The sequence below is a fragment of the Gossypium hirsutum genome, chromosome A10 (genome assembly GCF_007990345.1).
Source record: "Gossypium hirsutum isolate 1008001.06 chromosome A10, Gossypium_hirsutum_v2.1, whole genome shotgun sequence".
Classification (NCBI taxonomy): Eukaryota; Viridiplantae; Streptophyta; class Magnoliopsida; order Malvales; family Malvaceae; genus Gossypium; species Gossypium hirsutum.
Window position 1 is genome coordinate 1,070,235 of NC_053433.1, and position 57,134 is coordinate 1,127,368.

The 57,134-nt window shown below is 32.4% G+C and overlaps 7 protein-coding genes and 1 pseudogene across 14 annotated transcripts in view; 4 read left to right on the forward strand and 4 right to left on the reverse strand.

Moving 5' to 3' along the window:
* The window catches only part of LOC107925302 (uncharacterized), a 3,346-nt gene extending 1,896 nt beyond the window's left edge, over positions 1 to 1,450 (reverse strand). Inside the window, exons 1-2 of one of the 2 annotated variants that reach the window (XM_016855955.2) lie at positions 1,028 to 1,450; positions 366 to 488 (exon numbers count right to left, since the gene is read on the reverse strand). In XM_016855955.2, coding sequence (XP_016711444.2) covers positions 366 to 488; positions 1,028 to 1,342 — 438 coding nt within the window. In that variant the 5' untranslated portion in view covers positions 1,343 to 1,450. The remainder of the gene's footprint in view (positions 1 to 365; positions 489 to 1,027) is intronic. The other variant, XM_016855956.2, reaches the window with a different exon arrangement.
* A 17,105-nt stretch (positions 1,451 to 18,555) lies between these two features.
* LOC107925047 (uncharacterized) lies at positions 18,556 to 18,900 on the forward strand. Its single transcript, XM_016855614.1, has one exon. The coding sequence runs from the start codon at positions 18,556 to 18,558 to the stop codon at positions 18,898 to 18,900; it is 345 nt and encodes a 114-aa protein (XP_016711103.1).
* Positions 18,901 to 20,660: 1,760 nt separating this feature from the next.
* LOC107925265 (uncharacterized GPI-anchored protein At1g61900) lies at positions 20,661 to 25,625 on the forward strand. The gene is made up of 8 exons (XM_016855912.2): positions 20,661 to 20,978; positions 22,437 to 22,616; positions 23,071 to 23,676; positions 24,124 to 24,369; positions 24,514 to 24,525; positions 24,854 to 24,997; positions 25,095 to 25,139; positions 25,227 to 25,625. Exons 1-8 carry the CDS (start codon positions 20,909 to 20,911, stop codon positions 25,301 to 25,303), a joined length of 1,380 nt encoding a protein of 459 aa, XP_016711401.1. The 5' UTR covers positions 20,661 to 20,908; the 3' UTR covers positions 25,304 to 25,625.
* A 2,553-nt stretch (positions 25,626 to 28,178) lies between these two features.
* LOC107925216 (protein DETOXIFICATION 40-like) lies at positions 28,179 to 33,864 on the forward strand (annotated as a pseudogene).
* On the reverse strand, positions 33,619 to 39,624 carry LOC107925215 (heat shock 70 kDa protein 16). Of its 4 annotated transcripts, none has more exons than XR_005903653.1 (11): positions 39,352 to 39,605; positions 37,773 to 39,104; positions 36,856 to 37,068; positions 36,599 to 36,691; positions 36,346 to 36,498; positions 35,792 to 35,992; positions 35,096 to 35,242; positions 34,892 to 35,020; positions 34,676 to 34,806; positions 34,364 to 34,591; positions 33,619 to 33,831 (listed from the first exon to the last, which is right to left on the reverse strand). XR_005903653.1 is itself a non-coding variant. In XM_016855852.2 (10 exons), the coding sequence occupies exons 2-10, from the start codon at positions 38,940 to 38,942 to the stop codon at positions 34,504 to 34,506; spliced, it is 2,235 nt and encodes a 744-aa protein (XP_016711341.2). In that variant the 5' UTR covers positions 38,943 to 39,104; positions 39,352 to 39,624; the 3' UTR covers positions 34,115 to 34,503. The 4 variants fall into 4 exon arrangements, 2 of the variants coding, with proteins under 2 accessions (XP_016711341.2, XP_016711340.2); XR_005903654.1 differs by lacking the exon at positions 33,619 to 33,831 and adding an exon at positions 33,954 to 34,020; XM_016855852.2 differs by lacking the exon at positions 33,619 to 33,831 and having other exon boundaries at positions 34,115 to 34,591; positions 36,436 to 36,498; positions 39,352 to 39,624.
* A 3,261-nt stretch (positions 39,625 to 42,885) lies between these two features.
* LOC107925102 (uncharacterized) lies at positions 42,886 to 43,454 on the reverse strand. The gene has a single exon (XM_016855669.2). It carries the CDS (start codon positions 43,397 to 43,399, stop codon positions 43,055 to 43,057), a length of 345 nt encoding a protein of 114 aa, XP_016711158.1. The 5' UTR covers positions 43,400 to 43,454; the 3' UTR covers positions 42,886 to 43,054.
* Positions 43,455 to 47,895: 4,441 nt separating this feature from the next.
* Positions 47,896 to 51,969, forward strand: LOC107924958 (uncharacterized). Its single transcript, XM_016855537.2, has 2 exons — positions 47,896 to 48,076; positions 49,494 to 51,969. The coding sequence occupies exon 2, from the start codon at positions 49,572 to 49,574 to the stop codon at positions 51,765 to 51,767; it is 2,196 nt and encodes a 731-aa protein (XP_016711026.1). The 5' UTR covers positions 47,896 to 48,076; positions 49,494 to 49,571; the 3' UTR covers positions 51,768 to 51,969.
* A 1,224-nt stretch (positions 51,970 to 53,193) lies between these two features.
* On the reverse strand, positions 53,194 to 56,688 carry LOC107925160 (polyadenylate-binding protein RBP45). Of its 4 annotated transcripts, XM_016855754.2 has the most exons (6): positions 56,198 to 56,688; positions 55,285 to 55,756; positions 54,024 to 54,070; positions 53,816 to 53,946; positions 53,632 to 53,728; positions 53,194 to 53,541 (listed from the first exon to the last, which is right to left on the reverse strand). In XM_016855754.2, the coding sequence occupies exons 1-6, from the start codon at positions 56,513 to 56,515 to the stop codon at positions 53,374 to 53,376; spliced, it is 1,233 nt and encodes a 410-aa protein (XP_016711243.1). In that variant the 5' UTR covers positions 56,516 to 56,688; the 3' UTR covers positions 53,194 to 53,373. The 4 variants fall into 4 exon arrangements, 3 of the variants coding, with proteins under 3 accessions (XP_016711243.1, XP_016711244.1, XP_040935401.1); XR_005903655.1 differs by lacking the exons at positions 53,194 to 53,541; positions 53,632 to 53,728 and adding an exon at positions 54,790 to 54,877 and having other exon boundaries at positions 53,840 to 53,946; positions 56,198 to 56,635; XM_041079467.1 differs by lacking the exons at positions 53,194 to 53,541; positions 53,632 to 53,728 and adding an exon at positions 54,790 to 54,872 and having other exon boundaries at positions 53,840 to 53,946; positions 56,198 to 56,635.
* Between the last annotated feature and the right edge of the window lie 446 nt (positions 56,689 to 57,134).

The following is a 57,134-nucleotide window of genomic DNA, read 5'->3' on the forward strand; positions in this document are numbered from 1 at the left end:
TAGAACCAGTCTATAAAGGAAGCTCAATGGCTATAATGAATCTATACGGGATTTATAAAGAAAAAAAGGGGTTCTAAGGATCAAGTTTCGGAAAACAACTACGCATAACTGAAGATGAAAATGTAGTTCGAAAAACATTAATTCTTAATCTAACAAATGTTTCAGAAAACAACTTTGCAAAGATGAATATGAAAAAACAAGCATTGATCCTTGATCTAAATAGAATCAGGTCTATCCTTCGAATTATAGATTAAGGCAAGACCAAGGAGGGAATCGAGTCCTCGTAGCTGCCTTTTTGACCAGATGGCTTCATTACCAAATGGTGGCCAACTACCTCTAAGCTCTAGTGATATCAAAACACATACTTTATGAAGGGCTCCCTGCTTTGGACCAAAGTCAGTGGATTGGCTCCTCCGTAACTGATGTTCACGATGTTCTTTGCTAGACTGATTCCGAGAAAGCATTGTATTTACGCGTGACACGCTAGGCTGCAGAGGTAAAAGCATGTCCGAATGAAATACAGTACTTTGCAAGAAAGCCAAGAACTAGTTCCAGAGATATCATTACAAAAAATTATGGAGAGAGCTTATCAAGAATATTTCTATATATGCACAAAATCATCATGGAATTCAAGTAAGCAAATTCAAAATCTCACTCTGTCTCTCCCTAATATGAACTGAACATATAAGTTCTCTGTTAAGATCGATATATAAGCTCATCAAAAGGGTACAAACTACAAAGACCTCAAATGTATAATTATAACTCGAATTCAGTATCCCAAACAAATCTACAAGAACCCCATTTCCATTTAGCTGCATTTTTCTCGATATCCAATAACATACATAATGAATATACATATAAATATATTTACTAATATAGAATAGAATAGGCAGCCACTTTCATGTATATATTATATTAACCCCAAATATCCCTCCATGCAAAACACGTCATTCAACCATTAAAATACTGAACTAAATCCACAAGGTATTTCTAATTGAGTTGAATCATATAACGAAAACATGAGTACCCCAAAGTGTGACCGATCAGAGGATCTACGTCTAGTGCTGAAACCTCCACCAATTCCGTAGCGCAACGAACGCAACCACCAGAGTCCAGCAGCCAGTTTCCTCGCCGATAGCTCCACTACGTGCCCGCCACCGGAAAAGTTGGATTCATCTCCGGCTCCGGGGACTGAGGAGAACCATGCATGTTTATTCTTTTCGTTGTTGTTATGGAAAGTCCAGTACCGGAGAGGGGTTGATGGGGCCCCTCCGCGCCTCCGTCGACGCCGGGTTTTACGGCGAGCGGTGGCTGAAGGGTGGGTCCCGCCAATTGAGTTCATTGGGATGGCGATGGCATTAGCAGACAATAACAAAAGAGGGCTCGAGTTTCGGTGAGTTTGTCTGTTGGGGCCTTAGTCACGCCATGAAAACCGAACTAAGAATCGATTGACCTTATTATAATGTCGTGCCTTTTTAAGTGCACTTAAACAAAAAGGTATAATACTAAATTTAGTCAATAATATTTATATTGTTTTTCAATTTAGTCATTGTTACTTTTATTAACTAAACTTGACTTGCAATTTAAAAAAAAATTAAATTAAATTTAACCATTAACTTTTCAAAAATAGTTGAATTAGTTTTTTTTTTACGAAATATTGATTAAAATGTTAAAATTTTAAATATGATAGCTCATTTGACAATCTACATATACTTTATGCTATTTTTTTTGCATATTTTAAATTATTTATTAATATAACATGTAAAATAAATAGTATTATGTCGGCATAAATTATACACAGGCATAAAGTACATATTAATATTATTAACACATGACATGTAATATTTTTATTACTAATTTTAAATTTTTATCATACACACAAGGGGGTTGGGAGGGGTTCCGTTCCCCTCTAAAATAGAAAATTTTCTATTTAAATCCTTTATAATTTATAAAATTCTAAATTAATAATAATAAAATTATACTTTGACCTCTTTAAAAATAATAAAAATTTAATTTAATTCTTTAAAAATTATAAAAATATAAATTTATAAAATTATAAAATTATTTTTTTACTATCGATATAATTTAATTTTAACTCTCCAAAAAAATTTTCTAACAGCTGCATACACAAATACACATTCGTTTAAAGGGAACTCCTCAAATAAAAATTTATCATTTACTTTTCAAAAGCTCAAATCTCGAGAGATTCTATGAATGAATAGTTTTCTGTCATCAAACTAAACACAAAAATCGAAGCTATTAATTTTTAATTAAATTAGGTAATAAATTGATGTGAAATAATTGTCATTAATTGATTTTTTCTTTTATTTCTCCTGTTTTCGTGTAACAAGCGAGCACGATTTAAATGGTTGGGAAATCTAAATGTTGAATAAATTGGACAGCGTTTCAGATAATGCAAGCTTTCATTATTAGACAGTTGAAGCCACTAATTTGTTAATTTATGGAGGAACAAAGAAGTTAAAGGAGCGTTGGCATTCTTGGCAGAAGCACTAATTGCTACCTTCAACAATGTTTTTAGAATTAGATTAGTAATCGAATCTATATTATAAATTCGATCAATTTAATTAAAATTTTAAAAAAATATTAAAATAACAAAAATTTCAACCAAGTTTTTAATTGATTCAATGGATTCGTGTCGATTTTCAATCTAATCGATTTAATGTCCTCTTCAAATTGGATATGATATGTGTGAAAAATAAAATAAAGAACACACAAATTTTAAGTGGAAACCATTTCGGGAAAAAACCACGGGCAGAGGAGAAGAAAATTCACTATGTCGAAAAATTTGAATCAATACAAGAGGAATAGACTATATCTATTTATAGGCTTTTAAAGCCATATTCTAGTAGGATTGAAACACCTTATCCTAATCAATATAAAATAGATGGAGTTTAATAATGTTTAAAAACCTTATTCTAAAATAAAATAAAATAAGTCTAGTTCTATATGAATTTTACTTTTATTTTATTTTTTACCGTATTTTATTAAATAAGAATTCGGGTCACTTAATTCTAACAATATGATTCAAACATCATTAACCCTCAATTGTTGCTTGCTATGTCAAGTGGCTTGGTTTATTAATTAATAATTTGACAAGTTGGTATTGGGTGCAACCCTCCCCAAAATAGGAAATTTAAGTTAAGGCCTCTTAAATTACACTTTGGTCCTTTAAAATAATAAAATTTTGTTTTAGTCATTTAAACAATTATAAGAATATAAACTATTGAAATAGTGAAATTATATTTTAACTCTCATAAAAATTTAAAATTTAATTTTGACCCAAGATAAAATTTCGTACTTTCACCCTAGTTCGATTAAGATTTTGTTAACTTCGATCTTTTTCAACCTTAACTTGTTAGTATTGCTTTATGAATTAATTTACAAATATAATATAACAATTGTTGAGTGTTTTTGTGTGTATCCCCTTTAAGGAGGCTAATTTTTTTTATTTTTATAATACGATTTTTAGATGTGACGTCTTAGGTAAGCATCTATTTATGTCAGTACGTACCCTATTCTAAAGTTAACACGTGTTCTCTAAGTGTAAGTTTACTTGCATGATGATACGAACTTACCATATGCGAACTCTATTAGTATAACTAAGTAACAGTTAGTTAGTTATCAGTTGTTAGTAGTTAGTTAGATGGTTAGTCGGTTAAACCTATTGCTATAAATGTGTGTACTGCACGTATGATTCAGATAAGTTCAATAATAACAATGCTTGTTTTGTGAATATCATAATATGGTATCAGTTTTTCTTTCTTTTTTGGTAGATCTCTGAGGGCCTGTGTTCTTATAGCATTTCCTACCAGTCCGTCTCCTGTGCATTCTGATACGCCTGGAATGGCATCTAATGTCTCTGAAGCTGCTGTTGACAGCCGATTTATTACTGTCAAGAAGATTAATATTTTGCTTGATGATACTAATTACTTGCTATGGCGTCAGCAGGTGATTTTGGCAGTTAAAACTCACAATCTACAACAGTTTCTTGATTCTAGTACGACTCCTCCTCCTAGACAAATTCTGAGTGAAGATGGTGTTCTTCAGGATAATCTTGCTTTTTCAAGATTTCAACAGCAAGATTGTGCTTTAGCCTCTTGGCTGTTGTCGTCCGTTAGTGCAGCTGTCTTACCGCATCTCATTGGATTGGAATCTTGTGCTCAAATATGGAATGCAATTGTTGCGGTGTATGGTAGCAAAACCACCTCGCGATTAATGTCCTATCGCAGAGCTCTCCATTCTCAGCGAAAAGGTGAGCTGTCCATGAAAGATTACTTGATGAAAATTGATAGTCTTGCTAGCTGTGGTGAGGTAATTAGTGATCAAGAATATATCACTGCCGTTCTTAATGGTTTACCACCGGACTATGAAGCAATTATTGCTATTATTACTGCTAGCCAAGTACCTTACAGTATACAAGGAGTAATTACGATCTTGCTTGATGGTGAAGCTAGACAAAATGTTGTTGTGAGTGAAACTCCCAGCTCTGTTAATCTTGTATCACATCAAGAGTCAACCTCAGTACCTGAGACTGTCAATACACCCAACTATCGTCCCTCATCAAATGGTAGAAGTAGAGGGCATGGTCGCTCATTTGGATCCCGTATACAGTGTCAATTGTGTGGTAAGTCAGGCCATCTTGTTGATCGGTGCTATCATCGATTTGATGCATCGTGTAAAAATATTGGTTCTAGACCTTCTATGATTCCTCAAGCAAATATTAGTATGTTTGGACATGGTGTTGCAACTGCCTCTTGGCCACCATCTGTACCTACTGCCTATGTGTGCCCAGTTCAAGTCCATCACCGGGGGTCGGGTCCATCTGTCTCAACTGTTAATTGGAATAATCCATTTGATGCATCTGCTTCATTGCACTCTGGTATGTCTCCCAATATATCTTTTAATACAGCTTCAATGTCGCAAGCCTATGTTGCAACTCCTACAACGGTAGCAGATAATACGTGGTATCCCGACTCTGGGGCTACACATCATCTGACGAATTCAGCATCATCCTTAGGAGAACCTTTGGCTTATAACGGTCCAGGTAAAGTGTATGTGGGCAATGGTACTGCTCTACCAGTTCTGTCTATGGGTCAGTCCACACTGTCTACTTCATCTCGACCTTTATATATGAAGTCACTGTTACATGTGCCTGGTATTACTAAAAATTTGCTATCTGTCTCTAAATTCACAAAGGATAATCAAGTAATGGTTGAGTTTTATCCTACTCAGTGTCAGGTTCGTGATCTCAAGACTAAGCAAGTTCTCCTGAGTGGTTCAGTGCATGACGGGCTATACAAGTTACATTTAAAGGGTTCGGGTGCATCAATGACAGCTGATGGTCCTTCTCAATGTTTTACTGCTAGTACAATAATCCCGTTAACTGTGTGGCATTCTAGATTAGGACATCCATGTGATGTAACTCTCAAGAAGGCTTTAAATCATTGTAACATTCAGTTTGAAACTAATAAAAATGTCTCTTGTTGTGTCGCATGTCACTTGGGTAAAGAGCGTAAGCAGCCTTTTTCTCGATCCTTGACTGAGTATACTGCACCTTTACAGCTCGTTGTGGCTGATGTCTGGGGGCCAGCTCCAGTTGTGTCAAATGGATTTCGATACTATGTTGCATTTACTGATGCTTACTCCAGGCATACCTGGCTATATTTCTTGCAGAAAAAGTCCGAGGTTCTTACTGTATTCCCACTATTTCATCGTCAGGCTGAACGTGTCTTGGGGTGTAAACTTAAAATGTTACAGACAGATGGTGGAGGTGAGTTTCGCACCTTGAAGCCATATGTGTCTCAACAAGGAATTATACAACGGTTTACCTGCCCGTATACATCACCACAAAATGGTCTTGTTGAGCGTAAGCATCGCCAGATCGTTAAAGTTGGGTTGTCCATGTTGGCGCATGCAGCTATGCCAGTCACTTACTGGAATGATGCATTCAGTAGTGCTGTTTATTTGATTAACAGGTTGCCTACGTCTTCCCTTGGCATTTCACCTTATGAAAAGCTGTTTCAGACTAAACCAAACTACTTGTTCCTCAGAGTGTTTGGTTGCCTCTGTTTTCCATGTCTTCGACCATTCAACACGACTAAACTGCAATATCGGTCAACACCGTGCACGTTCTTAGGGTATTCTCCAAGTCAGAAAGGGTACCGTTGTCAGGCTGCTGATGGGAGGATTTATGTCTCTAGACATGTCACGTTTCATGAGCATGAGTTTCCTTTTTCAACTCTCAACTGTAAAGTGAAAGGAGCTATACCTAATGCCACTCAAGCAAGCTCTAAGCTTGTCGTGGTACAGCTGAATTCAACAAGTAAAGGAACTGGTCTTAGACGACGTCCGGATGTTCAGTTGGCTCGTGATCAATGTGTCTCGACTTCTAGTCAAAGTCAGCCCGTACAGGTGTCATGTGACCAGGCTGGGTCAAGTTTGTCTGGTTCAAATTCATCCAGCTCTACTAGTAGGCCCGTCTCTATGGAATTTCAGAATCTCCCAGTCAACACTCATGCGATGACGACTCGCAGCAAGGCCGGAATTTTTAAACCGAAGGTCTACGTGAGCAAGGTTGATGGCTTGGTGAATAACTCACCAACTGATATCCATGATGCTATGCAATATGATTGTTGGCGAGGAGCTGTTCAAAATGAGCTGCAAGTACTTATTCGCAACAAGACATGGGAACTTTGTCCTATGCCTGCTAACAGGAAAATCATAGGGTGCAATTGGCTGTTTAAAGTGAAGCATAAAGCTGATGGGACGATTGAGAGATATAAGGCCAGACTAGTGGCAAAGGGGTTTTCTCAACATGCAGGTTTTGATTTTAGAGACACTTTTAGCCCGGTGGTTAAGGCGACGACTATCCGAACAGTTCTCGCCATAGCAGTTATGAAGGGATGGCCTTTAAGGCAAGTTGATGTGAACAACGCATTTCTCAATGGAAATTTGACAGAAGAAATCTATATAGATCAACCACCAGGATTTGAAGTTGTCGGTGCCAATGGTCAGAAGCTGGTCTGTCGTTTGACTAAGGCCTTGTATGGTCTTAAGCAAGCTCCCCGAGCATGGTTTCAGACCTTGAAACAGTACCTTGTAAACCAACTTGGTTTTCGAGCATCACAAGCTGACTCTTCTTTATTCATTCGAGGGTCTACTGATAATCTAGTATTACTCATGGTATATGTAGATGATATAGTGGTGACCGGTAGTTCAATTACTGAAATTGACAAGGTGGTGTGTAAGTTGCATGAAAAGTTCGCACTTAAAGATATGGGCATGCTCAATTATTTTCTGGGCATTAAGGTACAACACACAAGTCAAGGCTTACGTCTAACTCAGAAGAAATATGCTGCAGAAATTCTAACTAAAACAGGCATGTTGGGTGCGTCATCTACACCTACTCCCATGGTGAGTTCTTCAAAGCTTGTTGCTTCAAATGGTGATTCATTGTATGCAGATATTCATTTGTATCGTAGTACAGTTGGTATGCTTCAATATTTGTGTGTTACACGGCCGGATCTAGCCTTCTCGGTCAATAAGTTAAGTCAGTATATGAATGCTCCGAGTGAGGCTCATTGGAAGGCTGTTAAGCGAGTTTTGCGGTATCTTATAGGTACTATGAATTATGGGTTGTTCTTCAGACCAGGGAAGTTTCAATTAGTTTGCTATTCTGACGCCGACTGGGCTGCATCTGTTGATGATAGAAGGTCTACTTCTGGCTATGTAGTTTACTTGGGACAAAATCCGATTGCCTGGTGCTCCAAGAAGCAAGCAGTGGTCTCCAGGTCAACTTCTGAAGCTGAGTATCGAAGCCTGGCAAATTGTGTGTCGGAGTTACTTTGGATTAAACAGTTGATAAACGAGATTGGCATGGAAGTCTGTCAGGTACCAGTTGTATGGTGTAATAATACTTCTACCGTAAGCATGGCTGCAAATCCAACTCATCATGCTCGGATGAAGCATGTGGAGATTGATCATCATTTCATTCGGGAAAAAGTTCTGGATGGTATGCTTCAAGTTAGTTTTGTTCCATCAGCTAGTCAAATTGCTGATGTTCTCACCAAGGCTATTCCACCTAAGAAGTTTGCTGAGTTTCGACAAGGTCTGCAAGTTTGTGCTGCTGATGAATGTTTTTCAAACAAAGAGAACCAGAAGAATATTAGTATAACTAAGTAACAGTTAGTTAGTTATCAGTTGTTAGTAGTTAGTTAGATGGTTAGTCGGTTAAACCTATTGCTATAAATGTGTGTACTGCACGTATGATTCAGATAAGTTCAATAATAACAATGCTTGTTTTGTGAATATCATAATAAACTCATGGAAGCAAACTATACCGACTATCATTATTGAAATAAAGAGAATCTGATCAATCTCAATCAAATAAACAAGTAGCAGGTCGATAATGACGAATACCACAACAACAAGATATCTATATGTATATATATATGTATGTATCTCTTAAAATTTAACTCATTAACTGAAACCTGTAAATTGGTGGGTGTTTATTACTTTCTTTTGACATATCAATAAGAACCTTCAAAATCAAAAAGTAAGTTCCATAAACGTAGTGTTGAAATTTGAACTAGATTTTAGAGATCCATTTACTTTTTTCATCCACCAAGAAAGAGTACGTTGCCCCCACCCTCCACAATTTTTCCATTGTTAAGTGTTATTATATATATATATATATATATAATTTCGTACACTAAGCATTAATTAAAGAAATTTGAAAGAATTTTATAGCTCAGATTTTGGTACAATTTTCAACCAATAATGTATTATTTTTTATCAAATTTTGTCTTTTAATAATATCGAGAGTTTAAAAAAGTGACGGGTTTACAGAATGAAAATATATAGTTAAGTGCTTGATAAGGCAAATCATGTGCAGACATTTAAATTATAAGTAGAATCAAGAGGTAAAATCTTCATTAAAAATAACACTTGACACATGTATAACTCAATATCTTAAAGGCGAATGTAACTTTTTAGTCCCTTTATAAATAATGAAATTAAAATTTTATATACAATAATATTACACTTTAGGCGCTCTTTTAAATGAAAATTTTTTATTTAGTGTTAGAGTTGTGTGACCCGAATCTTATTATTTGTAAAAGTAATAAAATACAATAGCAAAATAAGAGGGCCTTTTGCTTGCCACAAATCCCTATTAAGCATATTACTAGATTGGGGTTGCAACAGGACCATACCATACGAGTAAAATTCGTATAGAACTACACTTCTTTTATTTAACATTGATTAGAATAATATTTTTTAACAGTTAAATAGATGTAGTCGAAACTCCTTTTATATCATTCATTTTTCAACATTAGTGAATTTTTTCTTCTCTGCCCGTGATTTTTTCCTGAAAGAGTTTCCATGTAAAATTTGTGTTTTTAATTTTTTTTATTTTACGATTATTCTATTGTCATTATCAACGTAATTTTATAAAATCATTTTCAATCTCTCCTAAAAAGTTTTCTAAATTCACCTATACATGATCCGATAGTATAAGAGATTGAATACTCAACGTACTTTTACCGTGTAAATAAAGTTTCTAATGTCCCCAAAACAGTGGAAGTGGTTGTTGAGATTTATGAGGGGATCCCCTCAGGTGTATTTTTCTTACACTCAAATGTGGTGCAGACATTAATGTTTCAATGAACCTTAGCTACGAAAAATTGCATTGATTTAGTTCCCAACTGTGTCCTATTAGGGTTTTTAACTTCGATTTGATTTGCCACCAAAATGTTAAACACTTAATTTGATGCACAGAGCCACGTACGCAGACATAATGATTTCCATGTTTTATGGATCACAATTGACCACGCAACACAATCAATGTTTTAGCGACCAAATCTTCATGGTTTTAGTTTTGGAGCAACGTCCTTTTTTTTTTCAATAGAGTTGTTTTAACGTTAAAAATACACGAAATGTTAAATTTTGTAATGAAGACGATTCACATTTTAGGGAGTGTAAAAAATCGTTATAATAAAAATAGTTTATATCAAATGAAGTGCGTAGAATCACTGAACCTTGGAAGTCTAAGTGCGTGTGGGATGGATTATCGAGAAAAGACTGTGTGTCCTTCTTTCTTCTTTTTACCCCAATGTTGAGGGTTATCTATAAGGGTGGAACCAAGGCATAGGTCTAAGTTATTAAGTTTTCCTCTTTCAAAGTAATATAATAGAGCAACATATGCCAACTCTAGACATTGATGGAGTCAACTCGAAAAGATTAAATGAAAATTTTGTCAAATATTATGAATAGATAGATGATGTTCGAAATCTCAATAGATCTCTTATAAATTGTTGGGTTCACTAAACGTGATATTCAAGCAAGACTATAAAATTGAGTTTTTTTTAAGAAAGTTGAGGTAAAGTTGTATGTCATCATATCTTTATAGTGGCCAATTATTTCAACTAAAATAATGCGTTTAAAATTACTCATAGCCCATCACAACCCATAAATAAGAGGATAATACGCTTTAGTGCACTCGAACTCATGTCCTACTGCATTAACAACAATGTTCATGCCACTCGAGTTAAAAAATTTTAAAATATTAAAAATTAAACTTATTAAATTTTTATTAAATGATTCCATTGCATAAATAAAATATTAAACACCATGAAAATATGAACAAACATGGGCTAGTCTTCCAAGCTCTAGCTTCGGACTATTCCATTCATTTTTAAATTTATAATTTTTTTTATGAAATGAATAAATATTAAAATTATACATAAATTTTGATTTAATTTAATGTTTAATTTCATATATATATTATTTTATGTAATTTTATATATTAAATTTTTTATTTGATTCAAATTTCAATAATGACTAATAATATTATCAAATTAGAACAATTTTACGTTGATATATTACATATGCAAATTATTATCTCAATCTAATATGAAAAATAAATATATGTATTTATTTTTTAAAATGTGTATAATTGAATTAAAATTAAAATTTCATGTATGCATATGAACCGCAATTTAAGTTTCATATGTATAATCATAGCAAATCAAAGTTCATGTATAATTTTTTTATATTCAACCCTATTTTTATAAGTTATGTACTTTATATAATATTTAATATAAATATTAAAAATATTTAAATTACTTATATTTAAAAATTCAATAACAATATAAAGTTAGTGTGAAAAATAAAATAAAATAAAATAAAAACACACAGATTTTTACATGGAAACCCGTTCGGGAAAAAACCACGGGCAGTAGAGAAGAAAATTTACTATGTCGAATTCGAATTATTTACAAGAGGAATAGACTATGTATATTTATAGGCTTGTAAAGCCATATTCTAGTAAGACTGAAACACCTTATTCTAATCAATATCAAATAGATGGTATTTAATAAGGTTTAAAAAACCTCATTCTAAAAATAAAATAAAAGAAGTGTAATTCTATATGGATTCTTCTTTTATTTTATTTTACCATTGTATTTTATTTAAATAAGGATTCGGGTCACTTAATTCTAACAATCTCTACCTTGACACAAATTCTCAATGAACAAGTTCTTCATCGCGAACTCTCGACGAACAAGTTCTCCACCTATTCCATAAACCCTTAAGGGTTTAACTTCAACAATGAACACCAACCAAGTCTAAACAATGCTCAAACTTGGTTATAGGAAGTGACTTAGTCATCATATCTGCAGGATTTTAATGAGTACTAATTTTGCTCACAACAATATCACCACGAGCAATAATATCACGAACAACATGATATCGAACATCAATATGTTTTGTTCTCTCATGAAACATTTGATCTTTTGTAAGAAAGATTGCACTCTGACTATCACAAAATACTATGCTAATTTGAAGGTCTTCACTGAATTCATTAAAGAGTCCCTTCAACCAAATAGCTTCTTTACAAGCCTCAGTAATCGCCATGTACTCAGCTTCAGTGGTAGACAAAACGACTGTAGTTTGCAAAGTGGCTTTCCAACTAATTGCACAACCTCCGATTGTAAAGACATAACCTGTGAGAGATCTTCTTCTATTAAGGTCTCAAGCAAAGTCAGCATCAATATACCCAATTACTCCATCTCTAGTTCTTCCAAACTGTAAGCAAACATCAGTAGTACCTCGTAAATATCTTAAAATCCACTGAATTGCTTTCCAATGTTCTTTACCGGGATTCGCCATATATCTGTTAACTGCACTAACTGCATATGATAAATCTGGACGTGAACAAACCATAGCATACATGAGAGATCCCACTACACTAGAGTATGGAACATGTGACATGTACTCAATCTCATCATCTGATTATGGAGACAAAGCTGATGAAAGTCTGAAATGGGTTGCTAAAGAAGTACTAACAGGCTTAGCACTCTGCATATTGAACCTGCAAAGAACTTTCTTAATGTACCCCTTCTGACTTAGGTACAATTTACTTGCTTTTATATCTCTGAGAATCTCCATACCAAGTATCTTTTTTGCTGGTCCTAAATCTTTCATCTCAAATTCTTCACTTAGTTGAGTTTTGACCTTTCTTATCTCTCATTTATTTTTTGCTGCTATTAACATGTCATCAACATAAAAAAGTAGATACACAAAAGAACCATCAATGTTTTTCTTAAAGTAAACACAACTGTCAAAACTACTTCTTTTAAAATCATAAGAAGTCATAAAAGAATCAAACCTCTTGTACCACTGTCTGGGTGACTGTTTCAAACCGTAAAGGGACTTTTTCAGCAAGCAAACGTAGTCCTCTTTTTCTGAGACTGTAAAACCCTCTAGTTGTTGCATGTAAATATCCTTCTCAAGTTCTCCATGCAAAAATACAGTTTTTACATTTAACTGTTCAAGCTCCAAGTCATGCATGACTACAATACCAAGTAAAGCTCGTATCAAACTATGCTTAACAACTGGGGAGAACATATATGTGAAGTCCACTCTTGGAATTTGACTGTAACCCTTTTCAACAAGCCTTGTTTTATATCTGGGTTCTTCAACTCCTGGAATCCCTTCTTTCTTTTTAAACACCCATTTACAACGAACAGCCTTTTTACCTTTAGGAAGTTTTACAAGATCCTATGTTCTGTTTTTATGGAGTGATTCCATCTCCTCTTGCATAGCAAACATCCACTTTTCTGAGTCTTCACAACTAATCGCCTCAGAATAATTAGATGGTTCTTAATTCGCATCTATATCTTCGGCCACATTTAAAGCATAAGCAACTAGATCAGCCTCGGTATACTTCTTTAGAGGTTTAATTTCTCTTCTAGTTCTGTTTTTGGCGATAGAGTATTGTGGTGAAGAAGCAACTCTATTCTTAATTTTTGTACTGACTTGAGGAGTTGACTCTGTATTAATCTGATGCTCCACCTGCTTTTGATTTTCTTTATTGGAAGAGTCTTTAAGAGATAAGTTAGGTAGCATAGCAGTTTCATCAAAAACAACATCTCTGTTAATCACAACATTTCTATTTACAGGACACCATCACTTATACCCTTTTACACCAGCTTTATAATCAAGAAAAATGCATTTAATGGAACTCGTTTCCAATTTTCTATTATCAACATGAGCATGCGCAGGACACTCAAAAATCTTTAAATCAGAATAATTAGCAAGATTACCATATCATACCTATTGTGGAGTCTTTTTCTCAATGGCAACAGATGGAGATCGGTTGATCAAAAAACATGCAGTAGAGGCTGCTTCTGCCCAAAACGACTTTGCTAAGTTGGCATTTGACAACATACATCGAACCTTCTCCATAATCGTTCTGTTCATTCGTTCTGCAACGCCATTTTGCTGTAGAGTATGGCAAACTGTCAAGTGTCTCACGATCCCTTCTGACTTGCACAATCTATTAAACTCATCAGAATAGAACTCTAAGCCATTGTCTGTGCGGAGGTATTTTATTTGTTTTCCCATCTGTTTTTCAATCATAATTTTTCAAGACTTAAATGTGAAAAACATATCGCTTTTCTGCTTAAGGAAGAACGCCCAAACTTTTCTGGAAAAATTATGAATAAAAGTTAGCATATAATTAGCTCCACCTCTCGAAGGCACTCTGGATGGCCCCCACAGATCAGAATGAATATACTCAAACGTTCCCTTCGTGTTATGGATTCTTCTAGTAAATCGAACTCTTTTTTGCTTCCCAAAAACACAGTGCTCACAAAAATTTAGTTTGCAAATTCCTTGCTCATCAAGAAGTCCTCTTTTGCTCAATTCTACCATGCCATTCTCACTCATATACCTTAAGCGCATATGCCAAAGTTTAGTAATATCATCATCTGATAAGGAAAAGGAAGCGACAACTATATCACCAGTAACAGTAGAACCCTGCAAAACATATGACTTGGCAATCTTTCTCTGCCCTTTCATCACAAAAAGGGAACCTTTGGAAATCTTTAAAATCCCACTTTCAGCTGTGTATCTGTACCCTTTTGAATAAAGAGTACTCAACAAAATTAAATTTCTTTTCAATTCTAGAACATGTCGTACGTCACTAAGTGTTCCGACAACTCCATCAAACATATTAACTTTAATTGTTCCAACACCTGCGATTTTATACGAAGCATTATTTCCCATCAAAATAACACCTTCAGACACTGTTTCGTAAGTTGTAAACCAATCCCGATTGGGACTCATATGGAAGGTACAGCCTGAATCAAGTATCCACTCCTCGCTTACTTTAGAATTATTGACAGAAGTGACTAGAAGTTCACCATCGCTGTATTCTTCTACAACATCAGCTTCACCGGAATTTTCTAGTTGTTTTCCCTTTTGATTCGCAGCGTCCCTTTTAATCTTATTCTGTAGTTTGTAGCACTCAGATTTAATGTGTCCTTCCTTCTTGCAAAAGTTGAAAGTTTTACCTTTGTTTGAAGACTTTGATCTACCCTTAGATTTACTGCGAGGATTCTGTTCCTGTGTCTTTCCACGATCATCATCAGCGTTCCGATCTTGTCTCCCACGAACAATGAGACCCTCTATTTGAGAGTCAGGTTTAACCACAAGATGCTTCATCTTATCATATGAGGTCAAAGAATCATAAACCTCATCAACTGTGAGTGACTCGCGGCTATATAAAATCGTGTCTCTAAAGGTTGAATAAGACGGGGGCAACGAACAAAGTAGAATCAACCCTTCCTTATCATACTGAACCTCCATGGCCGCCAAGTTTGAGAGAATTTCTTTAAACACTGTTAAGTGTTCGTGTACAGACACACCTTCCTCCAAACGATGAGCATTAAGACGTTGCTTCATATGCAACTTACTTGTTAGAGTTTTCGACATACATAATTGTTCTAGCCTTTTCCATAATACAGCGGCGGTCTTCTCTTTCATCACATCCTGCAAAATTTCGTTGGAAAATGTAGATGTAATTGTGTTAATGCCTTTCGATCCTTACGCTTCTTCTCTTCATCTGTTAATGTCGAAGGCATCTTATCTATCCCTAATAGGACATCCTCCAGATCCATCTGCACAAGAACTGCTTGCATCTTAATCTGCCAAAACGCAAATCTGGTGTTGCGATCCAACAGCGAAATTTCATACTTTAAAGACGTCATTATCGTGATCGAGATGAACAACTCGGAAGCTCTAATACCACTTTGTGAAAAATAAAATAAAATAAAACAAAAAAAAACACACAGATTTTTACGTGGAAACCCTTTTCGGGAAAAAACCACAGACAGAGGAGAAGAAAATTCACTATGTCGAATTCGAATTATTTACAAGAGGAATAGACTATGTCTATTTATAGGCTTGTAAAATCATATTCTAGTAAGATTGAAACACCTTATTCTAATCAATATCAAATAGATGGTATTTAATAAGGTTTAAAAAACCTTATTCTAAAAATAAAATAAAAGAAGTGTAATTCTATATGGATTCTTCTTTTATTTTATTTTACCATTGTATTTTATTTAAATAAGGCTTCGGGTCACTTAATTCTAACAGTTAGTAAATAATTAAAGGATATTTTTTTTATGAAACATAAACAAAAAATATAAACAAATATTGTAGATTAATTATTACAAATATAAGTGAATTTGAATAAAATTTAAAGCTTATATTTTAAATTTAACTGAGCTTGAACAATTATTTATAATGTTGAATATGAATCATACTCAAATCCGATTTAATCCAATTCAATCAAGTATATATTTATCCAGACATTGATTTCTTTTATCAGTATAGACATTTTTGTCTACCTTCATCTATGTTATTACTTTTTTCATATTTAATTGCTTCAATTTTATTTAGGTTTAATATAAGATTCGGTATCCGAACTTAATATTTTTTTCTAATTTGGTACCTAATTTTTTTGGGTCCTATTTGGTACTCAAACTTGATACTTTTTCTTAAGTTGGTACTTAATCTTTTTTGGGTTCAATTTATTACCTGAACTTAACTCTTTTTCCTAATTTGGTACCTAATCATTTTTTTTGTTTGATTTGGTACTTGAACTTGCCAAACGCTTTACAAATTACTTCAATATATTAATAATATTATTTTTTTATGAGGTAATAAAAATAATCAATATATAACTGACATGTGATAGATGATATGATATTTTTTGTATTTTATATTTTCAAATTCTTTTAGTTTTATTTATTTACTTATTTTATTAATTAAAAATAATGAATTTCTTTTAATTTGTTTTTATTATTATTTAATCTTAATTCATTAAGTATAGCTCAATACCTATTTTTTTAACATGAATTTCCTCTAATATTGACAATATTTTTATAGCATAACAAAAAAAATTAAATTTGTATAACATTTAATAAATACAGGTACTAAATTGAACCTAAAAAGAAGCTTAGGTACCAAATTGGGCACAAAAAAAATTTAAGTATCAAATTAGAAAAATGTGCAAGTTTAAGTACCAAATTGAGCTAAAAAAATTAGATACCAAATTAGAAAAAAAATATGAAATTTAAGTATCAAATATTATATTAGGCCTTTTATGGACTAATATTTGAAGGTGGTTAATATGAATAGAATATTAGCCCTTTTTTTCCAGTTTCTTTCATTATACTTTTTGTCACACTTTTTTTTTTTTTTAAGTCTAAAGATGCCTCTCTCAATCCATTTCACACTCCGAAATATTAATTAAATCCAACATTAGTTTTGGTTTCCCAACACAACACTGTTTGACCTTGTTTCTTGCTTCCTACCTTTGCTTGTTTATGAACCAATGCTTAAACCATAAGTTGAGCCGTCCATAGCGTCTTTCTTGGGCCCACCTTCACCGCCCAACCTGGCTCGAACGTGTTTCGGCTGGTTCGTTGAGATCCACCTTGTTATATGGGTCCCTTTTTTACAGCCTGTTAATTTTAGGTTAAATTGTGGTTTTAATCCCTCTATTTTTTTTCAAATTTGAAATTTAATCTTTATATTTTAATTTGATATCATTCGGTTTTTCTGCTTTTATAATTTCGTTAGTAAGTCTAATTAGATAACATTGTTAACCATTCTTGTTGAGGGGAGGTTTGAGTTACTCTAGGAAAAGTCTTCAAACTGTTGCCTAAGAAGCTAAAGGACCCTTTACCAGTGGAAGTATTATGTTTGGAATGTCTATACTCAATTTTTTTCTCGATTTTTATCTTTCACTTTGCAGAGAGCTCCAACGAGTTCAATGGTGGAGATATTGTTGAGGAAATATAAGCATTTAGAGAATATAATTCAATAAAATGGATCAAGCCGAAATAGTCTGAATTAAAAATTATAAATTCAAACCCGACCCAAAATGAAGAAGTTTAATTAAGTCATGAGTACCTCTAGTCAGTCTATATTTGTCCCCATTTTTCCTATGCAAAGGGGGGTCCTTACGGGAGCTTGGCCCCTCAAAGGTTTGGGAAATTCTGATTTTTCCCTTGAAATATTTAAAAAAAACTTAACCAGGCCTTCAACTTTTAGAAAATTTCATTTCTCTCTTGAAATTTTTAGAAATTTTAGTTAGCCACCCTCAAATTATAGAAAAATTCTCATTATACCTTTTGTTCTTTGAAAATTTTAATTAAGCTCTCTTAAATTTTTTGAAAATTCTCATTAATCTTACAAAAATTTTAATTAGACCTCAAATTTTTTTTAAAAAAAATATCATTAAATTCTTAAGATTTCTGAAAATTTTACTTGGACCTCAGAATCCGCCACTGTTGTTATGCCTCACTTCCAACACAAAAATATGTAAGCATGATGGTTTGATAATGATGCTTTAAGACATAATTTCTAGCAGCATTTTACTTAGAATAGTTACTATTTGGACTAACTAATAACATCATAAAATAGGGATGAAATTATGTCAAATTAAAATATAATGATTAAATCCCGAATTTAAACACAATAGAGACATCAAAACCAAAATTTACCTTAATTTTGATACTAGGCTTGTAGTTGACCTCTCGTGTGTTTTCTCTATAAATTCTTCGTTCCTTTCAAAGCTTAAAATCTCTTCTCTTTTATACTACGCACGTAAAAATACATTAGAAATTTTTTTCTTCCTTAAAAATCCATATTAAGAAACACCTGCAAAAAAACCCAGAAATGGGGAATTGTTTTACACACGAAAACTCATATTGGGCTGATGAAGATTGGGGTTCTTTGGTGTCAACCCATAGCTGGCATAGATATGATGGCGAGATTAACAATACGGAGGAGAAGGTGAAGTTGCTTGGTCATGGTGAAAAGATAGCTGGAAACACCAGTGAGTTGAAGCTAACCATTTCAAAGAAGGAGCTGGAGCAATTGTTACATATGATGGAGGTGCAAGGTTCGACCCTAGAACAAGCCTTGGCCAGGATGTTGGTCGATGGTGGCGGAGATGTCTATGAGGTGGAGCAGCGTCGGCCATGGAAGCCGGTGCTGCAAAGTATTCCAGAGGTGAACTAGTTCTATGAGTCTCACAGATGGTGCTGGATATTGATAAAATTACTGTGGAGACTATTCTAATAAGATTCGGATTACAAATTCATGGTAGTTGTTAATATGTGTATTGTGGTAAAGAATTAGGTGATTATATATTTGTTGATGATGTATATATATGATCAATATATTCTGATATATGAAAATGAAACATTTTCTGCTTGATTTTAGAGTTTCTTTTTTTTGTTCTTTATTGAGAGTAAGGCCACAAGATTATGTCACTGCCCATGGCTAGAGAGTCCCCGCTCTAGGTTTGGATTGTAGTTACTAAATGTGAAAGGCTCTTCATATGGGGGCCACCAATGGCCCAAATAGGCCCATTCATAACTTCGAGTTTTTACTAGAAATTGGATTTTTTTTAATAATTAAGCTATTTTTTTACGTCAATTTTACTGTTTATAAGGGTAATTTTTTTTGTGAAGTTCATAATTGTTGGTCCCAATAACATTCTTTCATTAAGTTCAAAGTATTTTATCATTACACCAAATACTTATCGATAGATTTTTTGAACGTATGTTGTTTCCAATGTTTGAACTTTCAATCTGAGTTCTTTGTAAAAAGACTTGAATTTTAATAGTGTTAATAGTTGAATTTGAATCTTGAAATATAAAATGTAGAATGATTGAATTTTTGAAAACAAAAATACATTGACTAAATTACAAATTTACAAATAGTACAAGAACTTATGACATATTTTAACCTCAATGTATTTTCTATATTCATTTTACTGTTTATGAATATCAATCCCTTTTAAGTTTGTGGTTGCTCTTCCTAATAACATTGTTTCTAAGGTTTGAACATGTATTCTTCCATTGGAAGTGAAATGTATCTTATCACGGTATCCAACATTGGTTGGCAAGTTCGTATCTCCACCAATCTATGTGGCACTTTTTATTAATCATACACGACTCTCCGTGAAGGCCAACGACAAAATCATAACACAGGGACAATATCTTCCATTGAAGAGTCTATCGACTCTCAAACAGACGACACTTCAAAGACTTTTCCTAAAAAAAAGTCTGACTTCTCCTCAACAAAACTCTTTTAATATAAACTTATTAAATTTAAATCTCAAATTTTACGATTTTATATCAGCGGAATTCAAATGGATTATATCTAAATTATCTAAATTTAAAATAAACTTCAAAATTTTAAAATTAAATTTGATTATAAATTAAAAGTTAATTATTTAATTAAAATATGTCTAAAATTCTTATATTTTTAAAAATTAAAAATTTAATCCTTATACTTGTATTTTAAGTAATTTAGTTTCTTTATTTTTTAGATTTCAAAATTCAACTCCAATTGTTAATAGAAAGATTTAAATTTTGAAATATGAAAAGTAGATAAACTAAATTTCAAGAAATACCAAGTATATGGACTAAAATCCTAATTTTTGAAAAGTACAAGGACTGTAAGCATATTTTAACCTAATTAATTCTATCTATAATTAGAAAAGGTCTCACACATGTGAAAGATGACTTGTGAACTAAGAGTGAGTTTGGATGGGCGGTGCGTTTAGCTGCAGTTAGTGTAAAAACAGCGGTGGCGGTGAGATTAGATACTGTAGTGATACTGTAGCGTGAGATAAAAAGTAAGTTAAACGCACCACACCGCAGTCAATCGCCCATCCAAACGAAGCCTAAGTGTAAAAAAAGAAAAAAAATAAACATTGATGGCTTTATATGTTTGATGCAGTGGGTGTGTGTTTATATCTGAGCATTTAATTCGATGGTAGGGTCTACTAAAGATGACAGCTATTTTCATTACTCTTCTTCAGTGCTTTCTTTTCTTATTATTTTCATCTCTCTTTTGAAGCACATTCATGGCTTCTCTGTGCTCTCTTCTCTCTCTTTCTCTCATGTCTTCCAACTTATCCCCTTCCTTAATCACATTCTCTCACTTTTAATCCCTTAACTCTTTAACATCTATTTTCTAGTTACAACTGTTTATCTTCATTAGAGGAAAGAAAGGGATGAATGCTGGCGTGTCTCTTAAGCACAATTTCAGCATGTTGCTGCTTAAGCTGTTTGTGGTTCTTGCCTGTGAGTGATTTTTAAACATCTTGTTTCTCATTTTTCATTTCTGGGTTTTGCTTATATTGGTATCATCTATTTGTTTTAACTGTTGGGTCATTATTCAAATTGCGGGAAATGTTAGCCTGGAATTCTTAATTTTATTTTTCTTGTAAATTTGAGCTTAAAGAAATAGATTATTCTTGAATTTGACTAAATAAGTCTGGTAAAGTTTTTACTTTATGTGTAGGAAGATTCTTAATTGAAAATAGTATTCAATTTTCAGTGATTTGGTGCATTAACTTATTGAACTTATACTTTCTTGCATTATTTGCGCTGATACATTTTAGGTTCTTTGTGTTTGCCAGCTTGAACTTTTCTTTATTATATTAGCTTTGTAATTTATGTTAAATACAATGTGATGGGTAGAAGTATCATGCAGACCCTGTATCAGGAGAAAGATTGCCTTTTATCCCTTTACTCTGGTTAAATTTAGTTGTTGTAGAGTAAACTGATCTTATTTTTTGTTAAAAGCTTATCTATTTCTACTGTTTAAAAGTTAATGTGGCTGACAAAATTACCCGACAGTTACAAGTGATTACAAGTGATGTGCCACTGCCATATGTACCTCATTCTAACCTACATGGATCAGTTTTTAGTAGTAAAATTGATGAATTTTTTAACAGAATGAGCAGTTAATTTACATGGACTAATTTGTGTACTTTTTTGAGTAGAGGTGGCAAAATGCAATTCGGCTCTTAGTACAAGGGTGTCCATGGTACTTTTACCCAATGTGATGATATTAGCTTTGGACCTCTATTATGTCCATTAGCTTGAAAAAATTATTAGAAAAGAAGTTAATGTAATTGGAATGTTTGATTCTTGTGAATAGTTGATATTAATTTTAGTTTGCTCGTGTTTTATTGTAGTTTTAGAAATCTGTCTGCTAACAAATACTTGAAATTTTAGTCTTTATAACTATTTATCACCAATAGGTCTTATAATTGTTTACTTATATATGTACCTTTTTAATCTGTTTAAGCTTTTCGAGTGACTGTGAGGTTCATAAAAATACCATGGAGAATTAGTTTAGGTATTTTCCGTGCTTAAAAATGTATAATCTTGATTTTGGAACATTTACAAAGAGTTTGATTTTGACAATGACTATCCTGCCTGGGACAGCGCCTGTTAGACCACGATAAATGTGGTTGAAACTTGATGTACGAGGAACAAACATAAGCTATGTTGGTTTGACTCTTCATTTCTCTTGTAATCCTTGTGTTCAATGCATGTCTTATCAATAACATTGTCATTTTGAACCATGCTAAGCAACACTTTAATGTTTAAGCACTAAATGAGTATAAGATTTTTGCAGTTTTATTATCGGTTGCCTTTGTGTAGCATAAGTGGAAAATTTTAAATTTCACATCTTACTTAATTGGTTATGTATGATATTTTCAATCTTTGTGATTCATCCCTTCATTTCAGGCTTCCATGAATGTTTATCCGATCCTCAAGTTCATCATAAAGGTTATATGTTAACCAGTAGAGAAACTAGTGATTTTGTACCTAAAATTACTCCAACGGCATCTCCTCAACCATTTCTTCCTCTACTTGCACCTTCTCCTCTATCAACCTTCACAAATAGCACTTCTCCTAAATTATCAGGTATGTTTTACATAACGGATAAATATCAAGTTTATACATGAACTTTGTTTCAATTTGAAAAATGAACTTTGATTTGGTGTAGTTATACGCATGAAACTTAAATTGTGGTTCATATGTATACATGAAACTTTGATTTTGATTCAATTGTACACATTTAAAGAAATGAATACATACATTTATTTTCATATTGGATTAGTATAATAGTCTGTATATGCAATATATCCAACATAAAATGATGCTAATTTGATAATAGTGTTAGTGATTTCTGAAAATTGAATCAGTCAATTTTATTTATAAAATCGCACAAAGTTAAAGTTCATGTATAGCATTGCACATTGGATCAAAGTTCATGTACAATTTTGATATTTATCCCTTTACATAATAGATTAAAAGCTTAATCTATTTGGATTTTAGTGTATAATTACATTTTTGTGTTGTGTTTGGTCTTCTGTAGGACTCTGTATGTTAAATTTCACTGCTGCTCAAAGCTTGATAAGCATTACGTCAATTGATTGTTGGGCTGCATTTGCTCCACTATTGGCAAATGTAATATGTTGTCCACAACTACATGCTACTCTTGTGATTCTTGTTGGTCAATTGAGTAAAGAAACTGGTGTGCTCGCTCTAAACAGAACCCTTGCCAAGCCTTGTTTATCAGATATTGAGCAAGTCTTGGCTGGCCAGGGTGCTGGTGACGGTCTCAATCAAATTTGTTCGATTCATTCATCAAACCTTACTGAAGCATCTTGTCCCGTAAAAGATGTTGATGAATTTGAGAACATGGTAAACTCTTCTGAGCTTCTTTCTTCATGTGAAAAGATTGATCCTGTTAAAGAATGTTGTGACCAAGTTTGTCAAGGTGCAATATCTGATGCTGCAACAAGACTTGCATTGAAAGCTTCTGATCCTCTAAGCATGGATGGACCTCATGTTTTACCTCAGCACACAACAAGGATAAATGATTGTAAAACCGTTGTGCTTCGATGGTTGGCAAGTAAACTTGACCCTTATCATGCAAAGGAAGTTCTTAGAGGATTAACCGATTGCAATGTTAACAAAGGTATCAATGCCCCCTCTATCTTATTGTCTTAGGTATTATCATTCTGATTACATCTTTGGCTTTGTTGTGGGGAGGTTGCTCTCTGGGCCGGTCTTGGACACTCAACGGTGGACGTATTGTGCCTGGGATGTCTATGGCTCTATGCTTGGCTAGTCTAGCTAAGTGGTAGTGTTCTTACCCACCAATGCCATATAAAGGCATGGGTTCGAACCCCACCAAGGCCAAATGATAAAACATTTCCTTGGTGGTGAAGTGCTCCCCAAGCTCTGTGAACCCGTTTGGGCTCTCCTCGGAGTCGGGGGACAAAACGTAGGGCTAAAACTGAGTATAGACACCCCGGGAACAATACCTCCACCGTTTAGGGTCTGAGACCGGCCCAGTCGACCTCCCTTCAACAGCCTTCATATTTAAACTATTTTCTTTGTTTTTGGTTTTCTTCGATTTCAGTTTGCCCTCTCGTTTTTCCCAACATGAAGCATGTGGCAAATAGCTGTGGTAACGGAATAAGTGACCAAACAGCTTGTTGTGATGCTATGAATAGCTATGTCTCTCACTTACAAAAGCAGACCCTAATCACCAACTTACAAGCTTTGGACTGTGCTACCTCGTTAGGGTTGAAGCTCCAAAAATACAATATCACCAAAGATGTTTATAGCCTATGTCACATAAGCCTCAAGGATTTCTCTCTTCAAGGTTGGTTTCCTTGCTTGATGCCACTGCGATGAGCAACCTGAATTGATCCTAACATAAAAATAATGAATTAGTCCTAACACTTTATTCTTTTTTCTCTGTCATGATCGGATTTGATACTAATTATCAACAACTTCTATGCATCAGTCGGAAGTCAAGGTGAGATTCTTCTCCACTCAAAAATGGCAACATAAATTTGCTTTTACATATTGGGAATTTGTTCCTATGTGCATCTGTATCTTATACTAATTCTGTAGTTGGTACTTGAATCATGTTGAAAGCATTCTTCTCCCATCTTTTTGTTGTTTACCCGTCATGGCTTAGGAAAGACGAGGTGGGAGTTGTTACAATTGAAAGAGTCATGCCTGTTTCGAAACTAGAAAATTCTTTAAGTACTTGTACCCTTCATTTGCGAGATTAGCATATTCAATTATCTATTTACATAATTAACATGTCTAACTTGTTTGTTTCTTTTCACTGTTTTTAGAATCTGGATGTCTCTTACCAAGCTTACCTTCTGATGCAACATTGGACAAATTTTCTGGGATCAGTTTCATTTGCGATCTAAATGATAATATTCCAGCTCAATGGCCGTCTCTGTCACTACTACCAGCTTCATCATGCAATAAGAGTATGTACTCTCATTAGTGGTTCACATTGATTTTAAATTACTTCAATGCTATTTCCCTCATCATTTCCTTATTTTCACTTGTATTCATGTCATACAGCTATCAGAATTCCTGCACTACCTGCCGCCACAAATGCTCAAAGTGGTAGGAAATCGCCCTGTTTACTCAAGCGATTGTAATCTCTTGGAAACCCTCGAAACTTTAATGAAAGTCTCACCCTCTCTTTTGCAGGTCTTAACACAGAATATATCGTAGTTTATCTCCTCGTTGCATATTCAATGGCCATAATGATGCTCTTATGGGTCTAGTTTGAGGCTAATTCAAGAATCCTGTCATTCATTGAAGCTGAAGATAACTAGAAGAAGGTTATACGCAATCATATAAGCATAACTCCTGGTTCAAAGATTTGTGTTAAAAGCTTGATTCAAGTTCATCTATATGATCATATTAATTCAATATTCTTGCAGGTTTTATATAATAATATTTTGTAAAGTAAATAACATGGGAGAAAGACAAATATATGTTGTATTGTATCTATACAAGTATCTTGAGTACAAAATGTAAATTTTGATTGGTAGATTGAAAGGTTTTACCTTAATTTTATTGAAAATTTGTTTCTATTTTGTATAATATATTGAGCTAAGGTTGCTTGTGATTGAATGAAACGTTTGATGCTATATAACAAAATTAAATTGATTTTTTTTTTAATAATCTCATTATAGGTTCTGGTTATATTTTTTTTTTATTAATTGAATTGATCGCAAATAAAATATTTAATTTATTTATATTTATGAATAAGCTTATTTATGAATCATTGATTTTCATTTTATTTATTATTTTGGTATAATGTCAAATTTTGCTGTTTTTATTTTTTATTTAGCTGTATTTGGTTCTCAATCAGTCAAATTTGATAATTTTTTTAAAAGAAAATTGAGAGGATCGATTTGATAATTTTTTTAAAAGAAAATTGAGAGGATCGAAATGATGTTTTTTTTAATGAGAATATTAATTAAAATATTTAAATTTTTATATACAATTGTACTCCATGTTAATTTAATTAAAAATAAATTTATGAACCTTTTATTTTTTTAATTTTAATTTTGATTTATTTTAATTTTTAATTTTTTATAAATTGTGAATTATTTGATGATGTGACATATAATACAAATGATATGTTAAGTTAATATGATGCGTACATAAATTACCATTTAAATTACCATGTCAACAACATTAAAAATTAATATTTGTCATCATTTCACTTAAAAAAAATGTTAAAAGCTAAATTTATCATTATGTCTTTTTTTTTACAACAATAATTTAAACTAAAGTTATTTCTGAAAAAAATATCATCGGACCAATAAATCATAATTTAGGTTATTTAAATTTTGCTTATTGACTTATAAGAATCTTATTACAGCATGTTCCAATCACTCTAAAGGAATAAGACGTGTTACCATTTTGTTACTTAAAAGTAAGGTTTTCAGAGTTAGATTAGTAGTTAAATTAATCAGTTTATCGATTTATCGGTTTAATAGATCCGATTAATTCGTATCGATTTTTGACTCAATCAGTTTAATATCCTCTAAATTGATCCGCAATCAATTCCTAATCCAATTAATTTAACCACCCAATTTAATCCAATTTAACCTTGGTAATAAGCAATCAACGTTTTCACAGGCGGGTGGAGATTCGCTGGACAAATTGTTGCCTTTTTACAGTTTTGACTTTCTTTTAAGAGCTATCCTTTTTTTTAATTTAAAAATTAACAGTTTTTAAATATTTAAATAATTAATAATTTTATTATATGATAAATTAATTAAAAATACATTTTTATTATACTTAATATGATTAATTAAATTAAGTAATCACATAAATAATAAATAATATAATAATTTTATATAAATATAAGTTTAATTATATATTATATAAATTTTAATATAAATATTAATATGATAAAATGATTTTAATGTAAATTTTTTGTTCTAATATCATCACCACTGCTATGATCCAATCCAAACATATTTTGTCAGTAATTTTAATCTCTTTGCGATGGTAATTAATTTTATTACCATCATTATTTCTAATCTCACTGCTCATTTAAATGGAATCTAAAAGTGATACTTATATATCACTCGCAAAATCAGTACTTAATCGACTCAACCAACCCATGTTAACATCATATAAAAATAGGTAAAGTACACCCAAGGTCACTAAACAATTAGTAAGTTTACGTTTTGGTCACTCAACTTTAAAAAGTTACAAAATAATCACTGAACTATTCAAAAATTTTCATTTTCAAAACATAAGTACCACATTGGACAATTTATGAAAGTATAAGTACCGTAAGAAAACACATATTGATAATTCAAGTACCACATTAAATATTTTGTGAAAATATATATACCAAATGTGATATTATCCTTAAAATATCTTTTGGATTCGATTCTGTTTGAATCAAAATTTAATTGAGACCCAATTTAGATACTTTATAAAAAAGGGGAAAAAAGAATAGGTGCTACAATAATGGCTATAAAAGGCATAATGATTTATTTGGCCCTCTAACTTTATAAAAAAGTCATTTTAGCTCTATATTTAATTTTTGTCTCTTTTAGCTATTGAACTATTGCATTGTTTGTCAAATCACTCCAAAATGAATGGAAAAATTAACATTTGTTAACTTTACTAGCGTGACATCCATGTGTATGTCACATTAGCAATTAATTAATTTTTAAAATTTAAAATATTAAAAAATAATATATTTTATTTTTTAAATAATTTAAAAAATTAATTAATCGTTGATATGATATTCACATTAGCAAAGGTAATAGGCGTTAACTAGTCCATCTGTTTTAGGATGATTTGATAAATATTACAAGTTTAAGGACTAAAAGAGACGAAAAATTAAATAGAAAGCTAAATAAATTTTTACAAAGTTGAAGGGCTAAAAAATTATTATACTAAATTTAATTGAGACCCAATTTAGATACTTCATAAAAAAGGGAAAAGAAAGAAAGAATAGGTGCTAAAATAATGTGTATGCCCCTTACAAGTTACAAGGTAAAAGGCACAAAGAATCACTTTATGTAATTACAAAATGATCCCTGACAGAATATAAAGGCTGCCATTTTCCCTTAAAAGCCTGGCTAGCTTAATTAGTATCAACTATCTGAAACCATACCTACTGAAAAAAATAGAACACACCATGGATTCTCAACAGGAGCAGCTGCACCAGCCATTACAACTCCATGCATGGCCACCGGCCGCCGCCGCAGACACCCGAGCTGTCTTCTTCAGAATCCAGTGATGCTGGCAGTGTCTATGATGTGGACTCTAAGCTTGAAAAAGTCTTGTTAGACAACGAGCTCCCATATTTCAAGCGTCTCCGACTGGCTTTATGGATCGAATTCCGGCTGCTCTTCCACCTTGCCGGACCGGCGGTTTTCGTTTACTTGATCAACAATTTCATGTCTTTATCCACTCGTATCTATTGTGGTCACTTAGGCAACCTTGAGCTTGCAGCTGCTTCTCTTGGTAACAATGGCATACAGCTCCTCGCTTATGGCCTCATGGTATATTATATATAACCATATATATTGCACATACATGTACTAGGAATTAGATTACATTTTATTCCTTTATTAAAAAAATATCAAATTAGTTCGTGGACGTTAATTCATGTACGTTAGATTAAAGAATAAATTAATCTTTTTCGTTAAAAATTTCATCTAATTTTGTTGTTAAAAGCTGGTGTGATTGACAAAATAACAAGAAAGTTAGATTTTTACTTATATTCTTCTCCTGTTTATTTTACTAGGGTTTTTATAATTTTATTCAACTTTTTGCAGCTAGGTATGGGGAGTGCTGTAGAGACACTATGTGGACAAGCATACGGTGCTCACAGGTAGTCCATGTTAGGGGTTTATCTTCAAAGATCAACCATTGTACTTACCTTAACAGGGATCCCATTAGTGTTAGTCTATGTGTTTTCAAAGCCAATCATGATCTTACTAGGCGAATCCACGGCGGTGGCATCGGGGACAGCGGTTTTCGTTTACGGTTTAATCCCACAAATCTTTGCTTATGCCTTCAACTTTCCCATACAAAAATTCCTTCAATCTCAAAGCATAGTAAACCCAAGTGCTTATATCTCAGCTACTACACTCGTGGTGCACCTTGTTTTGAGTTGGTTAGCTGTGTATAAGCTCGGTTTGGGGTTAATAGGTGCATCAATGGTGTTAAGCTTATCGTGGTGGATCATTGTGGTGGCTCAAATAGTGTATATATTGAGAAGTGAAAAGTGTAAGCTAACATGGGATGGTTTGAGCTTACAAGCCTTTCATGGGTTATGGGATTTTTTCAAATTTTCAGTTGGTTCAGCTGTAATGTTGTGTTTGGAGATTTGGTACTTGCAGATATTGGTTTTGGTTGCTGGTTTGTTGGAGAACCCTGAGGTTACATTGGATTCTCTTTCTGTATGGTAAGTAAGTTTATTTTTCCCATATAATTCCTCCCCAAAAGTAATATCGGGAAATTATATTAGGTCTGATATTATATTTTGTTTCCTTTGCTTGGAAAATAAGTAAATTAATTTTTGTATGTTAGATCAAAAATAACATACAAAAATAAATTGGTACTTTCCATTAAAAAAATTCATCCAGTTCTACTAGTAAAAACTGACATTGCTAATAGAAAAATCAAATAGTTACATATGACGTGCCACGTGTACATCATGTTAACATATAGAAACTAATTTTTAACAATAAAAATGGACGAAATTTTAAATAAAAGAGCCAGTTTGCTTTTTGATCATATAAAGATTATTTTGCCTATTGTTTGAGTAGTGGAGACAAAATACAATCCTACTTCTAATATACGAGCCTACATTGTACTTTTACCAATTTGTACTACTACTCATAATCTCACTAAAATCCTTGAATCAAAATTTACCTAATCTTTTTAGGGAGAAGTTTCTACTTTCGTTTTTATGCTTTTCGCTTAATAATATATCTCATACATTATATAGATTATAATATTTGGTATCAGAGTCAGCTTTGGATAGTTGATACTAGCAATATGTCATTTATTATGGTAGACTCTTGTTCAAATAAAAAAATATCATGGCTCTAGATAAGAGTCATAAATCTCAACTCGGTTACTGACAAAAAAAATCTCATTAGTTATATACTAGAGTTGTTTTGAGATATAGTTAGAGATGACAAAAAAAAAGCCCCCAAACCCGACTCAATTCGATAGGGCCAATTTTAAAAAATTGACTTTTGAGATGGGTCTAATTTTTCAATAGATTAGAAAAACTTACCTAGAGATATTACCAAAATACCCCTTATATGTAATATTAGTTTAAATATATATAATAATGAAATTTATATTAAGATTTGTTCTAACATAAATATACTTTATGGTATGTCTCATATTTAGACTTAAATTTTTTTTCTTGAAAAAGTTTTGGAATAATGGTATGTCTCGTATTTCAATATTGGTCCATGCAATTCATGCAAATTTTAGATTAATTTATTATTATTACTACTACTATGTGGTCTTAATTAATTAATTAATTAATATTAGGGTTAGAAGCATAAAGTAGATGAAATGTAGTGTATCAAGGTCTCAAGGGAAAAAGGTGAAATATTAAAGGGAATAAATGCTTGCAAAGTGCATATATATGGTTCCAATGAAAGTGGAGTTGGGGGTCATTCGTGAAACACGCCATAATCCTTTTTGCTTAGTTATTCTTTCTAATTTTAGCTTTTGCTTTTCCTTTTTTTTAATGCTTCCTCTAATTAAATCTAATTTAATTTATTTATAAAAAAGTTAGTCATTTAAATCATTTTAATTTTAAGGGTAAACTATTAAAATAGTCATTTATGTTTGAAATATTATATTTTAGTCACTTACGTTAATGTGTTATAATATTTTAGTCATTGAGCCGTTAATTACCGTTAATGGTGTAACGGTAAGTTGACGTAGCACGTTAAATCATCATTTTAAACAAAAATTTTAGGTTAAATTATACAATTGGTCCTCATATTTTTTTTTTGTTTTGAATAACAAATTTCTTTTATGTTCTTTTAACTTTCCTTTTCCTTTTTCTTTTTTCATTCTCTTTTGCTTCTCCCTCTATTTTTCTCTTTTCTTTATCTCTTTTTAATGTAAAAGAAAAAATCAAATTGCTCAAAACAAAAAAAAATTAGGGACCAATTGTATAATTTAACCTAAAATTTTTATTTGAAATGATGATTTAACGTACCACATCAGCTTAGCGTTACACCGTTAATGACAATTAACACTCAGTGACTAAAATTTAACCTGAGAGAAACAAAAGTGACTATTTTAACAGTTTACCCTAATTTTAACTTAAACTTAAAATTGATTGTAACGAATAAATGATTTAATTCTTTAAATAATTCACATTCGAATTTATCCTAATACTCAGAGTTTCAAACATAGAATAATTATAAACCAAAAATAACTCAAAAATTTTAAATAAAAATTAATATGATCCAAATTTATCCGATGCAAAACTAGCCTATTCCACCATAACATCCTGATTAAATTCTACTTATTTTCTCGAAAGATGCCCCCTTTTTTTGTACTTCCTAGCAAATATATATTACCATGAATTTATTGATGTTGGTTGAAATGGTGCAGCATGGGTATATCCAGCTTGTTGATGATGATTTCGATTGGGTTCAATGCAGCTGCAAGGTTTGTCACTTTCACTAGTTTTACTCCGGTTAAATTGCAGTTTTGGTCGTTCCACTATATTAAAATTCAGAATTCAACCTTTATAATATCATTAGAAATCAAAATAATTAAGATTATTATCCATTCGAGTTAAAATGCTAATTTGAATTTTTATGTTTTTCCCTAAATCAGTGTTAGGGTGAGCAATGAGCTTGGAGCTGGGAATCCCAAATCGGCAGCATTTACAGTTAAAATTGTCACTTTGGTTTCGTTAACCATTGCTGTAGCGGAAGCTGTCGTTGTTTTAGCTTTACGCCATGTAATAAGCTATGTATTTACGGAAGGTGAGACTGTGGCTGAGGCAGTGTCGGAACTATGCCCATTCTTGGCCGTCACTCTTATTCTTAATGGGGTTCAACCTGTCTTGTCTGGTAAGCAACTTTTTTTTGGGTTATGTAGCGCTGTTAATTACTCTAATTGGCTTAAGTAGCGCTGTTATTTGTTGCAATTAAAGTAATGATATGAATTTTTTTAAAACCAAATTATGTTTATGATTTGATTGAATTGCATTTACAGGGGTGGCTGTTGGGTGTGGATGGCAAACATTTGTAGCGTATGTAAATTTGGGATGCTACTACGTTGTAGGGATCCCACTGGGCTGTCTTTTAGGTTAAATACCCCCTTGGGGCAAAGGTAAAAATCGCGTTAACATCTAAATTGGCCCCTAAATTTTACCCTTTCTCTTATGTTGGTACATCTTTTCAGAAATAGTACATAAACTATCGATATTGTCCTATTTTGCCTCAAAGGCGTCTCGCACCCAAGAAGAACATGCCACGTTCTTATTGGTTGAAATTGGCTGGGACAAAATTGATAGCTTAATTACCACTTCTGACCAATATCGAGAAAAAGTTAAAGTTTAGGGGACCATTTTATTAATTGTAAAAAGATTAACCAGAAAACTAATATTAATTTGTGGATTAAATCACTTTTTATGACTTGAACTTAACAAATATTCCCACATTGGAGACTGAACTGTTTTTTGTCCAAGTTCATCTTTGAACTTGACAATTGTTCCCACATGATGGCTTGAACTTCTATTTGTCTAAGTTAATCCTTGTACTTGATAATTGTTCTCACATTGGGGCCTAAACTTTTTTTTTATCCATGTTAATCTCTCATATTTTCTTTAAAACCCTAAAATTCAAACCCCAATATGGGAACAATTCTCAAGTTCAATGACTAACTTAGACAAAAAAAAAGTTCAAGCCCCATTGTGAAAACAATTGCCTAGTTCAAGCGCTATTATGGGAACAATTACCTAGTTTAAGGACTACCTTGGACAAAAAAAAAATTCAAACCCCAATATAGAAATTGTTACCAAGTTCAAACCCCAAATAGTGATTTAACCCATAATTTGTGAAAAGAACTTGCCCTAAACCTAAGGTATTTGACTCCTCGAACAGGGAATATGGTCTGGGATGATTGGAGGAACATTAATGCAAACCCTCATTCTATTGTGGGTGACATTTAGAACAGATTGGAACAAAGAGGCAAGTAGTCCTTTTCAAACCTTTGTTCAATTTTTGCAGCCAAATTATAATTATTTATCACCCATCTATATTCAAATTTGAGATTTAGTCATTATAATTTAATTAGTTAATCGAAATAAATAACCTCTAACTATTCCGGTTAAAATGTAAATGTCAATTTTTCTTACAAACATTCTTTCCGACAAAAACAACAAAAACTTATAGACGTCAGTTAGCATGGCAAGTTGAAATGACAGTTTTCAAGGAGAAAAAATCAACATCAGTATTTTAACCGAAATACTGAACTTCATTAACTATTTAGACCAACTAAATCTCAAATTTAAGCATAGAAGAGGAACCAAAATCATAATTTGACATAATTTTTGTAACCTAGAGGGCATTCAACGAAGTTTTCATCTATATTAAGTTATTAATTAACACCCTATATGGGGCATTAATTCTCAAAGCGGAAAAGATGGAAGCATTGATGAGCTTACTGAAATTTTCAGGTGGAGACAGCAAAGAAGCGGTTAGACAAATGGGAAGACAAGAGGGAGACTCTTCTCAAGAACTAATTATTGAAGGGATTATTAAGCTTTTGCCTGCATATGCATCAAAAAAATGAAGAAATTAAGGAATCGATTGACCCACCACAATAAGCTAAAATGCTAATGCAATTGCATTTTGCTCATACTACTATCAAATGGTTTGCTTACTGGTAAGATGTTCAAAGGGCTATATAAGCCTTGAATATGGTTGTCGCTTGAACTCACAGGTGAGAGTGTAGAACCCTAGAGTTTGATTGATTACATAAAACATAAAATAAGCTTCCCAATGTGCTCTAATTGTGCTTATTGCTCAAGAAAACAATATACAAAGTAATGCTAATCCAAGTTGAAGCTCATACTACTAAGTTAAAATTGTGTCTGAGAGAAAGCGGAGAGACATTAAGATTTCTGTTCACTATAGTAGTTAGCTCCTTTAAATGACGAAAACAACCGAAAGGTTTAGAACTAAAAGGGGATAATGTGAAATGTAAGGTACGGCTAATAACGAAAATCATAAGTGTTAATCAAACAAACATCAAGTATTAAAACGAAAAAAAAAAAAAAAAAGGAAACAATCTGTGCTCACCTTGAGCAATGATGTCTAAAAGCCGAAACAATTTTGTATCAGTCAGTATAAATCTTCATATTTCGAATGACAGTTGATTTGGTTGATTTTGAGTTTGTTGGTATTTGGTGTGATAAATTATATGCGTATCAGCATCGATCTTACTGCATGCCATCTGATTTTTCTCCTTGATCTGTTACATTCATATCATCCCGAGAAGCATTGGATCTTATCATATATTTGCATGTCCTGAACATAAATGACTCAAAATCATCAGATATTTAAAAAGATGCTACAAGAAAAAGAAAAATATTAGTAGCATTAGACTATTACGCTTCAAGAGCCTCCATTTTTCTCTTGATCTCACATGACCAAATCATCGGATCAACATCTTTGGGCAAGGAGTCTTGTTGTTGGGATTTCTCTTGTAACCACCTCTCTGCTTTATTACACTCATCAGTAACCTGCAAAGGGAGAAGACACAAGTGTTTAACCAATGAACTAGCAATATCAATGAATTGAGCCAATTGAACATCAACAATCATATACCGCATCTTTCTTAATGGATGAAAGTGATGCTGCAGCCTTCCGATAATCTTCAATACACTTTAGCAGATCCTTTGCTGCTTGTACCCGAGCTTCTTCATCTTTATAACGATTTTCGATAGGGTCAACAAGCTTTAAAATTCAAATCAATTAGTTGGTTTTATTACAGAGCTGAACTGGGGTAAATAGATGCCAAGTTATAGCTACCTTTTTTAAATCCTCAAGCTTCTCTACATAAACATTTTCAGTTTCATCCATCCCGTCCTCATAAAGCCAATCTTCTGTCTGCTGAAGTTTTCTAGATATCTCTTCCCTATCTGACTCATTTGCAAAGCTTCGATATGCATTTAAAATCTATGCACACAATTGTGTTACTCTAATATGTAGCAGAACTTTAAGAAACGGAAAATGAACATAATCTACTACACCTCAGAATATGTCAGAAATTAAGATTATTTTATAAGAATATGCAGATTAAGTTTAGATGGCAATCACCAAAAGGCTCTTGCTAGGCCTATTAGATGACATGAATATATCATATTCTGCAATTACTATTCATGATAAATCATCCAATCATATGATGTAGCAATTTCCAATACATTGAAAATCATCAAATTAACTACCCAATACTGCATTTAATATAAAAGTATTACCATCTATAGTAACTTAACTAATCTTAAAAGGCAGGAGGGTGCATCCATCTTTTAACAAAAAGCAAACTTATTCTTAAGACTGACTTAAAAGTTAAAAGCACAAGCTGCGTTTATACTTCTAGACACTGGGTTTGAATTACAGAAAAATTGAATTTCCCTCTTATAAAATCATTATGTGAAAGGAACCATGTGAAATTCTTTAGTTGTAAGTGGAAAATAAAGCTATTATCATTTTAAGCCAAAGCAATACCTTATCACGCATCTCATAAACGTAAGACTCAAGGGCATTTTTCTTATCTTTGGTTTGCTCCATCTTCAAGTCCTGTTGCATCAACCAACGTTCTTTCTCTTCAGCTTTAGCAATCTCGTCCCTTTTCATTCCATCACAGACACTCTCACTAATAGGGATTTCCAACCTTTTTACAGCTTTTCCTCTTCTTGCTACACCAGCCTGCACAAGAATACTGAATTTAACATCAACGCTCTTCAATTGGTATATTTGAATTTTCGTCCAAATATCCTCAATGACATTGTCAAGAATCAAGACACAATAGATATAGGCATTGGCAGAACATCTTACTGAGGCACTCCACAAGAGGATAACTGCAAACAAATTAGCCTAAGGTTTCCTAACCATTTGTTATTTATTTCAATTCTGAATTGAGAGCAAACAGTAAAAGCAAGGATTTCACTGCTCTCCTCGTTCTTCTCATTTATATCTATTTTTCCTGAAATGTGATAACAACAACTAAAATGCAGATGGATGAAGAAGTCAAAGTGGGCAGTACTTCAACTGAAACTTACACCAGGACAAGATGGAGGTTCTGATTGTGAATTATCACTGACTTGAGCAATATTTTCTACAGAAGATATCCGATCAGATTTGTCCTCTACCTGTTCTGAAGTCAAATGAGGATCATTGGTTGTCACAGAGTTATCCAATTGATCCTCTATTAGCTGATGCAATAAAATTTGGAGTTCACCACAGTTAATTTACTTGGGAAATGACTAAAGGCCAATATGATACAACATTAATAGAAAAAAAATTCATATTTACCACAGCTGAATCCAATTTGACAATTCCATGAAGATTTAGCTGAAGTCTGACCTTCACTTTAGCCATATTTGTGTGGCATTGGATAGGTCCAATCTACAGAAACGTTAAATCATAATTCCAAGAGTGTTTTAACAATGAAAAAAAAAACTAAACATTCGTAACACTAAATCAAAAGTTAAAATAGAAAAACCGTTAACAAAAAAATTACAAATCGCGACATGTCTACAAGAAGAAGCATGCAAATATAGTTATCATACCGTGAAAGTATTAATTTGAGGAGATAATTTGGAAGGTAACTCATTTGAATTGACATAGAATGCTTCCATATTGAACATATTAGTTCTATGCAAAGTAAGAATCTTAACACTTGGAAATGGGTGCCCTTTTGGGAAAAGCACACCATTCGAAAGAGTGCAAACTGGACCTTTGTCAGATGAGAATCCAATAGATAAAGGAAGAGAATCTTGGACCTACAAGAGAAAACATATGACAAATGTTATAGCTTTGTATAGGAAATAACCCAATTAAGCACCAGCATGCATACAGATGCAAGTATCTAAATGGAACTCCTCCTTTTTGTTCATTGGTACCCGCAAAACACTGGACAAGGAAAAACCTCAGTGATACCTGAACTTACTATTCCTTTTCTTTCTAATACTGGGGCTAAGAGGTTAGAGATGACCTCCTATAGATATTCAATTAGTAAAGTAGCTCATCTTTCAAAAAACATAATAGTGAAGTTACCCCTAGAAAGCTCCAACCTCCTGGACAGGCTTGAAGAACCAATAGTAATCATTCCTATAACAGTACAGCCAGACGAAATCCAGCACAATGGAAAATAGTACAAAGCAAACAGAAATTGAGGTTTGCATAAACATTAATAGAAATAAACAGTATTCATCTACATAACACATTTCATTCTCACACATCAAAGAATTTCACCCAAAAGATGAAAAAGGAAGAAATTTAAGCATCAAGATATAATTGTATCACTCAGATGAGTGAGAGAGTGTGCTTAAATAAGAAAAATGTGACAGAACTTGGGAAAGGATTTTTCTTTCCCAGATCAAGAGAAAACCAGTTTATTTTATAATACAAAATAAATGGATTTGATTCAGAAGTAAAAGCTCAATCTAACAGTGTGTCAAAAGCAACAATGTGTGGAAACACAAACCTCATACTCTCTGACACGGAATATTGGACTAAGCATTGCACACTGAAGAGCACAACCACGAGCCACACACTCACTAGCATTTATTGTCCGGCTGGGCTCCCGGTTAAATATAGAAGCTAAAATCCGTGTAATAGCCGGAATTCGAGACCCTGATCCAACAAGCTCAACTGAATTGATTTTATCCAGAGTCAAACCAGAATCAGCCAAAACCTTGCGACAAGGAACAGTAATCCTTTCCAACAAATCAGAAGACAACTTCTCAAACTCCTCCCTCTTGATTAAACCCCTAACATCTTTCTCATCCATCAAGCACTCTATATTAAGTGGTGCTTCCGCATTAGCACTCAAGACCTTCTTCAGCTTCTCACATGATGCCCTCAACCTAACAGATGCCTTTATATTTGTAAAAACATCAATGTTATACCGCTCCTTAAATTGGGATGCAAAGTGATTGAACAGAACTTCATCAAAATCTCTTCCTCCCAAGCTACAATCAAAAGCATGAGAAATGATTTTCATTTGTCCAGTCTCAAATAATGCTATACAGATCTGTGTGTCACAGTGACCAATATCCACAAAGACAGTATAAACTGGACTAGAGTTAGAGATATCAGTCTTGTAAATTCCGTATCCAAGGGCAGTGGCAGTACAATCATGCAACAATCTCAACGGTTTCAACCCAGCAATCGTCGCTGCATCCAAATAAGCACGCCTCTGTAAATCAGTGAAGTAGGATGGAATTCCAATTACACATTCCGAAACAGGCATTTCCAAATTCTTCTCAGCTATCTGCTTTAAATGTGAAAGCAACATCCCCAAAATCTGTATAGGTGTAAATTCATGAACCTCTCCCATAAACTGTAACCGGATCAAAATTCCGCCATCAGGGCTTTCAAATGTTTCAAAAGGGAACAACTTAAGTTCTTTCTCCAAACCAGGTTCATTAAACTTCCTACCAATCAATCTCTTAACCTGCAAAATAGTGGACCTAGGATTCATTGTTGCAGAAGCAGCTCCAGCTGAGCCAATGAACCTTTGTTTCTCACCAAACGAAACAGCAGCAGGTGTCTCACGCTTCGATTCTTCATTCAACAACACATCAATACTACGTTGCTTAGCAACTGCAATAATGCAGTTCTCGTTCCCGATATCTAATCCTACCACACTCATTCTTTCCTACTAAATTCAAACAATAAGACAAATTTTTCCAACAATTATACCCGCATTTATCAAAATTTTCAAAATTTCTTATCCCTAAACAACTACGTCAACTTTCTCTAGCTCAAAAAGTAACCAAAAAAGCTTCAAGTCTCCATAACCAAATCAAAACACCTAAAAATAATTAAAATTAAGTCAATCAACCTAATATTTGAATCAACTCTTATCATAGCTAAATGCACTTAACTTTTAAAAAATGAAACTAAAATAACGATTTTTGTTAGTAAAGTATAAACGTGAGCTTAAATGAGGTTAAGCTTCTATACTTAAATAAATTCAAAGCTCCATTATTATTTTTTCTTTCTTTCTTCCTGCATTTGTGTTGAGAATCAAACGGATAATAGAAGAAATCGAGAGATACCTGCTGAAAATTGAAACGTAAGGAAGCAAAAGAATATTGGGGGGACTGTTTGGCCTTTAGGGATCGAAAGTTTGCGATGATCGATCTCTTTTCTCTGTTTTATGAACAAAGTAAATGAAATTTTAAGAACATATTTACAAGTAAAAGCTTTTCCGATTGAACGGGAAAATGTTTGGCTGTTTGAATTGAGAAAACGTGTGTTTTTTTCTTTTTCTCCCAATGTGGTTGTAAATAAGGGCGTGACGAACAGTACTAATAAGAAAGTAAGCATTCACCCAAACTCTTAGATTTGTAAAAATTTAATATCTTAAATTTGTTTTATTTAAGTATAGATTAATTAAAACTTTTTTCTTTTGGGGAAACTTAAAAAAAAAATAAAAAATCTCGGCTTTGAGTTAGGTATCACCCCACATTTTTCTCCGGACCATTAATTCTCTATTTCTTTCTTCTCATTTACTACATGTATTTTTTTCTCCTTAGTTTGTAGATTTATTTTGCGGGTATCGTTGTTATTTTCACAAATTGTAATGTAGATATGACAATGCCTATTATCGTTGAAACACCACCGATCACTAATAATTTTTTTAAACTAGGTTGCTCTTCGTTGGCATCTCCATTTGTCATATTGTTTTGTTTTTCCATTATTTAATAAGTTCGCACATTTAAAAAATTTTACCTACTCTTGTAGTATGTTTTCTAATCTTTCTTTTGTAAATGATTTTAGGGTTAGTTTTTATCATCGTTCTCTCTAGTTTGGTGGATGATTTATACCCACCGCTTTAGATCATTGAAGCTAATTTTCTTATTCTATTAAGTGCTTGCAATCATTTCATATAAGTTGTGCTTGAGTTATGACCCCCGAATTATATAGTCTCGTTCATTTAACCAATTAATAAAATTTTCTTTTAACTTTTTTAATTCAAAATCATAATTAAAATAATCTAAATTTGAAATAATTATGATTCAACATCTTACCCACAAAACTTTAAATTCTAAATTTGAATAATTTGAACTCAAAATAATTTAAATCCAAAACCATTCTAATAGAAAATTAACTTTAAATTTTAAACTCGAATTGACTTGATTCATATGGTTCTTATATTATTAAAAAAGAATCAAATGAGAGGCTAATTTGATCCCATTCTCATAATAAAGAGAACTCTCAAGTATATTCATCAATTTTCTAACCCTAAAGTTAAAAATTATTAGGTCTACTTTAGTACACAAACTAAGCAACTATACATAACCCGTCGTAACCTTTAGTTAAGAGTATAAAATATGCTTAAACATATTCAAATTCACAAGCTCCTACATTAATAATATTTTTGATACTAATTGAACTAAGACTCAATTCACGTTTTAATATTCAACTTAAATATTATAAAATTTTAATAAAATGACACTTAAAAATTATGTGTCGAAGTAAATGTAGTAAGACGACACAATCTCGATCATATTAACTTAAAACAAATTTCATTTAATTTGTTGATTGAAAACATTTTTTTTTCTTTTCTTTCTTATTTATAATTAAAAAGTCCATATCATCAACCAGAGAGTAGACCAAGCCGTGAATCCATGCTCACCTTCGGCTCAAAAACAAAGCCTTCAGAATTTTGGGCAATAGCCTATTGCCAATAACCTAGAATTAGCCCAACCATCTTGAAATTTATATCAGAATTTTGGGCTTACTGTTGCCCACTAATTTATATACATTTCAAATTTATGGAAAAAATATGTTAAAATTAAAAATTAAAAATTTTATTTACGTATTTAAAATATATAAATTAATTTAAAAGTAATATATAATAAATAATAAAATATATAGTTTAAAATTAATTAATAATAACATGTGAAATATATATATGATATTAAAATAAAAAATAAATTATAAGTAATATAAAATTTAAACACGCAAATATATTATATTAAAAATGCATTTATTAACATATACAATTGGTGTAAATAATAAAGTGTGCATTATAAAATTAAAATATATTTAAATATTAAAATAAAATTTTGATTAAGTGGTAAATTTAAAACATTACTAATACATTTGACATGGTTCAAATACTATTAAATGTTTTTTTTATTAAAAAGACTAAAATACTTTTAAATAAGAAAGTACATCAAAGTAATTTCCTTAATCAAATTAATAATAATAATAATAATAATAATAATAATATAAATATAAATAGATGAACATAGACTCGCTACTAAAGTTGAAAACTAGAAGCTATTTTGCTTATTTTATAGACTTCTTTTAGAACTAATACAATGGACTTGACCAAATTGCCCACACTTGGAGATTAACCATTTACTAGAGTGAGGTTGGTACTCAACTAAATTTAAAATTAATTAAGTTTAATTTTTAATTATCTCAACAGTATTTTTTTAATTATAAAATTTATTGTGAAGTTAAAGGATAATAATTTGGATTATAGATTCGAATATTATTGTTTCAAATATTATGAATTTTAATTCATTACAAATTTACAACAGATGCAAATAAATATTCAAATATTTATTATCTAAATTTATATTATTTATTTGAATAGGACTCCGACTTAGATATCTAAACCTATTACTTGCGTAATGCTTGTATTTTGAGAATATATATATATATAAAGAATTTTAGCAGATTCAGATATTACAAAATTGGGTAATATTATACGTGAACACTTATAAAAATGATGATTGTGCCTAACGTGGTCCCACTCCCAAGTCCCAACCAAGTTCCTGATAGGTGTGGGGTGCATGAATATGCCAATAGAGTAAGTGATAATTTTATTGCAACTTTGAATTTATAAACCATAGAATTAGACTATCTAATGATCTTTTCTATATCCTATTCTGATTTAATATTATTTTATTATAAAAGTAATTCTAATCTTAAATATAAAGTTATTGTGACTAAAAAAATTTAAAAAGTAATGATTGAAGCTCAAATTTAAATAATTTGAATAAAAAATAATTTTAACTCGAATAATTAAAAACTTAAAATGATTTGAAATTTATTTGTTTTATGAGACAAATGTCGATATATTAATTGATATTTGAGTTTGGTTTTAATGTTTAATTTACAATTTAAAATTCTTTTTTTTATCTCAATTTAGGACATGAGTTTTTTTAATTTGATACTTCAGTTTGTTTGGTCTCAATGAAATACATATAGAGCATATGCGTAAAATATTCATTGAATAGAATAATATTGTTTGATTTATATACTAAATTGAATATTAAAATCAAATTCATATATCAAATGATATATTAGCGTTGTTATAAAAATCTTTATACCATTATTATTATTAAAAAATTAATTAGATGTAATGGTAAAATACATTGCAAACTTAATTAAGGAGAAAATATAAATTTAAATCTTAAAAATAACATTATAGAACAACGATAGTTATCACCCTGAACCTGAATTCTCTCTCTTTAGACATCCCATTAGTCGAGGCTTAAATCACGGCTGTTAAATCTTTTGTTCAATTTTAAACATAATACAAAGCTATACCTGCTGGAAAATTGCACAAATGAAAAAGAAAAAAGCTTATTATTCCAAAATCACAACAGTTTCACTCTCCTTTTTTCTTTTTCTTTTAGCAGAACTCTCCTATTTTTAACCAAAACAAAATCATCAATTCTTATATATGCATATACATATATAAGCAGTATATGCATGTATATATATACATAAAATGTTTTAAGTGAGCAAAGGACGATGAATGGCAGCAGTAATGGTTCCATGATCATTACCACCACGGTTAAGCAATCGTCTCCAAGTTTTCAACTGATTAAAAACCTGTTTGTAAACATCAACTCTTAAACCAGAAATACTAACCATCGCAGTTTTCTTCAACTTCTTCAATTTTCTACCAATCTTCAGCTTCAGCCTACATAATTTGATTCGAAAGAACGATGGTTTTCTTCTAGAATCAGCTTGTTCTAGCACTTTGTAAATCAAGAACTGAGCTCGTCTATGGATTATCTCATCTGGGTCTTCTTTATTCACCTTTGAATAACCATATGATCTCTTCAAAACAGACATGTTTTGGTTGTTTCTGGGGAAAATTTTATGGCCGGGAAAAAGTTTTGAGAGAAAACGTTGGAGGTGGAAGCAATATTTATAGGAGAAAAGATAATACGGTGATGGAGTTGTGCATGTGAACTAACATTGACTTGGAAGGGGAATAATAATAAGGGTAAACTATACAAATGGTCACCCTACTATGTCTAAGTTTCTGTTTTGGTCATCTAATTTAAAAAAAATTCAATTTAGGCACTAACGTTTAAATTCATTCCTATTTTGGTCACTCACGGTTGAATTGATAACGAGAAGCCTTTTTATAATCTGTATAATAACAAATTTAACCCTCAATATTTGCTTACTCTATCAATTTGATCCTAATTCTAAATAATTAAATAAATTTAACCTTCACATTTACAAATTCTATCAATTTAATCATCAAACTTCCTAACCAAAACTTTCTGCTTTTAAGACAGGGGTATTCCACATCTATTAATTGTTTTATATATGGTTGAAATTATCCAATTCGATATATAACCCTTTTTGTTTATATTTTTAAGAAGTAAGTGTTGAAAAATAAACTAAATACCATTAAAAATAATATAATATATAATATATAATAAAATTATATAAATAATATTTTTTAGAAGGAATATAAATAAATAATTTTAGTTTTTAATTAATTTGGTAAATGATTTGACACTAAAAAAATAGAACACATAATAATCTCTTAATCAATTTATAAAATAAAAAAAAGTCTCAATTTTTTTTTCTTATGAAAAATTAAATGTTCATAATTTTTCTTGTATAATTATTGATTGAACAATTAGATTTTTCAAAGTCATACTTTTTAACTCTGGATTTAATTTTCAATTTCAAGGACCAACTTCGAAGACTATTTCTATGTTCTTTGAAGAAAATATCATATTGTTAATAAGATTAAATCTAAAGTGTTTTTCTTAAAGTTTTTCTAATTTCTTTAGCAAAAATTTCATCAGCCAAAGGGTTATAAAATATTATATTTAGAAGAAAACTAATGAAAGAAATGAAATGAAATTAAACTTTCAAGATAAATTCATTGATATCAGAAGAAAATGGCTCATTAATTGAGAGAATTTTTTTTTTCTATTTTAGGTATTTAAATGTGGAAAACTTCTGTTTTAATTAGAAAGTTTGAGGGTCAAATTGATAAAAATTTTAAACAATAAGGGTTAAATTTATTAAACTATTTAGAATTAGGATCAAATTGATAGAATATGTAAGTATTGAGGATTAAATATATTATTATATCTGTTAGAAAAAGGCTTTTTGTTATCAATTTAACTGTAGATAACTAAAACAAAAACGAATTCAAATATTAGTGCCTAAATTAAAATTTTTAAAATTGAATGAACCCCAAAACAATAATATTGATATAATTGGACCACCATTTGTATAGTTAATCCTAATAATAATAATAATAATAGTAATAAATAATAATAATAATAATAATGTATAATATAAAAAGAGAAAGGAAAGAAAATAGCTGGCCTGGCCTTTCATCAGCTTGAAAACTGACCTGCTTTGTTTTTAAACAGCACGCTTCTACACAACTACTGAATTTTCCTTCATATTAATATTTATTCAGGTTTTTATCAAATTAAATTTGTTCTTTTTAATGAATAAATAAAATGAATGCAGCAGGCTAGCATGAAGTAGGTCGAAGGTACTGACGTAATCCATACATGCTTATATATATATATTACTATTATGTCAAAGTCGAATGAGTTGATGTCAACACTCAATTAAACACCATCTCATTGACAAATATATATTTATTTTATATTATTTTGAAGGTTTATTTTATTATTTTATAATTTTTATATTATATTTATACACAAAATAATAATTCAACTTAAACCTCTGTAGTTTTAAATATTTATATTTTTCTATTTTAATTAAAGCCTAATTTTTTACTTATATCGACTTTTATAAATTTATTTATTTTTCACTCACATCGTGGTTGTGTTTAAATTTAGTCTTTCTATTTTTTAAATTTAGTATTATTAAGTTGGTCCGACATTATAATTAAAAAAACAAAATTATAATGAATCTAAATTTAATAAAATAGTTTAAATGGTATTAATAGTTCGACATGAATTTTGAAATCTAAAAGTAGAGGGATCAGGTATTGTGTTTATTGATTGTCACCTGATTATCATCAAGTATCGATATTGGATTTTGATAATTATCTATTACTTTATCGTTTCATTCCATTTATAAAAAATTTCGTTGTTCTTGACAAAACGTTCCCATTTTACTGAACTCATCATTTCAAGCATTCAAACTCTTATTAAAGTTGAAAGACAAACTTCCGATCCAAAATGATACCGACTCATTGAAAGTTACTAGCTTTTGATAAATGATACTTCAAAAAATTTTATCGAAAAAGTCGGTCTCTTCCCAACAATATATATAAAAAAAACTCGTTGTGGTTGAATTGAGCATACGTCACTGCATATGATCCAACAAATTGTGAGCCATGAGAGCAGAGTATGGAAGTAAAAAAACAGAGCATCAGAGTGTAAGAAAGACAGCATTAATTACAAGGGAGCCAAAGACACAATGAGGTTAGCTATAAAAGTCAATGGGGCAGCTATTTATAATACATGTAGAGGGACCAAATTTCCACCGGCATGCAGCATAGTTGAAAAGGAAACATGTTAGTAATTTAAGCAGGATATGTTTGAGGAAGGAACAAAGTTGGCTGTGGCCGAGACAGGGGCGGCTGGTAGGCACTAAAATGAAAATTTTTTCATGTAAGTACTTTATAATTTATAAAATTTTTAATTAATTATAGTAAAATTTCACTTTAATTTAAAAAATCAAAAAGATTAATTTTTTTAAATATAATAATATAAATTATTAAAATTGTGGAAATTATGTTTTTACGGTATTTAATTCTGAATCCTAATTTCTTTTTTTTAACTTTCGACATTGAAAATAGTGGAGGCCAATGCCTAACTGCCAAACCGCCATTACTGGAGCGGTTAAACAATTGCTTTCTTAATAAAAAAAAAGCCTATCAATGATGGAATGTATTGTGAATTAGGCTTTGAAAATTTTCAAAATTTTAAATTTTACGCTAAATAAATATATAGATTTTGACTGTTGAATTGCATTAAATGAAACGTAAATATTAAATTATTAGAAGAATAAAAAAAATGAAACGTAAATATTAAATTATTAGAAGAATAAAAAAAATGAAACGTAAATATTAAATTATTAGAAGAATAAAAAAAATTCTTCCTATGGTTTTTTTGGTGAAAAATAAAAAATCTTATAAAACTACAATAAACCGCTATTGAGTGAGTGAAACACTCATATTCTTGTCCCTATCAATAAAACTATTAACTCTCCCAGGAGGAACATCAGAAACTTATATGTTAGCTTTTTCTATTAAAGCTTGTTTAGCTAAGTAATCCGTAACTTGATTTTGTTCTCTCGAAATATATCGTCAAGACCACTAATTTTCCTGGAATAAAATATTATGAATGCATCGAATAAGAGCAGAATTAGAGCTTGTATGAGAACTTCCAATAATGACTTTGACTACTTCCAAGCAATCAGAAGAGATGATAATTTGATTGTATCCTCTTCCTATGATTTTTGAGAAACTGTAACTGACAATAATGGAAAAAAAATTTAGTGGTTTAATTTTTTTTGAACTTTAATCAGAATTTAGTATAATTTAAATTTGAAATTACTTGAAAATATAATTCAAACTCGAGGTGATTGGAATCTAAAATAATTGAAACTCAAATTGATTCGAACTTCAAAATAATTAAAACAATTAAAATTCAAAATAACTTGATTAAGTAATCAAAATAATATGAACTTATAAAGGTCTAAACCCGAAGTGATTAGAATCTAAAATAGTTTCAACCGAAATTGGAATGAGCAAAACCCGAAATAACCCTAGTCTTCAACAACCATAATCCAAAATAACTTGAACAAGTAACTCAAAATGGTCTAAGACTGAAGTGATTAAAACTCGAAATAATCTGAATTTATAATTATCGGAACCCGAAACAGCTAAAACTTAAAATCATTTAACTCAAATAAAATCATTTAACTCAAATTAACTCGAACTTAAAACTAATCTAAACCCAAAACAAGTGAAGCTAAAATATTCAAACTTAAAAAAATCAAAACTCAAAAAAACTTAAACAAGTAATCCAAAATAATTTAAACACCAAATAATTAAAACCTGAAAAATCCAAATGACTGACCCAAAACCTATAACTTCAACAAAATATAAAAAATAAAATTGATTATTTTTCATTATTTGAAATTTGCTTTTTCTTGGCTAGAGGTTGTCACGTGGGTAGCACGTGCACTTATCGGCCCATATGGCCCAATGTCTTAAGCCCAATTAATAAGCAGCCCATATAATTTACACTGTTTCCTGGTTTCCTCGCGTTTCGGTTAATGACACTGTCCCGCGAACAGCACAGCAACTTCAAAAAATAAAACAATTAATAAACCAAAAATTAAAAATAATAAATAAATAATCAGATAGAAAAAAAAGGGAAAAATAATATAATTATGACTAATTAAATCTGGAAATTTTGGATTTGTTTATTGATTATCTCATCCCCACCCCCATTTTTTTTTCACTCAGGTGATTTTGGAATCTCTCCTACAAGACGAAGACAGGTATGTAATTTTTTTTTAAAATTAAAAACTGTAGTTTATGTACTTTTTTAATGTTATCATTACGTTAATATTTTTCTTTGTTTAATGGAAAAACCTGAAAATAAACAAGAACTGACTAGTAAGTTATATATATATATATTATTTTTGGATAAAGGAATCGGTAAGAGATTTTGGTTTGGGATTGTGGGAAGTTCAAAAAAGGTGGTAACTTTAAAAAAAAATTGTATCCATTGTGACTTTTTCCACTTTTAAATCTATGAAATATTTTGAAAATGTGTTAAAAAGGGTGTTTATGTTTTTAATCTTTGCTTGAATTGGGGTTATGATTAAAAAAGGGTTAAAATTTGTTTATATTTTTAGGGTGTACTTTTGATCCAAAATCAATTTAGTCCCACATTGTTTTCATTGAATGGTGTTTTCAGGGTTTTTTTTTATGTTTGTTGGTGTACGTGTATTTGAACTGTCTCTTTCATCTTCTGCTGCTATTTCTAATTTTCCCCCCATAATTTTTTTTGTCTGTGAATTTTTTTTTTTTACCTTTATTTAGTTGATAATGTGAGATTTGGGGCTAAAATGTGATGGTTTGAAATGGGGATTTACATATCATTTCAATGGCAGATAGGCTAAGCCAGTGCATTGCTGTATATTGTCACTTTATTCATTGAAACATAGCAACATACTGTTATGAATGTATATTGTTTGCATAGGTTCTGAAATTTCGGGAATTATGAATGTAAAGACATCACAATGTCTTGTTCTTGAATCTGATTATTACATACATAACCATCTAGGCATGCATTTCGTAGTTTCATCATTGATAGCTCCTTCATTCATTAGGTGATATTAGCTGTTCAAAATTTGAGTACTTATCTATATCTTTATGGCTTTGAGCACTTATCGATATCAAAGTTCAAGACCAGAGCTATAGGCAATCTTATGGTAATAATCATCCAGAGGATTTCCTTATGTTATATAGTCTAGTATACTCCTATCGGTGAAAGTAGTACTAGTGTGTCGTTGAATGAATACGGTTTTATACCGCTTTTCTAATTCACTCGGTTCCAAAATTTCAGGAAGTATGAATGCAAAGACATCGCAATGGTTTGTTCTTGAATCTGATTATTACTTACATAACCATCTCGGCATGTATTTCATAGCTCATCATCAATAGCTTTTTCATTCATAAGGTGATATTAGCTGTTCAAAATTTGAGCACTTATCGATATCAAAATTTGAAACCAGAATCTGAGCCTACTCATCCAGCGGATTTTCCGATGTTATATAGTTTGGTAGACTCCGTTGGAAATATGGTTTACTAGCATGGTGAAAGTAGTATTAGTATATTGTTGATTGAATACAGTTTTGTACCACATTTCTAATTCGCTTGGTTATTTTATTAATTGCTTATCGATTGTAGGTAAACTTTGGAAAACTATTGCAAAAACAAGTTGTAAAAAGATAGTAGGAAGGTGGTTGTGCATCTATTTTGTGCAGGATGAGCAGCCAGAACCAAGGGGTTAGTTTATCTTCACCGGCAGACCCTCCTATGAGGCGGAAACGTGGGCGTCCACGGAAGGACGAGACTGTTCAAGGGGACAACTCGCCTGTGACACCTGTTTCCGACAATCTGAATAAAAATAAGCAGAGTGTAGACATGAGTGACCCTGCATCTGAAGACATGGTAGGTCAGATGGTGTCCGGTGTTATCGAAGGTTCATTTGATGCTGGATATCTTCTTAACGTTAAAGTAGGTGATACCAACACGCATCTTAGAGGTGTTGTATTTCTACCGGGGCGATTCACTCCGATTACTGCTGCAAATGATGTGGCTCCGAATGTTAAGATGTACAAAAGAAAAGAGATTCCTTTCCCATTTGTTGGCCCTCAGGGTCATCTTGATGCTACGAGTCCATCAGGGAAAAGTGAGAAGCCCATTGAGCATAAAAACGACACACCTAATGTTCTAGACCAAGGTCTACATATAGGGCTTCAGTCTGGTGCTACGCCTGTTAGTGAGAGCCAATCTGCCTCTATTTTAATTCCTCCGGCTAGTAACTTGCCGATGAATGACACTGGTCTTCCCTTGGGACAAAAGGTCCTACAAGACCTAATTGCAGATATCGGATTGCAGAACAATAAAGCTGTTGGTGTTGGACAAGATCAGTCATTGCAGGGATTTGAAGCGTTCAAACTGATGAAAGGACCGAATATTAATGCAGAGGTTCCTAAAGCATCTGCATCAATATCGGCAACATTTACCTGTACGTTGCCAGTTTCCGAGACTGTAAATTTGAAGCCTCAAGTTGAACACCAGGCTGTGAGTTTTGATCTTAAGCCGCAAGAATTGTTCGGTGATGGTAAGAGCCTTGACCTTGTTAACAACCAAACACCTAAATTTCCCGAGCCTGAACCCCAAGCTATATCTTGTGAACCCACTGCAATTGACGTTTTTGGTAAACAGGCTTCTAAATTTCCCGAGCATGAACCTCAAGTGATGCCTTGTGAATCTGGTGGAATCAAGATGTTTGGTAAGCGGCCTTCTAAATTTCCTGAACCTGAAACTCAACCAATGACGTGTGAACCTACTGGAATCAACATGTTTGGGAAACGGGCTTCTAAATTTCCTGAACCTGAACCTCAAGGCATGCCTTGTGAACCTGCTGAAATCCACATGTTTGGGAAGCAGGCTTCTAAATTTGCTGAACCTGAACCTCGAGCCATACCTTGTGAACCCATTGGAATCGACGTGTTTGGAAAACAGGCTTCTAAATTTCCCGAACCTGAACCTTTAAGCATGCACTGTGAACCTGCTGGAATCAACATGTTTGGAAAGCAGGCTTCTAAATTTCCCGAACCTGAAACTCAACCCGTGCACTGTGAACCAACTGGAATCAACATGTTTGGAAAGCAGGCTTCTAAATTTCCTGAACCTGAAACTCAACCCATGCACTGTGAACCAACTGGAATCAACATTTTTGGGAAACAGGCTACTAAATTTCCTGAACCCGAACCTCAAACCATGCCTTGTGGACCAACAGGAATCAACATGTTCGGAAAGCAGCCATCTAAATTTCCTGACCCTCAAGCCATGCCTTGTGAATCCACTGGAATCAACAATTTCGGGAAGCAGGCTTCTAAATTTCCCGAACCTGAACTTCGAACCATGTCTTGCGAACCTACCAGAATCAACATTTTCGGGAAACAAGCTTCTAAATTTCCTGAACCTGAACCTCAAACCATACCTTGTGAACCCACTGGACTTAACATGTTTGGGAAACAAGCTTCTAAGTTTCTTGAACCTGAACACCAAGCCATACCTTGTGAACTTACTGGACTCAACATGTTCGGTAAACAGGCTTCATCTAGGCAAGATATAGATATTTCCGAAGATACTCAACTGGAGCTTGCTAAGAAGATTATGACTGGAACCAACACGGCTCACATGGATGGACTTTTTGCAAGTGATGCTACTACAACTACTACTGTGGCACCTCCATGTTCCGTATCAATGACCAGCCTACCAATAATGATATTCGGGGCAGAAACTATCCCGTCTGCCCACAAACCCGCCGCTGAAGAATCTGTTTTTCCAAGAATGGTAGTTCCTGAAGTTAGTAGTTCTTCAATGGCCATTAACACCAACAGCGTGGAATCTAATGCTAAAGATGCCATTCCACCAGCACATTCTTAGTTTTCTAGTTTCGCTGGAATAGAAACGAGTCTTACAAGTCGAGGCTTGAACGAAGGTAAATGCTTAATATAGGTACTTTTTCTCCAATTTGAATTATTTGTAATGGGTACTCTTTGAAGTGTACCTTTACATTCTGACTTCATTTCAAGTGCATCCCCATGCTTTTGCATTATGCTGAAGATTTATTGCAGTCTTTTTTACAGCATTATGTGCCTGTTTTCAAGCATTTCATTGAAATTTGTATGGATCTATGTCAATGGATTATTATGGTCATACATTTAGGGTTTATATATATACCATTATCATTGCATGATATAATAGAAAAGTGTAGAGATCTTTATGTACTTCCATTTTTTTTCATCATTAAAAGTTAGATTCCTTGTATTGTATATTGATGATATAGAAAAAAATTGTGTTCAAATTCCACTATTAAAAGTTTTTTCCCTTATTGACCCAAATTTGTTTTAACATCTGGTCACTTAGTTTTTCACATAGTCTTAGTTTATTACACGATTTAGTCACACAATCATGTGATTTTTTATAAAATTTTACATTTTGATCCACACAGCTTTAATGAGTTACACAATCTAAACACGATCATATGATTCTTATTTTGCATGATTATCTTCAATTTTTAAAAATATTACAATTTAATCCTTGTTTGTTCTCGGGTCAACTCTAGAGTTCTCATATCATATAAGACTTGAAAAAAAAATTAAATTATATTTTTATGATTAAATTGATTACAGAAATTAAATTTAAACTTTTAATTGTTTATAACTATTCTATTTTATACCGTAACATCTCGGGTACAAGTGTCACATAGACAATAGTAAAAATGTCAAAATGATAATTACACTCTAATATAAGGGGGCATAAACACAGGATTTTTTTATTAAAAGGAAACGAAAACGGTCAAGAGACTAACTTGATAATGGAATAAAAACAATAAAAACACTAAAACAAGTGACAGGTTGTTTTTGTTTTAAAAAGTAGTTATATATTGTACTCTTTAGCTGGTAACTAAATTATGTTTTGGACTTAATCGAAAAATATTAAACAATTTCATAAAAGTACCATCTTTTCAATTTTAGTAAAGATTAAATTAATAATTATACAATTAATAATTATACCTAAAAAAATATTATTATGAATACACATTTTATTTTTATACTAAATCACCAACTGTTAAAACAAAACACAAAAGAGAGCCACAGCGCAGATAAAATAAAAGAAAAACCAAAGGTCCAAAATCCCTTGACCTGGATACGATTCCTTCGACAATTGGCCCGGCCCGAACCATCCAGGATTGCCATTGGATTACAAGGTCCAAGTTTTTACACCTGAGTCTATAGGCGCATTATGATTTCATCATTTGCATGCATCACAAAAGGCAAACCATATGATAAAATCTGAACACCAAGAATAGTACAAAATTTTTGTAATAAAAGGAGGTTTATACAGTGCATATGCTATTTAACAAGTGAATAACACAGCCTTAAGTTTATATCCCCCTATAGCGAAACAAAGGAGAAATCAAGTAGCATAAGTTCATAATACTAGTAAAGAGAGAACAGCAGCCACGAAAGATCGTTAATATCAGCACTTAGCTATATCCGACTTGTTGCTGTTGCTGTGGCTGTTGATAATTTCCATACCCAGGATACCCTCCATAGTACATGTTGGGGTCTTGTGGGGCAGCGCCATAGCCGTAACCATATCCTTGGCTGTATCCATAATATCCAGCGTTCCACTGGTTTGGATCTGCTTGGGCCTGAAATGCAAGACATGCCAAAGGCTTTCAGAGTCTATATGTTGAATACCAAGAAAAAGCAACCTGTTTGTCACCGAAATCCTAACTAACCTGCTTGTTTGATGTGCTACGACCCCATGAAAGCCGAATACTTTGTCCACCCAACTGAGTCCCGTTCAGTATTCGGAGTGCTTCTTCAGCACAACTCCTGATACATTGCACAAGCACAACAGAAAAATTAACATGAAATATATCCCTCTTAAATAGATCTATTCACTGAGCAATGTATCTTTACCTATCAGCAAATTGAACAAATCCACAACGCTTGTTTTGTGGAATCTTCACATGCACCAACTGACCATATGGGCTGAAGACCTCTCTCAAATGGTCTTCAGTCACGTTAGAATCCAAATTACCAACAAATATCTGCATGGAAATATGTGGATCAAAAACAAATAACAAGAAACCACCATGTTTCTCAGTTAAAGTGACAAAGTACCCACAGTCGTATTATTTGGATCATTCTCGTTCTGAGTCCCTTGCGATGAAGCTGCATACAAAAAATAAATGTGTAACAAAAGGAAAATGAGAAGGAAATAGCATTTCCATAAAGAAACAATTAGAAAACACGGACAATGCATAGACAAGATTCTTTCCATGGAACTTTTACTTCACACCTCCAGGGGCTGTCACTTGAATGTTAAGAAATATATAGCCTGGAAAAAGTGTGATCTGTTCGAATAATATGTAAAAGACCAAGGTCCCTCGATTCACAGAAATATGATTGGAGAAGCACATAAAGCACAAAACCAATGTAAGATCAATAACTCCCATGGGGTAAAAGGAAACAAGACAAGAAAAAAAAGATACAAAGTGCCGAGCAAGCACAAACAACGAAAGTAAAATAAATATTGATATTCATGCTTTTGACGGAGCTACAGCACACACTCTGAGCTCTCACTTGACTGAAATCTTGAAGAACCATGACCTAAAACTCTAGGGACAGTGACCAGAAATAGACATCAAGAGCAGCAGGACTAAGCAATAACATCAAGATGAAAAGTAAAAGGCAAAAGGAAAAAAGCACATAACAAATCACCAATGTCATTATGTAAAACTGAAATGAAGGCTCTAATGGTAAACTGAAATATAACCCGACTGAAAGCGCTTACTAACCAGAGAAGAGTAAGTTGACTGACAGCTCAATCAATAGAACTGAAATGAACTTCGTAAATGTAGTAAGCTGACCGACATAAACACAAAACTGACCTAAGCGAGGGCACGGACTAAGGGGGTAACCATTTCAGCTGAAATCAGTTCCAGGCCCCAAGATGATAGAGCCTCCTGACGCCCTGCTCTGATACAACAGGAGTTCATAAGTTTTTGCAAGTTTCAAGATTTGATTAGAATTACGGTGCCCAAATGTTAAAGGAAAGTACAGGCAGGAAATGACTAGTGGAAACTGCTGCTCAACTTCTAGAATTAACTGAAAGAATCGGAACTTTAAAATGATATTAAGCACTTCACAGCAAGTAATAATTGGAAACTTGCCTAACCTGCTTTACCCTTCAAAAAGGGAAATAAAAAATATAACTATCAATTTTGAAGGACACCAACATTCACATTACATGCACTGAAAGAAATGAAAAACAGACATCAAAGAGCACCAGAAGATACAATGTAGTCAAATTCAAATATGCAGCTAAGATGAATCAAAGTATCCCGAAGGACTTGGGTAAAACAAACAACCATCAGCAAACATACCTGCTGGATATTGCTGTGCAGCACCAGTCTTCTTGTTAGTAGCTGGCCCTATGCGCATAGGCCTAGTTGAACAAAAAGCACCATTCATCTCAGTCATGGCACGATTATATTCAGTTTCATCGCCAAACCTGACAAACCCATAACCTTTTGTGCGCCCAGTGATCCTATCAATCACAACCTTTGCACCCTTAACAGAAGGAAAGTGTGCCCTGAAGGTCTCTTGAAGCATGTAATCTGTAACATCAGCAGCCAAGTCTCCAACAAAGATTGTGAACTCAGGGGTCTCATCTCGCCTATCGCCTGAACTAAAGGATGCCCAGTTCAACCTATAGTTGCTCTCACCATTTGGCATAGGTGTACCATTGTATGTTTGTAAAACTCTCTCAGCAGCAGCTCTTGAAACAAACTCAATAAATCCATAGCCCTCCACTTGACCGGTTTGCTTGTTGCGGATAACTTTTACAGAAGCAACCTGTAAGATAACCAACAATTGAATCTCTCACACATACATCAAAAAGAGATGAAATTTACACATCCTCTAACATAAACAAATTAAAAGCTTTAGTAACAATGACACATCTCAAATCACAATGCTTGCTAGTCTTAGCACAGGACAGTGCTGTAATTAAGCTCTTCTACGCAATAAAAAACAGAACTTGACATCTTAGACCCAGAACATATCACATCTACATCAAAACACTTGTAAAAGAGGAAAAAAAACATAAAAAAAACCTTGTAAGAAAAGCAAATCCACTACCAAAATCTTATTTTTTATGCATACAATGTATCAATCTGAAAAAACAAAACAAAAAAGCAATCAGAGATTAAATCATTACATCCAAATAAACCCCGCCAAATAAAACATTGCATAAAAAAAATCTTAAAATAATATCAAATTAAAACCGTTGAATACCTCTCCAGTTTGGGCAAAACAGCTCAAGAGATAATTCTCATCCATATAATACTGCAAATCTCCGATCCACAAAGTCCGAACCTCATCTGCGTTAGCCGGTTGACCAGCTGGCTGTTGTTGAGCAGGTACCCCAGCCGAACCTTGTTGTGGGGGCCACATAGGTGGAGGATGACTCTGAGGCGGCTGCATCATGTTCATCATCATGTAAGGTTGTTGTGCCTGAGGAACCGGAGCCGGAGGTGGTTGCTGATATTGGTACTGTTGGGTCTGTGGAGCCATTGGTGGTGGTACCATAGCTTGTGCTGGTTGTTGCATCATCTTCAATTTGGGGATATTTTTGGTACTGAGAGAAACTCAGAAGGAGCAAAACCCTAACCCTAGATAAGGTAAGGTTTGGGAAATGTGAAAGAGGGGAAGCAATTGTTGGGAAAAGGAAAAGCTCTTAAAGCAATTAAAGCAATGGGCTTGAAAGCTGGTTTGTTGAAATGACTAAAATGGGCTTCTCTCTTAGCTGTTTGAACGAGTTAAGGTAAGGGATATTTTGATGATTTTGTCGAGCTAAAAAAAGAGTTAATTCGGTTTTGGACAAAAAGAGTTTCAAAATTTCATGGAAAAAAACAAATATATTTTATAAAATGTTAAATTATGGTTTTGGTCTCTTTATTATGTTAATATTTAGATTTAGTCCCTCACTTTTGTATAATTTGATTTATGGTTAAAAAATTTTATTTAACAAATATATTTATCATATAAAAATAAATGAAACTTTGCTGATAAAATTAAAATATTAAATTATATTACTTTAAATCTAAATTCTATCACGAGTATATATATTTAGATTTTATATAAAATATATAAAAAAACAATAAGTTAATAACATACACATAATAATATTTGTTACTATATAAAAGATAATTTTTTTTTATAATTTCTTAAT

Excerpts from the sequence above, each read along its gene's own strand:
- LOC107925265 (XM_016855912.2), top strand. The coding sequence starts at position 20,909 with ATGAATGCTGGCGTGTCTCTTAAGCACAATTTCAGCATGTTGCTGCTT. Across the intron at positions 22,617-23,070 it reads CACTTCTCCTAAATTATCAG|GACTCTGTATGTTAAATTTC; the intron begins GTATGTTTTACA and ends GGTCTTCTGTAG. Across the intron at positions 24,998-25,094 it reads AGCTTCATCATGCAATAAGA|CTATCAGAATTCCTGCACTA; the intron begins GTATGTACTCTC and ends CATGTCATACAG.
- LOC107925102 (XM_016855669.2), bottom strand. The coding sequence starts at position 43,399 with ATGTCTGTTTTGAAGAGATCATATGGTTATTCAAAGGTGAATAAAGAA.
- LOC107925215 (XM_016855851.2), bottom strand. The coding sequence starts at position 38,942 with ATGAGTGTGGTAGGATTAGATATCGGGAACGAGAACTGCATTATTGCA. Across the intron at positions 36,692-36,855 it reads CTCAAATTAATACTTTCACG|ATTGGACCTATCCAATGCCA; the intron begins GTATGATAACTA and ends ACGTTTCTGTAG. Across the intron at positions 34,807-34,891 it reads CATCCATTAAGAAAGATGCG|GTTACTGATGAGTGTAATAA; the intron begins GTATATGATTGT and ends CTCCCTTTGCAG.
- LOC107924958 (XM_016855537.2), top strand. The coding sequence starts at position 49,572 with ATGAGCAGCCAGAACCAAGGGGTTAGTTTATCTTCACCGGCAGACCCT.
- LOC107925160 (XM_016855754.2), bottom strand. The coding sequence starts at position 56,515 with ATGATGCAACAACCAGCACAAGCTATGGTACCACCACCAATGGCTCCA. Across the intron at positions 55,757-56,197 it reads GTTTTGCCCAAACTGGAGAG|GTTGCTTCTGTAAAAGTTAT; the intron begins GTATTCAACGGT and ends GTTATCTTACAG. Across the intron at positions 53,729-53,815 it reads TTTGTTCAATTTGCTGATAG|GAGTTGTGCTGAAGAAGCAC; the intron begins GTAAAGATACAT and ends GCAATGTATCAG.
- LOC107925047 (XM_016855614.1), top strand. The coding sequence starts at position 18,556 with ATGGGGAATTGTTTTACACACGAAAACTCATATTGGGCTGATGAAGAT.